Source organism: Dipodomys merriami, unplaced genomic scaffold (genome assembly GCF_024711535.1).
Source record: "Dipodomys merriami isolate MVZ:Mamm:240054 unplaced genomic scaffold, mDipMer1.0.p SCAF_11, whole genome shotgun sequence".
Classification (NCBI taxonomy): domain Eukaryota; kingdom Metazoa; phylum Chordata; class Mammalia; order Rodentia; family Heteromyidae; genus Dipodomys; species Dipodomys merriami.
Genome location: NW_027202382.1, coordinates 21,195,184 through 21,267,272, shown reverse-complemented (window position 1 = coordinate 21,267,272; position 72,089 = coordinate 21,195,184).

Genomic DNA, 72,089 nt, shown 5'->3' with positions numbered 1-72,089 from the left:
CTCAAATTTAACAGCATATTAATTGGACAAAGGGAGCTGGGCACCAGTGGCTCATGTCTGTAATCCTAGTTCTACTCAGGAGCTGAGATCTGAGGATCACCATTTGAAATAAGCTGGGTCAGAAAATCCACGAGCTTCTTATCTCCAATTAACTACTATAAACCAGAGGTAGAGCCATGCTTCAAATGATAGAGAACAAGGCTTGAGCAAAAAATGTAAGGGAGTGTGCCAGACCTTGAGTTCAGTACCAAGGCATGCACACACACACACACACACACACACACACACACACACACACACACACACACACACACACACACACACACACACACAATGGACAAAGGGGAACCATTTAGGAAAAACATCGGAATGACAGTTTGTGTAGCTGACACATAGTATTATGGAGAGGAAATCAGTACAAATATTAAAGGAATTTTCTCAATGGTTCAGAAATAAGAATCTCTGCTCAGCCTATCAAGCAAGTATAGGAAGACTTATAACACCAAACCAATGTCATCAGAAGTCTTGCAGCTATTGTGGGCCAACATTGGGCCTGGGCACCCTTGAGAAAAAGCTCTGTTAGATTAAAAACAAGTTTGATTTAGATATAATAGTTCAAGCCTTGTAAAGGTGAAAATTATAGGTAGAAATGTTATAAGGATGAAATGGACTGTAGCCTTTTTAACTTTGCAATAACTGGATTTAAAGAAAATGTATGCTCTTCCTCAAAGACAATGCACTTAAATGCTGAGATAGAAAAAATATCTGGTCATCAGAAAATATCACAAAACTGTGTTGCCGATTTTTCCCTGAAAAATAGAGTAGAAGTTCAAGTTAAGTGTGCATTGTCATACTACACAGGAAGATTAATGGAAAGTAAACGGACCCCTAGGGTAAATAGAAGAGTTGATGTCGAGTGTCCACTGTGAGGTCACAGAAGTAATTTCTCTGAGTTGCTATTTTAGTAACACATAAAAATGAAAGAAGTAAAAGCAATTGTGACTGTTGCAGTGAGAAATGGATGGTGCTAACTATATGAAAGAATTCTATGGACGTCCATGTGTCCAACAGCTACTTAATCTAACTATTATAAACACTGACTCTGAATTAATTATTGCTAGGGGGTTTATCAACCAGAGAAAACTATACAAATTTACATTTGTCTGCAGTGAGTGGTTACCAAACTCTAAAATGAAGGCTGATGGACATAAGGACATATCATTATGTGCTCTTAAGTGAATTAAGAGAGGAAAAGACATTCTGTTAGAAAGTTTGTTCAAAGAAGAGCTCTGCTACATCCATAAAGAAAGAAAGGCAAATATGAAATCCAAGAGAAAGCCCAGGATCATAATAAATGTTCATGGATAAACAATTCAAGACATTTAATGTGAAGTCACAGAAAGCCAGCTTAGTAGGTGCTATTTTCATCTTTAAAGAAAAAGATTAGACTTAAAATATGTTGCCAGGCACCAATGGTCCATGCCTATATTCTTAGCTACTCAAGAGACTGAGATCTGAGAATTGCAATTCAGAGCCAGCCTGGACAGGAAGATCCATGAGACTCTTATCTCCAATTAGTTACCCAACATGCCAGCAGTGGAATTGTGGGTCAAGGGGTAGAGTGCTAAACTTGAGTAAAAGAATTTAGGGATAGTTCCCAAGGTCCTGAGTTCAAGCCCCAGGGCCAGCTCAAAAATGAATGAATGAATGAATGAAATATATTTTCTTTATATTAGTGGTGAAACTTATGAAATCTGAAATAAATTTGTGGTTTAGTTTACAAACATGACAGCAGTTTAGCTGTGGCTTGTGTCATAGTTTTCCAAGTTACTATAATTGAGGGAAACAGGTATATACAGGTAATGCAGTAACTGTAAAATTTCTCTGAATATGTATTTTTTCTAATGTACAAAGACTCGTGTGTGTGTGTGTGTGTGTGTGTGTGTGTGTGTGTGTGTGTGTGTGTGCGCGTGCGCGCGCACGCGCCAGTCCTGGAGGTAGAACTCAGGGACTGGCTATTATCCCTGGGCTTTTTTGCTCAGGAATATTACTCTACCACTTGAGCCACAGCTCCTCTTTCTACTATTTTGCTGGTTAATTGGAGATAAGAGTTTCACAAACTTTCTTGCCCTGGCTGGCTTCAAACTCTGATTCTGTGATCTCACCCTCCTGAGTAGCTAGGGCTACAGGCTTGAGCTACCTATACCAGCCAAGATTATTTTTTAAACAATAGCTTTAACTTTTTCCTAAGCAGAACAATGTTGGGAAATAATAAGAAATCATCATTAACTGAAATTCATAATAATGATACTTGAGCTTTCAATGATCCATCAAGAATACGGAAATTTTATGATGAATCCTCCAGCACACACCAGACACACACCTATCTTGGGAGTAAAGTGCATGATATTTATAACTTATTCTTTGAAGTACTCTCTGTTTATAATTTCAGAGAAAAATTTGAACTTAGTACAACTTTTGCTCATTTCTCAGAAGTCTATGTTTTCTGAATTTTATTTATTTTGTTGAAGTCTACAAACAATGTTATTTTTCTGTTTCTCAAGTAGAAATGAAAATAAGGATTAAAAACAAAACAAAACACCAGAGTATGTTTAGAACATTTCTCTATGGTTCCCTATGGTTTTGCTGGGACAGTGTTGTGTTTCAATTTATTTTCCTCCCTCTTTGTCTTTTATTTAAATTTATATTCTCATTTCCATCTTCTATTTTTATGATCATGTTTCATAGACTACATATTGCATTTCTCTTCTCTATTATCCTATTCTTTACACTAGTAGTTTGATATCATATCATTGTCTTTTATGTTTTGGAAGTGCTTTGTATTACTTTTGTCTAGTAACTGTTGACACACTTATCTAATGTACTTGATTACTTACAGTGAAGAATGATAGAATTCATTGTGCTATTCTACCTTCAAGGCATTGTTTTCTCAATTTTCAATACATCTTGTAGTATTTCATTTGCTCTGATTTGAATTTTCTACATTTTGGAAAGATTTGTAACTTCAAATATTTTGACTGAGGTCAACCATCTTTCTTTCTCTCATTGTTTACCCTCTTCCTGTTGACCTCCCCACCAATGACACTGATCCAGCATTTTAGTATTCATTATGTTGAACTGTTAGTTACTTATTCAAAGAAGCTATGCCATTGGAATCCTCTGTTTCATGCACCATACTTTAGTTGATATGTTTGTGCATAAATGCATGTGACTGTAAGTTTATATACATGCTTACAGTTTAGAGCTAACTTCCACAGGTGTCCTTTATCTCTCTGTATGGGACTTATGCCACTTAACATCATTTTTTCCGAAGACCATTCATTTACCTGAATATGACATCATAAAAAAAAAACTTAAGAAAAAAAGGAGCTATGACTTTGTGAGTTAGGTGGTAGATTTTGATTTTGGCAATTATTTAATAATACATTTACAGAGAGCAAAATATGGTCTTTGTACAGACTAAATATACTCAATTTTGTCTGGCAATTCTTCTGCAATAAAGAAGAAAAATGAAAAAACAAAAACAAAGCCAAGCTGAAAGAGCAAATACACATTTGTTCTTAACCTGTAAACCTATGTTGACCTACTCTAGGTTTAGTTTACTCACTGCCTTAAAAATATTTACTTGGTATATTCTATCTCTTTAGAATAAAAATACTTATTCTACCTTTTCTACAAAGAAACCCACACAGCTTTATTGTTAACCCAGAGATGAAGGGTAGTTTGGGGAAAATGTGTAAGTATGCTATTCCCGGTTTCTGATAGACAGTCCTCTGTTGTGATAACTTAATTCTTCCTACACATTTCGTTCATGTTTTGAACAGAATACTTAAAGAATTTGCATTTGGATATGTCTTCTTTAATGGTTTTGTTCGTTTATTTTTACTTCACTCTATAGAATTATTCAACAACTGTCAAAATGCAAAACACCACTAACAGCCCATTTCTACTGGCTTTTCAGTTTGTTAGATGTTGGCATTTAAATGATTATTAGACAGTAACACTTGATCCTTTTGTGATTTGTCAGAAAACATTTATTTTATTCATTCTCTTAGAACAAATTATTAGTTGGATGAGACTGATTTGAAACTTGCCGTACAGAATTCTATTTCCACTCAGAAGTATTGAGATCTATTTTAAACTTGTCTTTAAAATATGACACTGAAGCCTCTTGTTACCACATCAAGGGGCTAGGATGTTCCCAGAAAGGTCAGCTAAGTCATCCCTCAGCCTGAGCTATTCAAAGTACCATTAAATATTGACTCTTCTCATCTAGAAGTTGATTCTACTCTTCCCCTTACAAATAATTCTTTCCAGGATCTTATAACTGTTCTCGGATAGACTGTCTCTCTGATTTATAATCTAATTAGAGCCCTTTTCCTCTTGTGTCCAGAAACAGGAGACTGGCTCCTCATCTATTGTGTGGGGCTATTTCATACACTCCAGCCTTCTAGTGAACCCCCAATTACTCTTTCTGCCTTTAGGTGAAAGGAGCCAGAGTTTCATTTACTTTATCTCATAGGGGTTGTAGTCCAAAGTGTTCATCAAATATGATTGTTTTATTCTGAAATAACTCCAATTTCATAGCTCCCTCTTATGACCTAAACAATACCAAGGATTTTTCTAAACAGATAAGAGTGCTAGGTTTGTCTCTTGAAAGAAGTAGCTACATTTACCCAAATGTTTACAAACAAGACCACACTAAAGCTACCAGAACAACTATGTTTATTGCAGCATTATTTACCATAGCTAAGATATGGAACCAACCCAGATGCCCCTCAGTAGATGAATGGATCAAGAAAATGTGGTATATATACACAATGGAATTCTATGCCTCCATCAGAAAGAATGACATTGCCCCATTTGTTAAGAAATGGAAAAACTTGGAAAAAATTATATTAAGTGAAGTAAGCCATGCCCAAAGAAACATAGGTCCCATGGTTTCCCTTATTTGTAATATCTAGTATATGTATGAGTCAAGCGGAAAAGGTCAGATAATGTGATGTCAGGAAAATGAACCCTTAGATGTGTATTTTAATGTTTTTTTCTTTCATGCATGTGTTTCTAACGCATTTATAAGATTATCTCTTTGTTGCTTTGTATGTCCCTCCCCCACAGTATAACCCCTGCTTTCACTATATTTGATGTCAGTATAACTAGTGGAGGAGATGGGGAAAAACCAGTTCTATAAGGATACAGGTGGACCTGTTGCAACAATGAGAAGCACAAGTTGTCATGTCCAAAACGAGCTTTACAACGTGGGTGCGGTGGGGGGGGGAAGGAATAGGATTGGGATGGGGGGGAGAGGGGAGGCTGGGAAGGGATGTGAAGGGTAAACAAAGGAGGAGGCTGCAATGCTTGGTTAGAAATGTACGCATTATCCTGCCCATGTAATTGTAACTCCTCTGTACAGTATGTTCACAAATAAAATTAAATTAAATTAAAAAAAAAAGAAGTAGCTGCCAGTCTAACCATAGCACTTTTGTGTATTGATTGTACAGAGAATGAATTGATGTTTGCCTGAAAAAAAAACAACTAATCACAAAGCAGCTATGACTGTAACCTCTCAGAAATGTAGGTACACAGATTTGTGTTGGCTGAATATATTGTGTTTACAAAATTTCTTGAAAATAAACTTAGAGTGAATTTTTGGCTCTTTTTATTATTTATTTTATCTTTAAGTAGTTTTACAAAGGCATAGTCACTAAACAAAGCAGTTTATGAATACTGATCCATGTTACCTTTGCAACATTTTCATCTATCTCTCCCAACCCACACCTTCTTTCATTTTTCTTACTTCTATTGTGTATAAATTGAACCAGAGTCTAACCACCTCACCTCTCCACTTCAGTAGTCTATGCCACTCCTCTTGACACAACCTCACTCCTTTTCAAGTACTCATTTCCAAGTGTTTATTTTGTTGAATTTTGACTTTCTAAGGAATTTGAATTCTCCCTTGATTTTACTATATTTCAATTAATACATTCGTTACCACTTGCATACTACTTAACCTTGTAAGCTGATTCTAGCTTCTACATATGAGGAAAAAATGCAACCTCTGTCTAAATGGGCCTGACTTATTTCACTTAACATATTTTTTCCAGGTCTTTTCATTACTTTACAGATAATACAGTGTCATTCTTTCTAATGGATGAGTAAAATTCTGTTGTGTATGTAACCACATTTTCTGTCAATTCATCCACTAAGGAGCAGATTCCATAACTTGGTTGTGGTGAATAGTACTGCAATAAAATGATTCTACAAGTGGCTTTACCATCTCTTAGCTTGTGTTTTTTGGACAAATGCTTAGGAGTGGAATTGCTGGATCATAGGATAGTTCTAGGTTTGGGTTTGATTTTTTTCTTTGTTTTGTTTTTTTGAGGAAAATTTATACTACTTTCCAGAGTGGTTGAACAAATTTACATTCCTACCAACAGTTTATTAGGGATCCCTTTGGGTCACACTCTCATGAGCATCTGTTGGCTCTTTCTTTTGTTTTAATCACATCTTAGGTTTTAAGTTAGTAAAGGAAAATCATTTGTATCTTTCAGTCTGTAACATTCACACAAATTTAAAAAGGATAGAACATTTCTCCAAGTGCCTGTAGCTTAGACTGTAATCCTAGCTACACAGGAGGCTGAGATCTAAGGAATTTGGTTTTAAGTCAGCCTAGGCAGAAAAATTTGAGAGATTATCTACACTCAACTATCAAAAAGGTCAGACTGGAGGCTCATAAGCAAAAAACTCAGCAAAGTCCTCAGTTCAAACCCAAGGACCACCCTCCCCCTCCTTAAAACAAGATTTCTTACTGTATTAATAGATATTAAACTCTAGAAAAAGTTTTGCATTTTTTGAATTTTAATATGCATTGTAGAGATCAGTGTGTTTATGGGTCAATGAAATAGGAATCACAGATATTATAATTACTTTTATTCTAAATTTTAACCATTAGTTAACATATTAACATCTAACATATTAGAACAGTTATTTTGAAAGCTGCAGCACCTTTGTTTCCTCAGAGCAGAAATGCTGCTACCGACACTATTACATCTAGGGCTTAAAGACATTGATCTCTAGATTACTAAACACACTAATATAAAAAATTACAGAAAGATGAAATTGTTTGTACAACTAAGTACATATAGTAAATATAGAATAAGCTACTTCCCCTTTGCCAGAAAAAAATTTTTTTTAATTTAAGTAATTTTCTTTGAAAAGTCTGTAAATATACCCCAAATCAGAAGTGTGGGTCTCAAGCATGCTTTGAGATCTTTCTTAATGTTGGGATTGTTTCTTAATTATACAAAATGGATGGTATTATTTATTTGTCTTCTTTATCAAATTTTCTTTCCAATGAGATTTTCTGTAACATTCCCTTCATGAGATAATGTCTATTCTTCTAATCTTTAAGTCTAGATGGCCTTGTCATTTACTTTGGCGAGAAAATGGAACAGAAACAATGGTGCATGCCAGTTCAGTGGCCTTGAGAACTACTGCAGAATTCTACTTACCATTTTGAAACTTTGCAACCATTGTGTGTTTTTTCACAAGCTACCTTACTGGAAGAGGATAGACCTCATAAATCGAAGTCACATTAACCCAGTCACCCCCACTTCTCTCTCAACAACAAATCCAATCTTTACCTAACCCACACCTTGCCTGATGCAATTCATTGGGGGCCTAACATACACTAAAGCAAGAATCTCAACAGTATTCCATAGATACAAAAAATAAATAAAAATTATTATTTTAACCCACTGAGTTTTAGAATATTATATTTTATTGTTCAATAATAACCTAAAATTTGACAATAGGTACTAAATCATATGTTAACCCTTAATTTTGATTAGTTTAATCAGTCCTAATACACTAAAGATACTCCACAATAAGCAAGCATAAGGGATTCAAGGAATGAAAACTGGCAAAGGCTATGGAGTCTATTAAGGAGTCTAATGATCTAGCTTTCAACCTGCTTAAATTTGGTCAAGTAACAAAAGCGTTGTTTTCTGTCTGGTGTGTGTGTGTGTGTGTGTGTGTGTGTGTGTGTGTGTGTGTGTGTGTGTGTGTGTGTGTGTGTGTGTGTGTGTGTGTGTGTGTGTGTGTGTGTGTGTGTGTGATGAGAATCAAACCAGTCTCAGACGTGCCAGGCATATCCCCTCCCACTGAACTCTAGCCCTGGCTACAAATACATTCTACATTTTTAGTAAGTTAGTTGTATTTATCCAAAAAATAAAGTAGTCACGGCATACAATATTTAATCCTCCATAAACAGTATTAATAAATACTATTTCTTTCTGTCTATACTCAGCACCAATTTTGTTTTAATTTAAATGGAATCTGAAAATCAGGCTGTTCATGAATAAAATGCATTAAGAGCTAGTAATTAAGATAAAATATGTTGTTTTTCCTGCCATGTTTGTAGGCATCCTTACATTCGTTTTAATTATTGGTTCTCCCACACAAGTGCATTTCGTTGTCATGCATGAACATGAAGCCATGACACTGTACGGGTTCTCTATGCTTTTAGTTCACTGATAGGACACACAACTTCTGGATGGACCATCATAAAACTGGGAGGCCTTTCACTACATTGTTTGGTGAAATGTCTCTCTTGTTTAATCAAAAATACATGATGTTTGGTAGTGTTGTACATTCAGTACTACGTTCCCCACTAAGGATTGCTTTTGGTACTCAGGGTCGTTTGTAGTTCCATATGAATTTTTGGGTTGCTTTCCCTACTTCACTGAAGAACGTTGTTTATTTTTTTTTTTCGGTCCTGGGGCTTCAACTCAGGGCCTGGGTGCTGTTCCTGAGCTCTTCAGCTCAAGGCGAGTGCTCTATCACTTGAGCCACAGAGCAACTTCCTCCCTGACTGAGCTTTTTTGTGCCCAAGCTAGCGTTAAATGGAGATAAGAGTCTTATGGGAACTTTTTTGCCCAGGCTGGCTTGAAACTACGATCCTCAAATCTCAACCTTCTGCATAGCTAGCGTTGCATGCATGAGCCACAGGCACCTGATGTTGAAGTTTTGATGGGTATTACCTTGACTTTGTAGATTGCTTTGGTCAGTGTTGCCATTTTCATGATGTTAATTCTGCTAATCCAGGATTATGGGAGGTCTTTCCATTTTTTAATATCTTCTTCAAATTCCTTTTTCAGACTTTTAAAGTTTTCATGGTAAAGGACTTTCACATCCCCAGTTAATTCCGAAGTTGTTGTTTTTTTTGAGGTTATTGCAAATAAGGTTGCTTTCCTGATTTCAGTTTCAATCTTCTTATTGTAGTTGTCCAGAAAAGCTACTGATTTTTATGGATTTTTTTTTACTCTGTTACTTTACTGAAGTTTTGAATTAGCTAAATTAGCTTGAGGAAGTCAATAGGGTCCTTAAGAGTCATGTGATCTGCCAAAGCGGATCATTTTAGTTCTTCCTTTTATATTTGAATCTCTTTTATATTTTCTCTTGTTTTGTTCTTGCTAGGAATTCCAGTACTATATACCAGGTTAAAGTAAATCTACCAGCACAACCATGTTAACTGCAGCACTACTCAACATAACCATCATATGGAATCAACCCAGATGTCCCTCAATGGACAAATGGATCAAGAAAATGTGGTATATATATACACAGTGGAATTTTACTCATCCATTTAGAACAGATGATATTATACCATTTGTAAAGAAATTGAAAGACTTAGGAAAATTATATTAAGTGAAATGAGGCAGGTTAATGTTCCATGTGTTCCCTCATACGTAGAAGCTCGAAATAGCCTATAAAATATAAGTAAATGTTGGATGATATGAAAGTGGTTACAAATGTATTAACTGAAATATGATAGATTCAAGGTAGCACTCAAATAGTGTAATCCTTAGAAAGTCAAAGTCAAAGCCTAGCCAATAAACACCAGGAAATGAGTGATTGCAAGAGATGTGGTGGTACCAAGGGGAGAGAGGCATACAAGTGAGGGAGAGAATAGAGTCAAGAATTCCATGTATATCCTACAAAATTAAGAAAAGTAAGGGAAGGTGTTTGAGAGAGTTGGTAAAAATATTAAAAGGGGTGACGCTGATCAAGTTACATTTTACTCATAGATTGGTTTGTTCAATGGCAACATTTTTGTACAACTACTTAAAGATAGTAAAAAAAAAAAAGTGATAAAAATAACATGAAAATCTCAAAAAGCCCGGGTGAATTTAGGCAATAACATTTTTTCGTTTAAAATGAATAGTTGAAATGAATACCTAAAAAGATCAAAGGTTAAGTACTGACTCTGAGATAAGCAGCATAAAAATGAACTGGTACCAAAAAAATGCCCTGGGGAAATAGCTGAATGACAATTACATCATGAAATGATGAGAAAGTGTCACTGAAAGGAATTGTAAGTTTGTCTTCATAAACTGATAAAATAATTGAGTTGAAATGATATGCTTTTCATGTTTGTAATCATAAAGCACAATACTGCAAAAATCTGTTTATTTTTAAAGATATTATTCTGGCATATTGAAGTTCAAATAGTGCAGGCTTGCAATCCCATTACAATTTATCTGATTTTTTTTTTGCATTAAGAAAGATATATACACATATGGGAAAGCTCCCCAATTATACCACTAAGCAAGGGCAATGTAATGTCAAGATTCTCATGGGACAGGCTTGTCAAAACAACAAGCAGCCTTCAACTGAGGGTACAGACTGACTCCATAAATAAAATCCAAAAACTTGCAGCCTCATGTCTAAACCCTCCCCTTCATTATTGGGAAAAATGAAACTTTAACTGAAATAAGCAGCCATTTTTTACCTTAAGACAGATAATTAAGGTTCAAATTTTCACTCTGATAATATGCTTTCAAAAGAAATAGTTCTCCATTTAGTCATATAATGTAATGTTAAACAGTGTTTGTTTTTTTGTCGGTTGTGGGGCCTGAACTCTGGGCCTGGTTGCTGTCCCTCAGCTCTTCAGCTCAAGGCTAGCGCTGTACCACTTGAGCCACAGTGCCACTTCTAGCTTCATCTGCTTATGTGGTGCTGATGAATCAAACCCAGGGCCTCATGCATGCACAGCAAGCATCTACCACTGAGCCACCTTCCCAGCCTATCTCTTCTTAGTATTAATTTTCAACCTTTATAACAAATGCGTGCATGAATCAACCCACAACAAGGAAAGAATGATTGTAACTTTGAGTTTTGAACTCCTGTTCATGATTTCCTAGCTCTTAGCTAGGATTAAGGATAAGACATCCTATCATGATGAATTTTAGGAGAATACTCCAGATATAAATTATAATACTCTAGTTGAGTTATAGTTGAATGCAGAAAACTAGATCATTCACTTAATCACACTGTGTCTTATGAGATCACCAATGGCTATTACTTCACCAACAAAAAATTTTCATTTTGTAGGATTCTTCCCTAAAAGTAAAATTTCTTTTTTTTAATTTTATTTATTTTTATTGTGAAAATACTGTACAGAGGGGTTACAATTGCATGGGCAAGATAATGAGTACATTTCTTATCAAGCATTGTAGCCTCCTCCTTTGTTTCCCCTTCCCATGCCTTCCCATCCTTTCCCATCCTCCCCTCCCCCCCATAAAAGTAAAATTTCTAGACATAATATCTAAGTTCCTGTGAAACCCTTTAAAATTCAGAAAACAGCTGAGAAGGAAGCAAAATAAAAGGTTAAGTTTATTGTGTATTATGAATTTTTAAGGGAGTTTGACATCCTGTAAAATGTTGAACAGAATGTATGAACAAAGTAATCACTGTAGCATTAAAAGGTAAAAATGGTAGGTTTGCTTCTACTCAGAGAATCCGATTAGATTACTTCTCAGAAGTAATTCCTATTGTGGTTTAAAACCCCTCACAAACCCCCTTAAAAGCAAAACCATGATATTGTTGTCACCTGAATAGAATAGAGAAACCAGGGAGAAAATTATTCAATACTTAATCTTGCCACTGCAGTACTGAAATTATTTGCTTTACAATAACAAATGGTGTACCTTTTATATTAGCATTGGGAAGCATGTCACCAAAAGTCTGTGGATAAAGGAAGGTAGTTAGGAAGGGGAATTATGGAAAGTTTTGAAAGAGAAGAGAGCATAGCTGGCGCCGGCCCGTGGCTCAATCCTGTAATCCTAGCTACTCAGGAGGCTGAGATTTGAGGATCGCGGTTCAAAGCCAGCCCAGGGAAGGAAAGTCCGTGAGACTCTTATCTCCAATAAACCACTCGAAAACCGGAAGTGGCGCAGTGGCTCAAGTGGTAAAGTGCTCACCTTGAGATGAAGAGCTGAGGGACAGCGCCCAAGCCCAGAGTTCAAGCCCCACAACTGACCCCCCCCCAAGAGAGAGAGAGAGAGAGAGAGAGAGAGAGAGAGAGAGAGAGAGAGAGAGAGAGAGAGAGGAAACAAGATGATTTGGTAAGAAATTATTTTATTTATTTATTTTTTAATTGTGAAAATACTGTACAGAGAGGTTACAATTACATGGACAATACAATGAGTGCATTTCTTATCAAACATTGTTGCCTCCTCCTTTGTTTCCCCTTCTAATCCCTTCCCATCTCCTCCCCGCCCCCACCAAACTTGTAAAGTTCGTTTTTCCACATAATGTCTTGTACATCTGATTGTTGCAATGGGCCAATCTGTTTCCCTATTTAAACAATTGGTTTTTTCCCTTCCCCTCTACAAATTATACCAACATCACATACAGTGAAAATAGGGGTTATACCATAGGGGAAGGACATACAAAGCAACCAAGAAATTATCTTATAAATATGTTAGAAACAATCACAAGAAAGAAAAAACATTTGAATCCTTATCTTGGGGTTCATTTCACCTAACATCAACTTATCTGACCGTTTCTGCTTGTCTCAGACATATACTAGTTATTGCAAATAAAGGAAACCATGGGACCTATGTTTCTTTAGGCCTGGTTTATTTCAGTTAATGTAATTTTTTCCAAGCCTTTCCATTTCCTAACAAATGGGGCAATGTGATTCTATGGAGGCATAGAATTCCATTGTGTATATATACCACATTTTCTTGATCCATTCATCTACTGAGGGGCATCTGGGTTGGTTCCATATCTTAGCTATAGTAAATAATTCTGTAACAAACATAGTTGTGCTGGGAGCTTTAGTGTGGTCTTGTTTGTGATCATTTGGGTAAATGCCTAAAAGTGGGATTGCTGGGTCATAGGGAAGCTCTATGTGGAGTCTTTTGAGGAAGCTCCATACTACTTTCCATAGTGGTTGAACAAGTTTACACTCCCACCAACAATGCAGTAAGTTTCCCTTCTGTCCACATCCCCTCCAGCATCTGTTGTTATTAGATTTCTTGATTATAGCCATTCTAACTGGGGTGAGGTGGTATCTCAATGTTGTTTTGATTTGCATTTCTTTTATGGTTAGGGAGATGGAGCATTTCTTCATGTGTCTATTGGCCATTCTTCTTTCCTCTTCAGAGAAGTTTCTCTTTAAGTCTTTAGCCCACTTATTTATTGGGCAGTTGTTTCTTTGTGGATTTGTTGTTGGGGGATTTAATTTTTGAGTTCCAGGTATATTTTAGATATGAGCCCCTGTCCGTTGTATGGCTAGTGAAGATCTTCTCCCAATCCTTGGGCTTTCTATTGATCTTACTAGCTATGTCCTTTGCCATGCAGAAGCTCTGCAATTTCATGCAATCCCATTTGTCCAAACTTTTTTTGATTTGTTATATTTCTAGGTCTCAATTAAGAAAATTTCAGCCTTGGTACCAAGTTATTTAAATCTTTTTTCTAAGTTTTCTATGTGTCATAACATTTGTAATTTTCAGATGTTTCTCATGAAAATGTCACTCTCTGAGGAAGAATTCCATGCTCACAAAGTGGTGGTGGGTGGGGCAGGAGTTCTTAGGACACCTTACTTTGTCAGATATAGCAGCATCTTAATTATTAAGTTTTGTCTTCTCAAGATTATAGAATATTTTGTCTTCATGTCATCCTATTACATATGTATTTACATATGTATGACATACGTATTACATACATATGTCTTCATGTCATTGTATTACACACGTATTTACATATGTATTACATATGTATTTACTGTGTTCATATGCTTAATAATTTAGTACAATTTGTGTGTGTGTGTGTGTGTATGTGTGTGTGTGGTGTGCATGTGCGTGTATGTGTACATGTGTGCTAATACCAGAAATTACAGTTTGAATACAAGGCCTCATTCTCTGTCTTATTTTCCCTTTATTTAATTAGAGACAGAGTCTCCTGGAATTTTCTGCACAGATGGGTTTTGAATCTTGATCCTCAGATCTCAGCCTTAGTTATAACCACGGTTATAGGTGTGAGCCACAGCACCTGACCATATATACTATTTTGTTGGCAATATACACAAAAGATTTCCACACCTGCATTTACATGATCACAACTATACATAGTGTGAACTATTTTCTTTATTATGCTAACATACATTTCTATTGGAGTACAATTACTTTTACTTTGGATCACATCAAACCCATAGGCAGCATTTTTAGGTGCATTTTACTAACATAATTTAGTAGATTTGATTATTTCCATTTTACAGATAAGATTTCTGAGGCATTAAGAAGGGGAAATATCTCAGTGGCTCATACCCATAATTTTAGCTACTCAAGAGGCTGAAATCTGAGGACTGAACTTCAGAGCCAATTTGGGCAAGATAATCCTTGAGACTCTCAAATTAATCACAGAAAAACCTGGAAGCAGTGCTGTGGTTCAAGTTGTAAAGTGCTAGGCTTGAGCAAAAAGGAGCTCAGGGACAGTGCCCAGGCCAACTTCAAGGACCTGGACTGGCAAATAAAAATAAGTAAAGATAAAATTTCTAAATAAAAGTCAAAGAATTGATAAAAATCAGGCAGTGTTTGAGCTAATTAGTTGGTCCCCAGAATAGAATACTCATCTTTAATATGGCATACATATATTTATGCCAAAATATATTTGAATAGAATTTTTGTCACTTGGCACTCCAGGGCCATAGTAGTTAAGTTAATGCAAATCATTTTCAGTAAGAGAAATATCTGCAAAATTCACTTCTCTTCACATACTATTCTCTTAATGAAAAATAATCCTTTAAAACTTTTAAAAAATAACATTTCTTGTGTTATTTGTAGAACTAATACCATGATATGAGTTTTTAGGAAGACTAATCCCTACGATTGAATATTGACCAGATGAAAAGGAATTTTTTCAGCACTGTTGATAATTACTGTAAAATTCTCATCTTAAGCATAAGAACCAACTTAAAGTATGGATGGTCACAACTTGTTGTGATACTTGTTGCACAAATGTTGTCATTATGACAGAAAACATTACAAAGGAGAAACTATAGATAAATGGACTTTATAGATGCTAAATTGACTTCTGGATGATAAAGAAGATGCTCTGAGAGCAAAACTTTTTAATAGCAGATAATTTAACTTAAATTAAGCCAAGTATTAGGCAATAAAGCATATTGAATTAATCAAGTCAAGGTCATGAATCTTTTATATAAAACCACTTTTTAGCTAAAGTTAAAGCTTTGGAGTAATTTTTCTTTGCAGTTCTTAATGCCAATAGACTCTTTATTTCTCATAAATGCAGAGAAGCCATCTCTCGCATGCTGACTTTATTACTTGCTTTATCACTAAACTCAAAGAAATGGTGATAAAAATTTTCATTGATTCTGTATGACTTTCAGATTTGCATATTCTTATAAGTTGTATGTGCAATAAGTATATCTAAAGCAATCTGGTGTAAGAATAATCACTTATTTCCTATCAGCATAAATTTCAGTGCAGTTAAAGTAACTTAATTTGGTTACTCTGATTACTTTAAAAACATTTATGAAATGTCTATTTAGAAATCAGGATTTTTCTTAAGTGATACTGCTCTATAGATGAAATTATGCTTCTGCAGGCAAGTTTCCTCTTAACTCAAGGTGACTTAGAGGATGAAACACAAATTGTTTTGTTAGACGTACAGAGATCTAGTAGTTGTAACATTCATTGTGTAAAATTGTAAAGTTACTCCTTGTACTTTTCATACAAAAAAACACAAGTGTATATACAGGCGGGGGTTGGGGTGAGTGAATTTAGCAAAACAGAGTACCATCATTAAAAAAATAAAGCTGTTGACTTTCTTCTTTTATTCTATTTAATCTGTAAACTGAAGCACTTAGCTAAATGAAATTCTGAAAATTGGATGATCTCATTGTATATTTTAAAAAGGAAAGGAATAGCTGAGGTTTCCATTGATGTTTGCCTGAGGGTAGTATGTTGTGGTGAGTATAAAGAATTTAAAGTCAATTACTCTGAGTATATTCATTCAAAAATTCTTCACTGACTATTGATTTTACTCATATGAAAACTTGATTTACCATTATTCTCCAGTGATAGTGTCAAACAATATGTCTTCCATCCACAACTCACTTTCTTTGCATATACATGCATACCTGCCATATCATCAAACTGTTTGCTCCATTTCCTTATAAGCTCCCCTTACACTTAGACATAGTTCAATAAAATCCGGTAAGGACAATGTTCTACAGGAAAGAGTCTGTGTATGAGCAAATGCTTTAGATCACTTTTCTTAAAAAGCTATGATTACTGGGCTATATCTTTTGATCTTTTTAACTTATTTATATCATGTGTATATTTTCTATGGTACAGTGTAATACCCTTTTAAGGAAAATATAAAAGTATCATATTAATGGATACTAGCTAAACAAAAAAGTAATAGTCTCATTTCTGCTTAAGCTATTTTGATTCTGTTTTCTGCTATTGCAATATAAAATCCTTCAAAAATTTGAAAGTTGTCCGTGTGTTAAACAGACCATACACTGTCAAAAGCAATAAAGATAGCAAAGAGAAAAGACTCCTGTATCTTTAATTTGAGGATGTTACATTAGGAATAAAAATTCTTGAACATGTTATATCTCTGACCACTACCCATTTATCTACAAAAATAAGGGTTTTAGAAGGTTTGGTATAAAAATTATTGGCAGTATGTGCTCCTTATGTGAGATTACATCAGAGAAAAAAATCAAACATTTATCCACATCTATCATGTCAAAAGAAAGAAAAACCTATAGTAATAGTTGAAAAATGCTGTCTGCAGAGATTCTGCTATCCATGGTGTAGAAAGTAATACCATTTTGTGCCACTTACAGTTTGAATATAGTCAAGTATCTGTTCCAAATCAACATTGGTACTAAATAAAATGATAAGCAACAATAGACAATAGACAATGGTAGTAAAACATTACCATCTAGGATCAGCCAGAATCAACAACAAGGATTAGAATCAGATTAGTTGGGTCTAACAACTATAGACCTATGGACTATTCCATGAGCGAAGTTATGACAGTTGGATATGGAGGTTTTGCAAAAATATAGAATAATATCACCTAACCTAAATTTTTAAAAAAAGTGAGAGAAGGGATGGATTAGGAGCCATGGGTGACAATGTTGTCAGACACCTGTATTCATATACTGTTTTGTAGAAGGGGAACTTCTTTGTACAACTACTTAAAGATAATAATAAAAAATTTAAAAATAAAGAATACTGAAAATGCAAATAACTGTAAATGATTTATTTTGTCTCTTAAATTCTTCAAAAATCCATTGAAGGACATAAAGTCATGACATTACATAGGAATGGCTCATGATTATGAAAGTTCCATCAATTGATCCTGTGGCTTGGGGCCTCTGGCAAGCCTGTAAATTAAGGTATGAGCACACAGAGAAGCAAATACCTTACATCATATCTAGGAAGCATAAGAGAAGAAAGAAGGAGCCATGGCCCCTTCAAGGCATGCCTCAAGCATATAAACTTTCCACTATTCCCATCTCTTAAAATTTCTACTGTCCCATCCCTGACCATGTAACCATGTTGATGGGTCTTTCTGGACATGCAACATTCAAATCATAGCATAAAAACACAGCTAAAATATAACTATATTCATCTTTATTTTTACAAATGATAAAATGTACTGCAAATAGATACCAATTGAATCAAAAATTGGCAGAAAATAAGGAATGGAGAGACAAGAAAAAAAAGAAAAAACAAAACTCAATGGAGTGGACTAAAACTCAATCATATAGGAAATTAATTGCATAGGAATTAAAAACTCCACTTAAAAAACAGACCTTGTCAAGATACTTAAATGCAAATACCAAATCTGTAGGGCCTGCAGTCTAATTATACAATGTCATAATTAAACATATGAAACATATATTTTCATATTTAATACCCAATATATAAAAGTGTAGTAATAGTAATATCATCAGACCAAAAAGACTAAAAATAGGAATAGCTTATAATGGTAAAAATATTATTTCAAAAGATACAGTTTTTAATTTGCTACACCTAATTCAAATTTATAAAACAATATATACAGTTTTAAAATAATTAATAATATACAGTTTTAAGATAATTAATAATATACAGTTAGTTATCTTAGTACTTACCTGTAATTGGTTTAAAAAACATGACACTAAAAAGAATAACATCCTATTTAAATACAGCAATCTTGATTTACAGACATTTGTACCAACAATTTAAGCAGTAACAACTCAACTACCCTAAGCAATAATTATATATAATTTTATATATATTAAATATATTACATATTATATATACATTATATCTTTGCTCACAATGCAATTAAATTAGAAAACAGTAACCTACTAACAAGTATCTACATGTAATTTTAAACTAAACAACATATATATAAACTATAAACAACAATTGTAAGTTTAATTAATTTATTCAGTAAAGTAAAACATTTACATAATCTTAATACATCCAAAAACATAATTTCACAAAATTAAATACTGTCTATGATTAAAGTACAAAGCCAGGCAACAATATAATCTCAGAAACTTAGGATAGAAGAGAGTTCCACAGTTTAAGACATACACAAAAATCCTACTAACATACTGAAAATTACCTTTTAAAATTAGGAAAAACTAGATATTTATTTCCTTCTATACACTATTTTTACCACTTCATTGGTGATCCAAGTTAGTATAATAAATCAAAGGGAAATAGTGTAGTAATTTTGGAAAGAAAAAGATAAAGCATGTTAATATTTTATGTATAGAAAATAACAAGAAATAGACAAAGTCTGGGGAAAAATTAGTGCTTAGTATCTACATTCACAATTTTTAAAAAATGTATGTAGGTAAATAAAGATCGTGTCATTTCTATGCTTCTAACAAGAAAAAGCTAAATTACTCAAAATCAGCACACAGTCACAGATCTCCAGAAATAGAATTCCCAGAAGCAAAGCCCACAGATAAAACCAGTTCCTGTAGAAGTTAACTGCAATTAACAAATTATTTGGTGGAGACAGTGTATACAAAGTCTGACAATTTAAAATTTTTTTTAATTTATTATATTTTATTTGTGAAGATACTGTACAGAGGGGTTACAATTACATGGGCAGGATAATGCGTACATTTCTTGCCAAGCATTGCAGCCTCCTCTTTTGTTTATCCTTCACATCCCTTCCCAGCCTCCCCCCCCCAGTCCCAATCCTTCTCCCCCACTCCCACAGACATTGTAAAGCGTAAAGCTCCTTATGGACATGACAACTTGTACTTCTCATTGTTGCAACAGGTCCACCTGTATCCTTAAATGACTTGTTTTTCCCCATCTCAATTTAAAAAATATTAAAAAGACAAAACATCCTATAAAATGTACAAAGATAACAAAAATAATAGCTCTATACCAGCTCTATTTATAATCATCAAAAGCAGAATACAACTTAACTATCCATAAGAAACTAGTGGAATGTTCTTATAGCCAACTTAGCACAAAAAACGTTTTATATATATATATATATATATATATATATATATATATATATATATATTAACATGGATGAATTCTAAAGGGAACTAGTGTGTTGGATGAAAGAATTCTGACACAAAACACACAAATATTGTGTTACTGTAAAAGATCAAAAGAACAAAATTATGTAGGGTGATAAAAATATCAAGACAATAATTGCCTTTCCTCAAAAGGAGTTTTTGTTTGTTTGTTTGTTTGTTGTCAGTCATGGGGGCCTGAACTCTCTGGCTTTTTCTGCTTATGTGGTGCTGAGGAATCGAACCCAAGGTCTCATGCATGCAAGGCAAGCTCTCTACTACTGAGATACCTTCCCAGTCCAGGGAGTTTATTTTAATAGAGCATGAAGAAGCGTTTTGAGGTCCTAAAAATACTGTACTTTGTAACTGAGGTGCTTTATATTCTTTGTACTCAGGTGCATTTATTTTTCAAAGCTCATAGAAACCTAAATTTCACTGTCTGCATAATTGTTATTTTTGTAAATCCAGAAAAAAGTTTAAACATCCTTTTAGTTTTGTATATTAATTCCTTATTTAGGCTTGCTAATACCTATTTTGAATTTTACTTTATCCATCTCAGATTACAACATATTGTTTCTTTCTCCCTGCATTATATATTTAGAATAGCCCTCATGAACTCATTCATGCAAAATTATTTAGCATTACAGTACATCACTATAAGTCTATATTTACCCTGAATATTTCATTAATTCTTTGATAAGTGTCTTTCAGTAGTATGTAACATAAGCTTGACTACTATAGGTAAAATGCCAGGATTGATGCTATCAACAGAATTACAGGCTATTAGGTACACTATCTGCAGGGAAAGTCACCCATTTCAAGTCATGAGAGTTTTATGACAGGAAAAGTGCACACTGATTTTTAGCAGTGTGAAAATTGTTCTAGCTCCTGAAAGAAAGCAGACTTTTTAAGATGAGTCCATTGAAGGTGGAATACAATGAGTCCAGACTCGTCTTTAGCATTTTGGCCCTACAGAGAAGAGTGTAGAAAAACGTTTGGAGAGAGATCTAGAGTCAAATAAGTGAGTTTGCTTCTAATTAAAGATGGATGTTCAGGATATTCAGAAATCATGAGAGAATCATTGGTAAAATTCAGGATGTTTGTATATAGCAAGATATCTAAAGGGGTAGAAATTTATGGAATTATAATCACATCTACAAAAACTGGAAGAATGATGGATGTGTCATCTGTCACTCGAGAGAATAAAGGGAGTATATAATAGTTATTTTTGTGAGTGTAGTTGTGCAGGTGGAGGGAAGGGATGGTAGGGGAAAAACAAAGGAGGAGGTAACAATTTGCTTGATAGGAAATGTACTCATTACCTTGTTCATGTAACTGTAACTATACAGTATTTTTACAATAAAAACATATTTAAAAAAGAAATGTTCTGATAGTCATCTACTGTGTATTTAAAAGCAAAAGAAATGCAGAATAATCAGTAGGGAATAGTAAATTATGGCACACATAATATCAGTCTCTGTATTTATGTGACATTTCTTTAGTGTGATTCAGTATCAGTTATGGAGTTATGACCAAGGTAAGCAGTTAGATTGGCCCAAGGTTTGGTTTTAACAAAGCAAGATTAAAATCCTAATAGGATGGATCACTCACATATAATGGCTAGGAAATAAGAGTAAATAAGAGAAAGAGGATTCCAAGGAGACAAATGCAGGAAATAACTGAAAGTTAGAATACAATTTTACTAAGATAAATACAACCCAAGACAAGGAACAAAGAAACAGTCTGCTTTATTTTCTGAGGAATAAATTCAACATTGTGAGTTTTCCCCCTGAGTCCTTGTATGTCAGCAAATTAACATAATAAATTTGGAAAAGAAACAGATGGTTCCCATTCTTTTTCTAAGCCAAATGATGGTCTCCCAAAGGACAAATGTTAAGTTACAAACAATGATCATGTCTGATCTTTTAAGATTTAGCAAGCATTTCTGTGGCTCTAGCCACAGTACATGGTATCACATCAATGTACCAAGTCACAAGTTTTGTGAGTCATTTTGTTGCCATCTGGGTACTTTAACTTTAGGAGGAAACATATATTTCTTTTAGCTTTCATAGATTTGGTAGCATTTGCTTACCGAACTATTTCAGAACAAAAATCTGTTTCCCAAAAGTGATGTTGTCAAAGACATCTGTTTGTCTTGGGCATCAAATGACAAACACTCTCACTGGAAAAAACAAAACAAAACAAAAATCCTATAACAAGAGGTATGAATAGAGTTACAGAAACAGGTGACTCAAACTAAGAAGAGATGAAAGGTTCAGAAGCCACGTGAAAGAAGAAGAAAATGTGTTTTCTTCATTTCAAAAGCTTAGAGTCTCTCTTGGTTGTTCTTACTTTGATTGGGCCAAATGATAAGTGATTGCTCATCATTTTCCTTTCCTAATTTAATTTCCTTCTTGGCCTCTCTAATCTGAGTTGCACAATACATACCTGATATAGGTTTTGGTTCAGTTAATCAACGATCAGACTTTAAGCATTTGTCTTGTCATTCAGAATAATTCAAACTGCCTAACATGATTATTCCCTTGATTATTATTTTAAATGTAATACACAGAAGTGTATGTTTTTATCTCATCAGTAGACAATAGCTCATTTGCAAAGTGACGCAAGAAACAAAAACAGCAAAGATTTTTGGGTGCCTGCATGTATAGCAATAGGTCCTTCAGTATTTAATTTTCAGTATAAAAATGGAAATACAGGGGGCTGGGAAGGTGGTTCAGTGGTAGAGCGCTTGCCTTACATGCCTGAGGCCCCGGGTTCGATTCCTCAGCACCGCATAAGCAAAAAGAAAAAAGCCGGAAGTGGCTCTGTGACTCAAGTGGTAGAGCGCTATCCTTGAGCTGAAGAGCTGTGGGACAGCACCCAGGCCTAGAGTTCAGGCCCCAGGACCGGACCCCCCCCCAAAAAATGGAAATACAGATAACACATTGGACAGAAATCATCAGAGAGCAATAACATATATGTTAAAATGAATCTCATTTTCTCTTGTACTCTGGCAAGATAGATATCATAAGGATATTCTAACATTTCAAAAAAGTAACATTTATGTTAGATTGAGGGCATGTTGCCTGAAAACTACGAAACTATGGGATAGAATTGTAGAGGATTTACAAGTTCAGAGTCAGGGAGAATTTAAATTCAGGATCCACATGAACTTTGTAATGTTTTTATGGAAATTACTCATTTTAGATGTTAGTAATCCTTAGCCACCAAAGATCAAGACAGTTTATAGAAAAAAGTATATACAACAAATGATGGTAAAAATAATGACAAGGAAGAAATGTAAGTAATTTAAGCATCCACAAACTAGAAGTATATACAAACTACAACTTTTTAGTGAGCTTTCTAATACATCCAATTGAAACACAATTTGTAAATATAAATACTTGAGAGGAAAAGGAAAACATTCATATGAGACAACAGAAAATAGCTGTCCATGGAATTAAATTAAAAGTGAAATATTGCATGTGGACTATTATAACTTGAATAATAAGTTGACCAGGTCTATAATACTATGGTAAACATTTTCACATCTCTATTTGGGAAACAATATCAGATTAAAGCACACTGGATACTACTAAAATACCACTTAGGAAAAATATGCAGAATCAATGATGTATGGCTAATATATGTGGTCTTTAAATGTTATATAATGAACAAGTGATAGAATTTAGTGTATATACTTTATTAAGCATGTGTGTTTTGTTGCATATATCTAACTAGAAATTAATTTAGCAATATGTATTGCTACAATGATTTTGTAGCATGTGTGTAATTTGTGAGATAATTACTATCAAAGAATTCCTGTCTTGATTGAACTCTTTTTACCCAAATCCATGGCTTTGCTCATGTTCTCATTTTCAACAACTTTTCTCTTTTACATTGCAGGACATTTTCCTATAATCACATTAAGTCCCACTTCTTATGTGACTTTCCTAGGAATCAGGACCTAATTTCTCTGTGACCTCAGGCAATACTTATAATATTCTACAATATTCTTTACACCTTATAGAAATTGCTTCCATGTTGATCTCCTTTATCAGAAAATGAGCTTTTGAAAGCCATAATATTTGTCTTATGCCTTATGCTGTCTTCAGTATGCAAGACAAGAATTCAACATATGATTTCAGAATGAAAGAAATAATGCAAAAAAGAAATGTTGGGGACAAGAATGTATTTATTAATATGGGGACTATGGATTTAGTATTTCCTGATAATTTCTTCAAGACTTTTGAATATATATTAACCATGTGCATATTTCTGAAATGCATAGCTATAGCTTTTCTCAGACCTAAAGGAATCACCACTTAGGTTTCAATAGGAGGGGAAAATGACATTCTGTGATGCCACACATTTAGTCTTTGAAATGGAACGCTACACATCGCATTTTGCATATCCCTTGGCCCTCAAGTATTAAGCACATGTATTATCTGATATTTGTTTATTCATTATAAGAGAAAGATCTGCCTACTAGTGTTCCCTAGGGCTCATGGACAGCATGGGCCATATCTCAACCAACCATATTCTGTCTGACCTTGGTTTCTTGTTGCTGAGAGAATGACTAAGACACACAACTGAGAGGAGTACTGGGTCACTTACTTGCAGGTGAATTGTTGTATGAGATGCTGAATACAATGGCTCCTAGCAATCATTATGCTGAGATTTAACAACTTGGTACTTAATGAAAATAATTATTCCACAGGTATCATAGTGGAAAAGATTTTTCTAGATTTTCAAAGTAGAACTTCACTTGTCAATTATTCCAAATGCTAATTCTGATATAAACATTGCATTTTCCTGAATTTCTAGAATGAAACACATGAACTATTCTTCTAGTAAAAGGAGAGCCATCTTTCACCATGAGCGTTTCATCCTCCGTTCTCCAAGCACAAAAAGGTTAGAGTGCCCTTCTTACACCTGTTGTTTTTCAAGGGCTTTTAGCTCAAAATAATCAATAGGACAGAACAAAATGTTTTGGGGTGATATATCTGTCCTGAATTCCTTCAATCTACGTAAGTGTTTATGAGCAGCAGGGTAGCATGAGTGCATACTCAGCACAAGAATCTGAACTTCAACTGAAGTGCTTTCATTTAGTACATGCTCTCCCTTTTGTCCAAAATAGAAAGCCATCAATATTCTCACATATTTTTGTTAAAATTCAACAGATAACACAGGTCTCAAAGCCTAAAAGGCATTCTCTTTATTGCTCTTCTCTCCTCCCCTCTTTCTTGTGTTTTATTGTTATCTCGTCTATTTGATATGTATGGTAATGAATATGCTGACATCATATTTTAAATCAGTATGTTGAAGATATGTCAGAATTCAAAATATAAAAAAATGGTAGCAGGTAAAAGATTGAATATAAAGATGACAATTGTGTGAAGTTTGCAACTTTTCTCTGAGTGATTTAATCCAATCTCATGATCCTTATATATGACTATTTGTGAGGCCTCCATGTCACTAAAAATCAGTCCAGAGACTGATTTAGATCAACTAGTGAACACTTTTGTTATAAAAGAGCTTCTACCCATTCTCTTTGGTAACAAATCATCAAAAAGAAAGTATGATAATAGCTCTTCTTTTTTTTAATTAGCTTAAGTAGACCAGGTGCCTGTGGCTCACACCTGTAATCTTAGCTATTCAGGAGGCTGAGATCTGAGGATTGCAATTGAAAGCCAGCCCAGGCAGGAAAGTCTGTGAGACTCTTATCTCCAATAAACCACCAGAAAACCAGAAGTGGTGCTGTGGCTCAAGTGGTAGAGCATTAACTTTGAGCTCAAGAGCTGAAGGACAGAGCCCAGGCCCAGAGTTAAAGCCTCATGACCGACAAAAAAAATAGCTTAAGTAAATCTTACATTTCACCATAGAATTTAATGTATTTCATCATAGAGTATAATGTATTTGATTATAGTTACCCATTCTATTACTCTTTTTAATCCATCTTTCTTCCCATTCTACCTCTATATACCTTTTAAGTCAGTCCTATAAACAGCTATACAAGAAAGTTAGAGATGATTGACTGGCTTATGTAAGTAGCTTCCAAAAGTCCATGAATTACAGAGTTGGTAAAACTCTTTAGAAATGAGAGCTAGTGGGAACTTCTTAAGTTTTGGGGGTATGGTCATTGAGCTCTTTTGTTTTCCCCTTGCTCCAGAGTTTATGATGCAAGACGTTTTCCTGGTGGTTTCTCATGTGTGTGATGATGTGGTGCCTTGTCAAAGGCCTAAAGCAACGGATCCTTTCGTTCAATAGACCTAAAAAAATGTCTCTTTAAAGGATAACCATCACATGCATTTTTAGAGTAATGAGAATCTGAAAAAAAAACATGATTTTATTTACATGTTATGTGTTTCTTCAGCACTGAGATGAATATGTGAAAACTGTAAATTACCGATATTTTATTTTTTGAACTCAAGGCCTGGGCACTGTGCTTGAGCCTCTTTGTGCTCAAGCCACAGTGACACTTCTGGCTTTTTCTGAATAGTTTATTGGAGAGTAGAGTCCCATGGATTTTCTTCCCTGGGTTGGCTTCGAACCACGACTTTCAGATCTCAGACTCCTGAGTAGCTTGGATTACAGGCATAAGCCACTGATGCCCAGCATAAATTACCTATTCTAATGCTTCAGATGATAAGCAGTATAGTTCTACATTTAACTGTAAGATTAAAACTAGGTAAAATTTAAGACAAATATCTTACAAATACATGTAAGATATATAGGATGGCTGAGTTCATGATATCAACTCTTACATGAAGTATTTACTTTGTTTTGTGGGGTTATGACTTTATAAATGATTCATACTGGAGGCTTTGAACTCGTTATCTGAACCACTCTCATCTCTTTTTTTTTTCTCTAGATACTGGTTTTCAGCTTTTGACATCTACATCCATCTAGGCTTATCAAGCTCAAAGTTCACAGCACAGAATTCCCTGTATAGCTTTCTGTAAGCTCAGAATTTATCTTTTGATCTCACTACAGTTCCCAACATCATACTGCTCTCAGTCCCTCCCACCCAAGGCAGGCTCTTGGCTTTAATATTTCACACCAGGTTTCCTTTCACAGATGGATTTCTGGAGGTCATGATCTATTTCCGCTCTGACCCAGATCTTCATCTTCTCTCCAGTGAAATTTTACATGTGTCTTTCTAAATGGAAAGGATGCCCAGCACCCATGCCTTCTCTCACGGTTTATCTCTCCTCATCCTGATTTATAGAAATTAAATAATAACATTGAGATTTACTCTACCTTACTCTACCTTTTTTCAGTATATACTTTTAGACCATATGAATAAAGGTAAGCCATCCTACCATGTAACACATTCAAGTTGCATATTAGTCAGTCTATTCAAAGATAGCATACATTGCTTGAATCTGTGTTTGAGCCACTCCTTCCAGACTACTCACCCTACTTTTTTCCACCAGAAAGACATAGGCTGTTGAACTGCCTATCTCCAGGGGCACCATTCACATAGTTGATGTTATTGGGCCTTGACGATGCACAGTAGTACAATGTCTACAGATATGGTACAACCTGACAACCCAGATAGGTTCAATATTCACATTTGTAAAAATAAACCTTATTCTCTCTGCTCGTTTACTCACTCATTCATTCACTAAGTAATTCATAAATGAAGAAACAACGTATGATATTTTAGCCAATAATAAATACGGAATTTTAAAAATAAGCAGATGCCATATGAATGTAAATACCTCTTAATCCTAAACTGGATATGTGTATGACTTATATTTATTGAATCTTCACACTAAAGAGATATGCTGGAATTAAAAAATTCATACCTTTTTACACTGTGCCCTATCACGAAACTAAACTTGAAAGGCAATAATAACATGGACATTAGAGAAGCCAGATGATGGTTTAATCATGTACTAACAGGTGCAGACATGTAGATTAGCCATACTATTTTCTGCCTAAAATATAATTTCATCGTTCAGTAGGCCATTGACCAAAATCAACTAGGTAATGACATTGATTATAATAGTAATTAGAATTTAACAAGTATTTATAATAGTATTTACAAAAATAGTTACAATATTAAATTTAATTTAACCAAAGTAAAATTCCTCCTATTACAAGATCAATATATTTAACAATGATTACCAGTAAATACTATTATCCAAATTTTTCTTCACTTGCACTTTCTTAAAAACAAAATTTGTCATCACAGAAATCACACCCCACGTTTGTTCACATAGGACTCTTAAAGTTGTAATTTCTGACATTCTCTTTGAAGAGTAATTATTTTAGCATATTAACATCACCCCAACTTTCAAGTCCTTTTCCTTATTTTACATTCAAATTGGCATTACCTATGCATTCAATGGACAATATGTACAATAGGGAAAAGTATGAAAAAAGCAGTAGGATGATAATTGGAAATGCTAAGACTTGAAAGCATCTTATGTGATACAATTTAACATATTTGAGTTAGTACAGTGATTTTGAGTCATAAAAGGTAAAATAAGGACATTTGTGTGTTATAAAGTTCTTGCATACTAGGCCCTGTGTTTGATATCTAGCACAAACAATACTTGTAAATAGCCTTCAGTAGGTACTAAGAACTTGAAAAGTCATGGGAGACTGGAAAATACATCACTGCATCGAGCTTCGTCCTTGGGAGACAAGCAATTCACATTTACTTTTGGCACCAATTGTAACTGTAAGAATGTATTTCTCCTTTATTAGCCTACTGATTATCTTCTATTTATTATTTTTTACACTTGTCTTGGAAACTGTAATCTTTGTTTATGTACTTCTAGCATTTTGAGGGTTTTACCTTGAATCAGCTGGGAATTACTATTTCTAATTTTGGTCCTTTGCCCCATCCATGTTTTGTTTATAATTTTGTAAAAATGTTAAGTTTAAAAAATATCATGGAGAACATAACTTATATGACCTACTAACTGTATCATTTTTGAAACATTCTACATTTGTCTAAACAAGAGCTAATTTTTTTTATTAAAGTACTATTAATACACCTGTCTACTACTATAAAGTATTCATTTGTTATACAAAATAGTGTTATGTTGGCCATTTTTGAATAAATCTGTATTAATTTCTGAAAATAAAAAAGAAATGCATTGCCCTAATGAAATGATAGTTTTTTTTGTTTTTTTTCTTTTTTTCTTTGTTACATTTTTTTATTGTGAAAATACCATACAGAGGAGTTACCATTACATGGACAAGGTAATGAGTACATTTCTTATCAAGCATTGTTGCCTCCTCCTTTGTTTCCCGTTCCCATCCCTTCCCATCTCCCCAGCCAAAGTTGTAAAGTTCATTTTTCGACATAATGTCTTGTATATCTCATTGTTGCGATAAGTCCACCTGTATCACTGTTTAAACAATTTGTTTTTCCCTTCCCCTCCACAAAGAATACCAACATCAAATACAGTGAAAACAGGGGTTATACCATGGGGGAGGGACATACAAAGCAACAAAGAAATCATTTTATAAATATGTTAGAAACAATCACAAGAAAGAAAAAACGTTTGAATACTTATCTTGGGGTTCATTTCACCTAACATCAACTTATCTGACTGTTTCTGCTTGTCTCAGACATATACTAGCACATAGGTCCCATGGTTTCCCTTATTTGCAATAACTAGTATGTGATATAGTTTCTTTGAATGCTTTTGAAGCATATTTACACATTGTTTCTCAAAAATCCCTTAATACTTCATGTCACACTTTGGCTAGAGAAATAATATTTTTTATATTCACAAAATTGACTATTGCCATTTAGTAACTAGTTTTAAATTGAATTTCCTATGCAGTAATCAATTGTACCAATTTTATGATATTGTTCATTTATTTTTATTGTTCATTTGTGTATCACTTAAATATTTTATCTACTTTTATTTTGCAAATAATGTTTCCATTATATTATTTCAATCAGTATGAAGTTATATAGTTTCTCTAGAATAATATGTAATAATAGCACTAAATTAATTTGAATGAAAATTCTAAAAATAAAAGTTAATTATTTAAAATTTTAAAGGAAAATTATCAGTAACAGCATTGCATCTGCCTTCAAGTTGGAATTTAGTTTTAATAAAATCTACTCTTGCTTTAATCATGTATATTGGAACCAGAGGCTTAGCTGGGAGTTAATACCTTAAATATAGACAAATATGTAATTTTTATTATTAAAGAAAGCAAACTTTTACCACTTAAAAATTCTGAAAACAATGGTCACCAGTGTTCTGTAACCTTAGCTACTCAGAAGGCTGCGATCTGAGGATCACAGTTCAAAGCCAGGGGGGCAAGAAAGTCCATGAGACTCTTATCTCCAACTAAGAATGGAAGTAAGAGTTTATAGTGGAACTGTGTTCAAAATGCTAGAGTGCTAGCTGACCTTGGCAGCTAAAACTTAGTACAAATAGAATCTGTATACAATGCTCTACATTGTAAAGTGCAACTCTACGTCAAGTATAGAAAATTGCGATGTAACAATTATGATAGCAGAGATGAACAAAAATGCTTTAAAAGAAATAAAAAGTGATTTATTCTAAAGATGAACAAAGTATCTCTTTCAACTGCAAAACATATGCCTAGAAAAGGGCTGAACCAGGTGCTCTTGTCTAATGCCTATAATCCAGCTACTCAGGAAGCTGAAATCTGAGGATAGTGGTTTGAAGACAGCCCAAGTCCCCATGAGACTCTTATCTCCAATTAACCATTCAAAAAACCCAAGATAAGGACTCAAATGTTTTTTCTTTCTTGCTATTATTCCTAACATATTTATAAGATGATTTCTTTGTTGCTTTGTATGTCCCTCCTCCACGGTATAACCCCTGCTTTCACTGTATTTGATGTAGGTATAATTTGTGAAGGGGAAGGTGGACCCATTGCAACAATGAGATGTACAAGACATTATGTCCTAAAACGAACTTTACAACTTTGGCGCGGGGTAGGGGGGGAGAGGGGAGCGATGGGAAGGGATGGGAAGGGGAAACAAAGGAGGAGGCAACAATGCTTGATAAGAAATGTACTCATTACCTTGCTCATGTAATTGTAACCACTCTGTAGGTTTTTTTCACAATTGAAAAAAAAAAAACTAAAGTGAACTGTGGCTTAAGGGTTAGAGTACCAGCCATGAGCACAAAAGGGGTTCAGGGACAGTACCCATGTCCTGAGCTCAAACCCCACAACCGAGGGGGGAGGAAGGAGAGAGAGAGAGAGAGAGAGAGAGAGAGAGAGAGAGAGAGAGAGAGAGAGAGAGAGAGAGAGAGAGAGAGAGAGAGAGAGAGAGAGAGAGAGAGAGAGAGAGAGAGTATTGTCTAAAGAATAATAATCATCCTAAAGGATGCTTTGTATTAGGATACAGTGAGTCTCATTACTCCAAACAAGTCTATCAAAACATAAGCAATGTATGACATGTTTTAAAAATTAGATCGGATAAAGTTCTTCCCCTCACCCCCCACAGAGAAGGGACCCCAGTACCTGACATTTCTGCTCATTGATTGGCTAGCACTCTATCACCTGAGCCATGCCTCCAACCCCTGGGAAGGGTTTTCTAGATGTTTTATTTATTATTCATTTGAAGGGAGTTGGAGTATGTCCACAGAAAGGTCAAAATTTACGAGAGTTATTGCAATATCAAAGAGAGATGATTAAATCTTGAATTAGGGGTATGTCAGTGCAAATGGAGAGGAAAGACACACATGAAAAACATTGAGGCAAAGGAAGTAGTCCTGCTCATTAATATTTCCCTTTACTGCTGACTTTACTTAATAATCAACTGGAAGATACTTTCAATATGGCTTCTCAATGATCCCCATCCATTTAAGATTTTAATCAGGCAGTTACTGTCTGGTAATAAAATGACATTTAATGTTATAATGATGGGCCTTTCACAGAGCTCTCATCAATGATTGAGCTGATATTCAGTAATGAGCAGGTCTGTATTTAACACACTGTGCTAAGTTTAATGAACTTAATTTTTGCCAGAACCAAGAGCTTTAAATCAAAGCAATGCCTTTGTGTCCTAACTAGAAAACTTTTCCACACTCTTCCAGAAATGTATATGGCAGATTTCTTCTTGGGTAAGCACTTGAAAATTATGTTTTTACTTTTCCTAAACTTGATCATTTCTTTAATCACTGTTTACTGCATCAGCACTACTAGCCACAAAACTTCCACAACTAGAGAAGACAAAATCTACCATTTCTAACTCCATAAATTCATGAAGATTTGAAAATGTTTCAAAAGGTTGAGATGTAAACAATGTCCTCTCTAAATCATTTAAATATAATTGCATTTTTCAGGTGAAATGCAACAAAAAGAAAAGTATAAGAAGATAGCAACTGGGGGTTAATTCAGTCATAAAATTCAATGCATAATTTACAGGAGTGAGCAAATGGAGGGAAGTAGGGGTTGAGAGGGATGGAGAGAATGATGAAAGGAGTGACATTGATCAAGATTCCTTGCAATCATGTACTACTCTGTTAAATGGCTTCCCCTTTGCTTAGCTACTTAAAGATAAACATTAAAAAAAAATAAAGAACTTAATAATGACTAGTTTAAAAAATTGTATAACTGCTGGGCACTAGTGGCTCATGCCTGAAATCCTAGCTACTAAGGAAGCTGAGATCTGAGGATCATAGTTCAAAGCCAACCAGGGCAGTAAAGTCTGTGAGACTCTTATCCTTAATAACCACCAGAAAACTGGAAGTGGCATTGTGGCTCAAGTGGCAGAGTGCTAGCCTTGAGCTGAAGAGCTCAGGGACAGTGTCCAGGCCCAGAATTCAAGACCCATGACTAACATATATATATATATATATATATATATATATATATATATGTATATATATATATATACACACACACACATATATATATATATGTATATGTGTATATATATACATATACACATCTTAGCTAAAAGATACATGAGAAATTCTTCATTATATTTCATCCCAATTCTATCTCTATCACTCTGCTTGGATAGATAGGTTGTTTGATAGATAGGTAGATATTTGCAATTTACTAATTTTAATAAGATCTTTATTTTTTTATCAATTCAATCATTACCAAATTTTCTTTTCATAAAACAATAAGAGTAGAGAATATTTAAAATTTCTATTAATTGTATCTATTTATTTTCTTTTATATGAAAAAATGTAATAAACTGAAGCAACATTAGTAAAAATCTTCAGAAAGAAACAGTAATTATCTGTCATTCAAACCCATTGTATTTATTATTTTGTGGCCTAACTCATATTAACATGCTAATTTACAGTTTTTGTGTAAAGACAATTTTGTGTAAAGACAATTTATACTATACACTTTAATTATTTCTAATACATTATATATTTTTGTAATATAAACATTTAATATTTTAATATATGCACATTTCTTTGGTCATATGACATCCTATTTAAATATTTCCTTAGGCTTAAATCTTTCTCTTTTGGTATATATAGAAATAAAAACCTGGCCATTAGATGTTATTATAGATGTCCTACCATAACCATCTTTTTACACCAAGATTTTTTTCCCTTTGTGATAGGTTAAGTACTCTTTTACCACAAAACAGGTAGCATGATATATTTAGACCTTATCTCACATTAGCCAACATCAACAGTGGCTACTTTTTTTCTTTTTCTTTCTTCCTTTCTTCTTTTCTTTTCCTTCCTTCCTTCCTTCCTTCCTTCCTTTCTTCCTTCCTTCCTTCCTTGCTTGCTTGTACTCTGGGCCTGGGTGCTATCCCTGAGTTCTTCAGTTCAAGGGGAGCACTCTACCCCTTGAGCCACAGCACCACTTCTGGTTTTCTGGTGGTTAATTGGAGATAAGAGTTTCACAGAGTTTCCTGTTGGCTTTGAACAGCAATCCTCAGATCTCAGCCTCCTGAGTAGCTGGTATTACAGGCATGAACCACCAGTGCCCAGCTAGCAGGGCTATTTTTACTGACCCAAGAACTTCAACACAATTCAATGTGTCCAAATAAGAAACCCTAAATTAAAATATATTTTCATTTTTTTGGTATTTGAGAAGAAACTCTATGGGATGACTAAGAGATTAAACTATTAAAAAATGACTTCTCCAGAGATGCAGACACTACTTTTTGAAAAAATAATATATCTAAAAAATAGTCCAATCTATAGGCTAAAGAAGAAGGATTCCAATGGAAAAATTATGGTTGTCATGTAATTTAAATATTTTCTAAACATAATTCAATTCTTCCCCTACTAATAAAAGTAGGAACTGCTTTAAAATAAGATTTTAGTCATAAAATACAAGAATATTAAAAGTGCATTATTTGGAGTTAAAAGAATTCTGTCAACAGAATTCTAAATGAGGTTCAAGCTATGAAAATTTTTCATTATTTTATCAGCAGACAGAGCTTTTCCTGATGACCTGCACTTCAAAGAAGATGCTTAGCATGCAGTGAATGATTTTTTGCCTTTCTGCTCCTATAAATTCACTGAATAATTATCAGTATTTTCCTTCACCTGATGTTTGAGAAAGCCGTCCACATTCCAGGTATCTGCATTGACTTTTCCAGTTTGATTTCTATCTTCAAAGCTATTAGACATATTTTTTAACAGTTATTAAAATTATAGCTAGTGTTACTTCCCACACTCCTGGCTGAGATTCAAGAGCTCACACAAGACTTGATAACTTCGTAGGAGTGTGAAAGCTATTTGTTATTTAATTACAGAATTAAAAATTTAAGATAAAAGCTTATTTATGTTAGCTGAGCAAGCTCAAGTACATATCAGTAATGAGTTTAAACCACAGACTTTCTGAAATAAATGCATGTTTCTATGAGTACATTTTTGATGGGTTTGTATTTGACCTTAAAATGGATGATAGGCTAGGCCATTATATGTTTCCCTTTTAGATAGCCTCTTAAAATAAGTAAAAGAGATAAGCTATCATCCTGAGCAGGTAGATATTGTGCCTCACCTTAAAAAAAAAATAAGCCTTGGACTCAGTATGGTACTATGATAGGGAGGAGGGAATAAAAAGTGGTACTTCAATGATCAGATTCTTATTTTGAATCTTAAAAATTTAAGATATCAAAATTCTTTGAGCCAGGCAGCAGAGTTTCACACATACATGCAAGCTACTCAGGAGAATGAGATCTTAGGCTCTAGGCTCAAAAGGATTCTCATCGCCAATTCACTGGCAAAAAACTGAACTTGGGTGTAGGACAAATGGTAAAGGGAAAGCTGTGAGTAAAAACACCAAGCCAAAAAATAAAAAGCCAATCAAACGGGTGGGAAAAAATTCAGAAATGGTACTCGACTTGCCAGATTCTATGTGGAAAATGAACTGTACAACTTGTGGGTGGGGACAAGGGAAAAAGTGGGAGAGAGTAATGGAAGGGGTGACATTGTCAAAAAAAATACTCTTTACCTGACTTATGTAACTGTAACCCCTCTGTACATCACCTTTATAATAAAAATTTTAAATAAAAGCCAAGGAAGCATGGGAGTTCACACCCAAGCACCAGCACACACACACACACACACACACACACACACACACACACACACACACACACACACACACACACACACTCCAAATTTTTATATTCTTCATATATCATAGATATATTCTGTTTTTATCCGAGGCCTATGGACTCATACTCCCAAACTATGAAATTTTTGGTCAACTCTTCATAAAGAAAAGGGCCTGCACTCAGATCCACTAACAGTGAGAACAAAATAGAACAATAATTCTGTAGTTTGAAAATCAAATTCAGTTTCATTTTTAAAATATCTTTTTCACTTGTATTCTCCTCATTCTGTTCTTATATATTTATTCTATTTTTATGAGTATATATTAATTGCACAACAGTTTATTGTGATGTTTTCATGTACTTTGATCAAATAACTTCTTCTGTTATTTTTTTAAACCCTTTACTCCCTTTTCACACAATTTTAATTCCGTATTATATTCTCATACATATATATATATATGTGAAGTAATTTGCTCATATTTGCACCTATTTTTCCCTTGCCTACTGTTTTTTTTTTTAATAATTTATTGTTTTAAATAAGGCCTAAATAGGCTCTGAACCCTTAATGGCTACTACATGAATACTCGTAACAACTCTACCACATGAGCCACAGCACCCCTTCCAGCTTTTTCTGCTTATGTGTTGCTGAGGAATCGAACCCAAGGCCTCTTGCATGCAAGGCAAGCACTCTACCACTGAGCCACCTTCCTAGCCTCTTGTTTTCAAACATTGTTACCCCATCCCTCTTTATTTCCCATTTACCCCTCCTTCTCCCTCCGCCAAGTTGTAATGTTCATATCCAGCTGTGTCAAGTGGGAATCAATGTTGCTGTGGCTCATCCATTGTTCTACTGTTTCTGGGATTCCCTTTCCCTTTCACATATTGCATTGTCTATTATGTGAAATCCAAGACCCCAAAAACTAAGATAAATGAAGAAAGAAAAAATGCAACAATAGAGAAAAAAGAACAAACTATATACACCTTCTAATGAGAACCTCTTCTTTCCATAAGTTGTAGTTCATGTTAATATGCTTCATTATATACAGGACTGTGCACTAAGCGCTCGGGTTGTTCAGGTCCCCTCTTATAAATATTATATTCATACTCTAGTTTTTACAAATGAGGGAAATCATACAATCTCCTTTTCTTTGGTCTGGCTTACTTCACTTAATATAATGTTTTTCAAGTCTTTCCATTTCCTTATGAATGGAACAATGCTTTCTGATGTAAGCATCCATGCTTCCATTGTGTATATGTACCACATTTTCTTGATCCATTCATCTATTGGGGGGCCTTTGGGTCAGCTCCATCTCTTGGCTATGGTAAATAATTCTGCAAACATTTTAATTTTTGTTGTTTTATGCTGGTATTACAGTTGAACTCAAGACCTAGCATTCTCATTTGACTTTTTTATGTGGCTGCACTCTACCACTTGAGCCACCCCTTCACTTTCAGCCTTTAACTTGTTAATTAGGGATTAGAGTCTCATGTACTTGTCTGCCTAGACTGCCTTCAAATTGTGATCCTCAGAACTCAGCCTTCTGAGTAGCTAGGATTATAGGCATGAGCTACTAGGGCTGGCCATTGATTTATCTCTAATAATCTAGTTGTACAGATACTGTATTAAACCACTATCAGTATTATTCACCTACTGAGAACATCAATCACCTTAATATTTAGATTGCTTTTTGACAGATGACTTCATCGAATTATGACCTGGCATAAAAGTTTTATTATATTAATTCCTATCCCCTGTTTTATCACTGTCCTTTCATGGTAAACTACAATTTTTTAAGTCAATGAACAAAAATACTTCAGAGGATAAGAAATTAAATTGTGTGTATGTGCATGTGTGTGTGTGTGTGTGTGTGTGTGTGTGTGTGTGTTTGTGTGTATTGTATAAACACCAGGCACTAAGCATATATGTACTTGCAGTATGTACTTGACTGGTAAGAGTTGTCAATGTGTTGAAGCAACACGCTTCGTGCATAAAGCATGAGTTTTTCTAACGGAAAGGAACATTATCTTGTGAATAAGCAAGTGCAGTTGGCTGGTGTACTCAAGTGTAATGTGGTGCAGAAAGGCCACAGAATGAGGAATAAGTAAATGCAGATGCTTGTAAAGACCGTGTAAAGCACTGCTTTATAGACCTTGCTCTCTCCTAGCAATTATACTAACTCATTTTGTGCTGTGTTCTTTTTAAAAACTCCTTCAGTATAGGGACTAGTGATGGATAGTTCAAAGAGTGCTGTTTACAGGGCCCAAAAATTGTTGTGACAACAGAACACACAACACACCGACAGACATACACACACACACACACACACACACACACACGACTCAAGAGATCTATCTTCCAATGGTAAACATTTATCTTTGGGTCCTAAGACATCACCCTGGGCCTCTCTGAGGCATGATCTTTAAGAGAGGTTTTCATACCTCTTGGAGACTTAAGTTGGTGAAATAACATGTCAAAGAGCGTGGTAAATAAAAATAAAAGAGAGCATTGTAAATTTTAAAAAAAATAAATTTAAGCAGAAAAAGATTCTCAAAGACTTTTAACATAGATCTCTGTGGTAGGGGGACATAAAATAAGTTGTTATGGAAGGACAGAGATTTATAGGCTATGAGATTTGTAGAGCAAAAGGACAGAATTAGGAGGCTGTCTACTCACTTGATATATTCAAAGCAAATAGCAGATGGAACAGATGAGTTCCAATTTTATTAAATGCTGATTGCCAACTGACCCAGTCCATGAGCTATGGAAAAGTCGAAACAATTCTAGGGATATTTATATACTCATGTACATGGTATCATGTGCCCTCAGAGAGGAAAAAACAGATGCACCACAGATATATAGTCAACTTTGCATTTAACAGAACATTTCCTAAATTTGAATGAATTTGAGTAACCAGCAAAGCTAACAGATGATAAACTGAAAGTAAATGTACCTTAGAAAATTTTGGCAAAGTTTGATTATGGCTACTTTTATCAGTGTTGACCCTGTTCCGGAAGGTATTATAGGTATATATACATATGACGCTAAGGAAAAAGTTATATGCATATGATGTTAAGGAAAAAGATATATTGCTTCATTTTGTCTTCCCGGATGTTAGCAGTTGATAAAAAAAAGTGTTAGACCTTTGCAGCCCACAGAAAAACAAACAAATTCCTGATAAGATTTTCGTTTAAGTTTTTAATGCCTTTTGCTCTGTTTTTATAAACCTTTAACTAAGATAAAAAATATGAAAATTTTCAATTTGTACTTTCTATGTGAAGGATGATTTGGCTATTTAAATATTCTTGATTACAATGCAGTCATTATAGCTCTAAAATACTTTTTAATTATTTTAATGGGAATATTTTGGAAATAAAATTATGTATATATATTTATCATTGTGGCTAATTTGGAAAGTGTGCATGAGATAGAAACTTATACTAAATACACATTAAAATAGTTAAGTAGTTTTCTGCTAGTATAATAATATGTACTAATATTATATTTAATTATCATTTGCCAATTTACAGTTGCATTTTCTGCCATTCCAGAACATAAATGTAAATGAATTTAGAATACTCATTTGTCAGACAGAATTGAATATATTAATTAAAAAGTACCCAAAGTACTTTTTTAATAATAGTAGAATAAAGGACTCTTAAATGCCTGTTGCCCTTACAAGTAATAATACCAGGAAAACGTTGTCAAAGCATTGTAGAACCCTAGAAATGGACCAAGACTCCCAATAATCCAAGAAGTGATTGTTTCATTGATGAAAACATCTGAATCTTGGTGAGAAGAGTACTTTTTCTAGTACCACTGTTCACAATCTCTTGCTCCATGGGAGCCTTTGAAACTCCCTAGCCTGACAAACATAGGAGCTGAAACAGAGTGGTTGGTATAGGAGTCACACAAAGGAAGAAAGTGTTTTGGAGTGTCCACAAAAGCCCTGTCTCCAAAGGGTTGATATCGTCTGAGCTTTTTGTCAAGGAAAAGCTTCATTTACAAAGCTTGTGCATACCCAGGAAAGAACTCAGAAGGCCTTGACCCCTAATCTGCCATTGACCTTGATTCAGCAGAATCAGTAAGTGAAATCTATGGCAGAGTTGTAAATGATTGGGGCTCTGAAGACTTGTGGGAATACACAGCATCTATAATCAAAGGATTTCACACTTACTGGATAAATTATTTTAGGAAATTTCTACCTAATTTTTACCTGACCAATGAAATAACCTACTAAACATGTCAGTGGTCACATATGACAAAGAACCAAAATATTCCTCTGTAGTCCCAAAAAAAGTCACAAGAAATATATTTTCGGTAAAAAAAAAAAAAAAAAAAAGTACTGTAGTTGTGACTGTGATCGTTACTAGACAGTATATTCTTTCAGAAGCGTTTTTTTTTTTAAATCCCAACCTTGGGACTCTTCTTTTGTCAAACTGTTTTGCATGTCTTCCCATCCCAGGACAGTTATCTGCCCTTTCTCTTTTCGCTTACCTCATTACTAACTCTTCTACCCTTTCTTTTTTTTTTTTAAATTTCATTTAATTTTATTTGAGAACATACTGTACAGAGGGGTTACAATTACATTGGCAGGATAATGCATACATTTCTTACCAAGCATTGCAGCCTCCTCCTTTGTTTACCCTTCACCTCCCTTCCCAGCCTCCACCCTCCCCCCCACCCAATCATGCCCCTCTCCCCCCCCCAAACGGACATTGTAAAGCTTGCTTTGACATGACATTTTGTAATTCTCCTTGTTGCAACAGGTCCACCTGAATCCTTAAACGACTTGTTTGTCCCCATCTCCTCCACATGTTATACTGACATCAAATAAAGTGAAAGTGGGGGTTACATTGTGGGGGAGGGATATACAAAGCAACAAAGAAATAATCTTATAAATGCGTTAGAAACACATGCATGAAAGAAACGAAAACATTAAAATACATATTTAAGGGTTCGTTTTCCTAACATCACATTATCTGACCTTTTCCGCTTGACTCATACCTATACTAGATATTGCAAATAAGGGAAACCATGGGACCTATGTTTCTTTGGGCCTGGCTTACTTCACTTAATAGAATTTTTTCCAAGCCTTTCCATTTCCTAACAAATGGGGAAATGTCATTCTTTCTGATGGAGGCATAGAATTCCATTGTGTATATATACCACATTTTCTTGATCCATTCATCTACTGAGGGGCATCTGGGTTGGTTCCATATCTTAGCTATGGTAAATAATGCTGCAATAAACATAGTTGTGCTGGTAGCTTTAGTGTTCTGTATGCCAACAATGAGAAAAGTGTGGCTGAAATTAGGAAAGCAACTCCATTTGTAATAGCCCCACAAAAAATAAAATACCTAGGAATTAACTTAACTAAAGAAGTGAAGGACCTCTATGATGAAAACTTTAAAATCTTGAAAAAGGAAATCAACACCGAACTTAAAAAATGGCAAAACCTCCCATGCTCCTGGATTGGCAAGATTAACATCGTGAAAATGGCAATACTTCCCAAGGTTATCTACAAATTCAACGCGATACCTATCAAAATTCCACCCTCATTCTTCAAGGAAATAGAAGAGGCAATCCAAAAATTCATATGTAACAATAAAAGACCCCGAATAGCAAAAACACTCCTCAATGGAAAGAACACTGCTGGAGGAATATCAATACCAAATTTCAAACTCTACTATAAAGCCATAGTAATCAAAACAGCTTGGTATTGGCATAAGAACAGACCTCAGGACCAATGGAATAGAATTGAAAACCCAGAAACGAACCTACAGACCTACAGCCATCTAATCTTCGATAAGGCTAAAACAATAGAATGGAAGAAAGACAGCCTCTTCAGTAAATGGTGCTGGCAAAATTGGTTAACTACATGTAGAAAACTAAAGCTAGATCCTTATATATCACCCTGCACCAGAATCAACTCCAAATGGATCAAAGACCTTGAACTCAAAGCAGACACTCTGAAAACATTACAAGATGGAATAGGAGAAACCCTAGGTCTCCTTGGCTCAGGCCGAAATTTTCTGAATAGAGACCCGGAAACACAACAAATCAAAGAAAGGTTGGACAAATGGGATTGCATAAGGTTGCAGAGCTTCTGCAGGGCAAATGACATAGCTAGCAAGATCAATAGAAAGCCCACCGATTGGGAGAAGATCTTTACTAGCCATACAACGGACAAGGGTCTCATATCTAAAATATACTTGGAACTCAAAAAGTTAAACCACCCAACAACAAATCCTCCAAGAAACAACTGCCCAATAAATAAGTGGGCGAAAGACTTAAAGAGAAGCTTCTCTGAAGAAGAAAGAAGGATGGCCAATAGACACATGAAGAAATGTTCAACATCCCTAGCCATAAAAGAAATGCAAATCAAAACAACATTGAGATACCACCTCACTCCAGTTAGAACGGCAAAAATCAAGAACTCTAACAACAGATGCTGGAGGGGATGTGGACAGAAAGGAACCTTACTTCATTGTTGGTGGGAATGTAAACTTGTTCAACCACTTTGGAAAGCAGTATGGAGGTTCCTCAAAAGACTTCACATAGATCTCCCCTATGATCCAGCAATCTCACTTTTGGGCATTTACCCAAATCTTCTACCCTTTCTTACCCAGGCTTCCTACTTCCTCCAGCAGTTTAAGCTCTTTTTATTTAATTAGACAGAACGACGGGAACTGTTCCTACTTTTCCCCACCTTGATGGGCACACACCTTGAAGCAGTTCTTTCTTCAGCATAATTTGAAACTGTTGGTGAAGAAAACATTTAAATAAATAACAAAAGAAAAGAGAAAATGCATCACAAAATGAAGAGGAAGTGAAGCAAATGGATAAAGTAACTGAAATAATTTATGTTCAGTTATACCAAATGTTGTGCTATTAATAAAAGGTATCCTCCATTCTTTTACTCATTAGCTAACTTGTTGGAATCTCTCTCAGCCTCTTAGTTTTACAACTGAAAGTTTTATCAAGGATGTATTTTAATGTGCATGTTTGTGTTTGTGTATATTCTATTCCCATCTTACGTAAGAATGTACTAAAATTAATATTGGAAAGGTAGCTCTGTAAAAGAATTTAAAATGCTGTATCATTCCTTTGTTTTCACCAATTCTCCTGCTGATTCTAAAGATTTCTCCTTAATCTCCAAGATACATTTTTTCCGTCTCACTAGTAAAGTTTTATCAGAACATACAGGCCATTTCTTTTCCTGTTCTCTCCAGTATCGATTCCATCTCCATGGTCTCTTCTCCCTATAGAGCTTTATTTTTTTCATGTAAGAGGTGTTATTTTTTAATGCTTATTGTAAAGGTGATGTACAGAGGGGCTACAATTACCTAAGGCTAAATTAATGGTCTACATTTAATAAATCATGAAATGATAGGGACAGTATATTAAGGTATGGAAGTGAATCTAAATGTTTAAATAGATTGCCTCTGGAGGAATAGCTTGAGAGATAAGTGACAGGAACTTGCCTGTTTTATTTTCATTTTTGTTATAATTCTTAAAATTATTCAATTATAAAAGTACATTGTCACAAAATCTAAAAATGAAAATTAATTTAATTTAAATCCAATAAGTAACTTCCAAACAGTTGATAGTTGTTTTTCTTTTAAAGTTTGAGCTTACGTAACACAAATTTCAATTTCTACTAAGCTTCAACTGTAACTTAAGAAGATGAGATATTCCGAATTGATCACTCCAAATAATGCTAACAAACTGCTTTCTTCAGATAGGAAATGCAAATATCTTGCACTTATTTTACCAGTTGCAAGTTCTAGAGCTCCAGCTTATGTGTATTTCTAGAACCTTATAAGTTTCAAGTGTTATCTCCTTGGAGTCTCATAGCTTCTAGAAGAATGATAAAATTTACTGCAAAATTCTAAGAATCATGAATCTGTCTAAGAAACATTTATTTGCAAGGCATAAAGCAAAATGCCTTTAGAACACATAAATAAGTTAGCTGACATTCAATAGCTATGGGGATGTTTAACACATTTCATTCTTGAAGGATAAAATAGGCAGAGAAGTATAGAAAATAAAATGAACATGCACACACACATATATAATGTTAGGGCAAATGTACTAAATTATGAACATTTCAAATATAATGCACTAAAAAATGGATCACATTAAAACAAAACTGGCTCACTAGTATTTCAAAGGGATTACAGGTAAGTCCAAACATCGATTTCTTCAACCTTCTGGGGCAGATAGGTGAACCGCCTCATCTGTGTTAATCTTAGTGTGGCATAAAGTCACTACAATTTACTGTGTATGCCACACAACATGAAAATTAATGGGAAATAATCCATCTAAACCTGTAGTAAATCCCACGAGAGTAATCATTCAGGCTGTATTGTCTATTTCTAGTGTAATAAAAATTGAAATGGCTATATTTTCTAAACATTGAACTCTTCAAATGTTCACATTTTTGATGATGTAAAATTCAGTTGAATCTTAAAAATCACCTTTAAAATGCTATATAATTATCACACAGAGGAGCAAGTCATAATGTAATGGTCAATTACTGCAAATCTGTGAGGCAATTCTAGTTTTAGTATTATTCTTGACATAATTATCACTTCTATAACAGAATAGTGACATGTGGCTCTTTCTACTCAGCTTCTGTTATATCCCCATGTTAAAAGCATATACAAGCTTCTCCTAGAACTTCTGAGAGAAATTTCTCTGTAGCATGTTCTCAAAACAAGACAAATTAATAAAGTTTTTGATTCTTTGGCCAATCTTAGCAAAGTACTAACAACAAAATTTGGAATACAGAGGAAAAATTGACAGGAAAAATCATAAAGGACTGTCCAGGGCATAACATTCTTATAGTCTGGAATGGGGAAGGTTTCTTAAGGAAAAATGTTTAAAAATATCTCTCAAATGAAGTGATAACATTTATCATGGAGTCTGGGATGGAGATAAAATCTTAAAAACTGATTTCTGATTTGATTCAGGAATCGAAAGAACTGAAGACTGTATGTTTATCTCTTCCACTAAGATGACAAAAGAAAATTTATTTTTAGTTGAGAAAATCTGAATCAAGAGGTCATTCAAGCAAAAGCCTGAGTGTTTTGTCAACATCAAGCTATGAATCATGTAAGAGAAAATGATCCCTGAGTTGACTATGATGGTCTCCAGTAGAGCTTCTTGAAAAAAAAATTGTCTCAGCAGAAAGAAGGTGGAGGTGAACTGCCAATGCCCAGCAGCATAGGAAACTGCTTTAACCAATGGGAAGAGATAATTAACCTTATGGTAAGAGAAGGAGGGAATGGGTATAGAATCAGCCACCCAACTCAGTGAGTCAATATAAAACACATGAAAGGCTACTGGCCAGTGTCAGAACACCACTGCAGAATCAAGGGACTGTAAAACTGTTCACTCATACCTCCCTCTGTTTGGCCAGCAACCAAAACACCAGAATGAAGGACAGAGACGCTGCTCACTTCACAAGAAGTTATAAAAAAAGAAACTTCAAATGAATTTTAAGTGTGGAGTATGATATCAGGACGTGTGTGTGTGTGTGTGTGTGTGTGTGTGTGTGTGTGTGTGTGTGTGGTGTGTGTGTGTGTGTGTGTTTCTACTAGGACTTGAACTCACGGCTTTATATTCTTGGTTGGCTTTTTGGCTGAAGGCTGATGCTCTTCTACTTGAAACACTGCTTCACTTCTGGATTTTTGGTGGCTAATTGGAGAAAAATAATCTTACAGACTTCCCTGCCCTGGCAGGAAAATATAAAACTCAGACTGCAGGCTCCTAAATAGTTAGGTTTATAGTCATGAGTCACTGGCACCAGCTAAGTTATATTTTGGTTAATAAAAATGATTATTATGTAAAAAGTAGAATAAAAGACACCAAAATTGCCCTAGATTTTATGTAATAAGGAGGCCACAAATACTCCTAGAAATGAAGAAAAAGTGATTTAAATAAATTGGATTGGCCAAATGATCTCTTAGTAAGTTGGAATACTAATAATTGCACTTGAAACCACTTAACCAGGAATGTGTGTGTGTGTGTGTGTGTGTGTGTGTGTGTGTGTGTGTGAGAGAGAGAGAGAGAGAGAGAGAGAGAGAGAGAGAGAGAGAGAGAGAGAGAGAGAGAGAGAGAGAGAGAGAGAGAGAGAGAGAATGAATGAGAGACCGTTCAGGAGAATTCACCATATTTAAATAAGCATATCTCTTGGAGGAAACTCACCAAGAACCAGTAAGAAACCAACAATAGAAAGGCCACTTAAATGAGAAAGTTTACCATATGCCACTGAAACAAGTGAGTAGCTACATGGAGAAATGAACAGGTTGTCCATGTATGTGTATGTCCATGTGTCCATGTGTGTGATTAATTTTATGCCAATTATACCTCTGAAATAGTAAAAAAAATATATTTAGCTATCCAAGAATAAATAATTCTTCATATCAATTTTTTGGAAAATAAACATGGCCAAGTAGAAAATCCCACTACACTACACATTTAGAAAATTATATAACTCTGTTTATCACTATGTATGCATCATCATAAAAATATGAGCTCTATTACTTATGAATATAAATGCAAACTACCCAAGATGAAATTCTATGCCTTGTATATTGAGAAAAAATAAATGTATTTTCTTCAAATAGATTTATTTCCGAAATATGAGACTGATTTAGTAAATCAATTACTTAATAGAGATAAACACCAAATGAGTACACAGAGAGCTGTTGAGAAAGTATTTGAAATGTTAAATTTCTCTGGAGAATTTTTAGATTATTTTCTTAAGGAAAACAAGCTTCAGTATCCAACTAATATGTGGACAAACATTTTAAAATTAAGATTATTAAAAGCATTAATTTTAATGACCACAACAAGATAAAACTACCAGCTATTCACTCACAATTCTATGATTTATTACAATGGCAATAGTCTTAAAATGTTTTAACTGTATGTGTGTGTTGGGGGTGTGTTCTGCTATTGGAGACTGATCCTAGGACACTGCGCATTCAAGGCAATAGCTCTACCACTGAGCTATACCTACAATCCACTATGGTTTATTTGTAAGCAAACAAAAATCATGCAACACTGTCAGTTTTTAGAAAGACTTCATTTTTCTAAGAGCAATCAATTCAATTTAAAATCATTTTCTTTAGGCATTGTAATAGAGTTAATACACATTAACTTTTCAATATTAATACATTGTGGTCCTTTGCCTCTTATTGTAAGAAGTAATCATACCAGGCTAACCTGCCCACTATAAACAATTAGAAAACCGAGGGAAGGGGTTACAAGGTTGACAAGAAATGTATCCATTATCTTACTTATATAACTGAAACCTCTCCATACATCAACTTGACAATTAAAAAAAATTATGGAAAAAATAATTAGAAAGCTGGATTTAAAAATTAGGTAACTTTGCTTCAGATACTGAGAACAGGACTGACTATGGTCCCTAAGAAAAGAAACATCAAAAGGAATCTCTACAATATTACAGGTTTTATATGTGGCATTTTCTTTCTAGACACCAGTATAGGAAAGGCAGAGAACCAAAGTATTGCTGAGCTGCATAGAGACCATGGTCTCTAAAAGACATGAAAGGATATGAAGAAGGAGACACACTAAAGAAAGGAGCCTCTGAGATCAGCAAGTGATCTCTTTGTGGGTGAGCTTATTTTATTCATTTCACTCAAAAAGAGTGCATTCTATTCAAGATAAATTATAACTCAATAAACTTGATTCTTTTTTTTTTTTTTTTTTTTTGGGTCCGGTTGTAGGGCCTGAACTCTGGGCCTGGGCGCTGTCCCTCAGCTCTTCAGCTCAAGGCTAGCGCTCTACCACTGGAGCCACAGCGCCACTTCCGGCTTTTTTCTTTTTGCTTATGTGGTGCTGGAACCCAGGGCCTCAGGCATGCAAGGCAAGAGCTCTACCACTGAGCCACCCTCCCAGCCCCAATAAACTTGATTCTTAAAAATAATACTTTTTTGTATCAAGAATAATCCGTTGGGGTATCTAATAGGTAAATAGTAACAAAAATGTCTTGTTTTCTCTCACATGAGGAATCTAGAATGAGAAGTAAAAGAGGAACTGTTTAGAACATATGGTGGGAGGAGAGAAGATAACAGGAGAAGGTGATGCAGAAGATTATCAATTTAGTCGTTATGTCGAAAACCAACTTTACAACTTTGGTGCGGGGGCAGGGGGACAGGGAGGATTGGGGGGGATGGGGGGAGGATAGGATGGGGAAACAAAGAAGGAAGCTACAATGCTTGATAAGAAATGTACTCATTATCTTGTCCATGTAATTGTAACCCCTCTGTTCAGTATTTTCACAATAAAAAAGATTATAATTTACTTCCATATATAAATACATAGATATACATACATTTATAGGATATCTACTTCCACATATACAAGTAGATTTATTCTATATGGATATTTATATATAATTTTTCTTAAAGAATACAATAGAATAATGAAACCCATTAAAATTGTTTAAAAGTGGGAATAAAGACATATCAGATGAGTGAATTTGATCAAAGGAAATTATGGTCATGTGTGAAAATATAACAGTGAAACTCCTTTAAGTAATTAGTTTTGTGCTAATAAAAATAAATAAAAAGTTCTATGAATTATTACTGAATAAGTATAAAAACAATATATAGCAAACATTTTTGTTAAATATAAAAGTGAACAAATATGCCAGAACTTCTTTAATATATAAAAGATGATTTCAAAAAATGGAAAGGAATGAAAGCATCTGTCTTTTTTTCCTTTTATCACAATGTGTGAAGCCAAAGAGACTGATGTCTGTTGTGACTTTCTTTCACTTAGTAGGAAAGAAGCTCTGTCTTTCATGGTTGTTTTGCATGCTTACATTAACCAGTGCTTGCTAACCACATCAACATTGAGCAGTGCTTCTTTGCCAGGTCCTTTCTTTTATAATAAAATTGAAGGACCTTGACTGATCATTGTACTAGAATTCAAAAGGAAAGTATATAAAGCTAAGGCTTACAAATTACAGCCTTTTTATATTCATCGAAATTATCAGTGTATAATCTTATATTTTAGTCATTCTACAGCTAATTATTTTTCACAAAAGTTTGGGAAGAGAGCTATTTTGAAACAGAAACTACTGACATCTTAGTTATTCTGCACTCGTCCCTTATAATATCCATCTCTCCTCTTCACACCAGTGATGACCTGGGCAAACATTAAAATACACCCACATCTTTAACTGTATCAAACCAATAATAATTATCAACTTTATAAAATAGCTCAAGCTTCCTTGCCCAGATGTGTTTCTAATTAGGAACGCTAAGCAGAAAAGAGAAATAGTTTTAGTCTCTGGCTATGTCATAATATCCAATGCATATCCTAGGAAACAATGAAAATTGACGGGAGGGATTGGATTGGATGGGAGAGAACAGCGAAAGGATGACATCCATCAAGATACATTTCACTTGCAAGCTGATCTATTGAATGACAGTTTCTTTGCAAAACTATTTGAAGATAAGAAAAATGTAATTTGAAAAAGAAGATGACATAAGAGTTGGCAACAATGCTTGATAAGAAATGTACTCATTACCTTGCTCATGTAATTGTAACCCCTCTGTACAGTATTTTCACAATAAAAAACTTATTAATATAAAAAAGAAATAACTTTTACTATCTAATGCTAAGTAAAATTGTATATTAGATTTTGGTACTCAATTGTATCCATGTGTTCAATATAGTACGGTAGACTCTGCATAAGTGCCACTTCCCAAATGTGCAATTTGTTACTCCTTAAGAGGATTAGAAACCATCTAGTAAAGACACAGAAATGTGGTCTGAATTGAGGCACTGGAAGAAGTTTAAAGTGTAAATAAAACACATTTAACTCTTGTTCTCTCCTCTATTTCTTTCTCTAAATATTTATGACAGATGCTATTTTAAACTCCTAAATTTGTGAAACAAAGATAAAAGGCAATAAGTAGATGCACAAGGAAGCAAATGAACAATCACAACTTGTATATTAAAGATATATGAGAGATGCCAGTATAGGTAGATGAGAGACTGTTCTATAAGAGGAGAATAATGAAGTAATGAGAATGTATAACTCTCACAGAGTTATATGGAATATACTACCTAATATTGTGAAACAGGGATTGTAGATCACAGAAACTGTGACCACAATTTGTATCATCCCATTTAAGACTGAAATGGAGGATTATTCACAGTTAAATTGGAAAACAAAAAGTATATACTGGTATAAATGAAAGTGGAATATCTTAGCAGTGTTAAAATTTGATGTGGGAAATTGACAGGCAGTTATGAAACTAAGGCTCCTGGCTATCACCTTACACTAAGCAACAGAGGTTCAGCATCTTTCCCGATTTTGCTCCTGAAGAGAAGAATCCTTTGTTTGGAGTAAAGGACAAAAACTGGAGGGAAGGTGGAAATGTGAGCTTGGTGAAGGCTCATGGGAAAGTTTTCAGGTTGTGTCATCTTGTCAAGTAGCATCAAAATCCTAACATTCATTTCTGAGATAACAGCGTTACTCAGTGCTGGATGGTGAAATTCAGTGAACTGATCCTTAAAAGTCAAGCTGTGACTCCTGCATCTACCAGAGAGCCTCAAACCACCATGAGCTCTATGGCAGTTCTGCTGCTGACATTAAAATCCACTCAAGGAGCAAGCCCTCTGGAAAAACAGTGGTCCATTATACCTCAAGCCTTTATGGTTTTCTACATCTTTCACTATAACCTGTCCCACAAGAAAATTTTCCTCAATTTGACCCAGAATACATTAGGAAATCTTTTATCTATGATTGTGTATATCACAAAAGCCCCAAGCATGGGAATAAGAAACCAATGAGGAGGACAAGACTCATAGATCTACTATGGGAAGTGACTAACACTTACTGTTTGTAGACGCCCCAGAGAGACCCAGGACACAAGCCAAATTGTAAATCATAACTGCCTCACGTTGTTGATAAGCGTGATTCATTAGCTATTGGAGAGCAGAATTGGGCTCACATTTTAAACACCTCCTCTTGGCTGAGTACTGGAGAAAGTCTGAATACACTTTGGACAGTTATTCTTCCCAAATCCATGACCTATCAGCACTCCCATGTCTGTAACTTCTCTGCACAGATAAGATCTGTTGGAGAGCCAACCCATTATTCCTTTCATACCTAGTGCAGCTATTGGAGATGAGCTTCTGCAGAAGGGCAGGGGATTGGAAGAGCTCAGAACCCAACTCTGTTGTTATGTGCCTGAAAGACATATGTCAGCAGATGGCATATCACCAATGAGCAATTCCTTTGAGTCAAACATGGGAGAAATGAAATTGTTTAATGGCAAGGTACATTTGATACTTTATTATACAAGAAAATAATTTTAATAGGATGAGATCCAGGGGTGAGAGTAAAAGGGAAGTAGCCATTGAATTGGCACTTCTATGATGGCTTACCTCTCTACTAAAATATTCTTTTTTTAAAAAGGCGCTAAATAAAAATTACATGGACTGAGAGTCTTATGTTTCTAATTATATAATAGAAATTTAATAGGTCTTCTGACCATAACATGCTATCATACATGAATCCCAACCTTTATCACTATTTAAATGATACGCTCCATGAGACCCCACACAATGGGATCTAATAATATATACGTCCCCTGGTTTCTGTAAAAATTGAGTAAGGACTAGACATTCTGTCTGGTACTTAAAAGCCATTGTTTATGGAAGTAAGAATGTTCTATACATATTCTATAAGTTGCTCAGAAGATGGCAACACAAATCAAAGATGACCAAAATGCACCTCTCTACACAAGAAAAACAGCAAGAGCCATTAACAAGTTATAGTTCAATGATCACTCTGACTGTTGATTAAATATGGAATGGGGAAAGGGAGAAACAAAACCTATGCAACCAAAACATAGGTACGACAGCAACACTACTATGAGATGCCTATAGCCCAGAACAGTAGAATGGTGTGAAATGGTTAGATTCATTCATTGGCCACAGGTAACACTGTAACACTGGCCTAAGATGGTGAGGAATTAGAATGAGAGGCGAGGAAAAGGCAACAGTCAAGCACCTCAATTCCTTGTGGGGAGGGGGGCCTATTATCAGAAGGTTAAGAGTTGTTTTTAAGTATCCTTCTCATGTCAATACTAGGGCTTCCAGGGCCTCACATGCTCATTCAGCTTTCTTGCTCACATCTGGTGCTCTGTCACTTAAGCCACACCTTTAGCCTGTCGTTTTGATGGTTAATAGGAGATAGAATCTTGCAGCATTTTCTTTTCCTCCCCAGACTGGCTTTGATCCTCTAAATCTGAGCATAAACCACTGGAGTTCCACTAATTTTTAAGATACTAATTTTGAGACATATTCTTACTAAGTTGTCAGACTCAACTCGAAATTCTTCTGTTTGACCTCCCAAGTATTTAGATTATAGATATGTACTACCGTACCAAAAATGTGTCATTTTATTGTTGTTGCTGGTTATGGAGCTTGAACTCGGGGCTTGGGTGCTGTCCCTGAGCTCTTTCAAGGCTAGCCCTCTACCTCTTTGAGCCACAGCACCACCCCCAGTTTTCTGGTGGATAATTGGAGATAAGACTCTCAGGGACTTACTTTCCTGCCTGAGCTGACTCTGAACTGTAATCCTCAGATTTCAGCCTCCTGGCTGGGATTACAGGCTCGAGACAATAGTATCCAGCAAAAAGGGGTCTCTTTTTGTCTGTTGTACCATATATTCATAAAAATATTCATTCAACCTAGTCAATTACATATCTATACCATTTACAAATTTCTCACAATTGTTTACAACTTTTTAGTTAAAGCCTATTGGAGTCGCTGTATTCCAGACATTTTCCAGATATGTATCAAAGGTTCTCAGAATTACAAATGGAGGCTGGGCTCTGGTGGCTCACACCTGTTATCCTTGTTACCCAGGAGGCTGAGATCTGAGGATCCCAGACTGAGTAAGAAAGTACATGAGACTCATCTCCACTTAATCACCAGGAAACTGGAAGTGGCACTGTGGCTCAAGTGGTAGAGTGCTAGCCTTGAGTTCAAGCCTATGACCAAAAAAAAAAAAAAAAAATGTCTGGAGGCATACTGTCATTGAAACCTCTATCAGGTCTTTTTTGTGTGTGTGTGAAAATACTGAACAGAGGGGTTGCAATTACATGGACAAGATAATGAGTACATTTCTTATCAAGCATTGTAGCCTCCTCCTTTGTTTCCCCTTCCCATCCTTCCCCCCATCCCAACCCCACCCCCGACCAAAGTTGTAAAGTTCATTTTCAACATACAACTTGTATGTCTCATTGTTGCAATGGGTCCAACTGTATCCGTATTTAAACGATTTGTTTTTCCCCTTCCCCTCCACAAATTATACTGACATCAAATACAGTGAAAGCAGGGGTTATACCGTGGGGGAGGGACATACAAAGCAACAAAGAAATAATCTTATAAATGTGTTAGAAACAATCCCATGAAAGAAAAAAAAAACATTTGAGTACATGTCTTAGGGTTCATTTCCCTAACATCACCTTATCTGACCTTTTCTGCTTGACTCAGACATATACTAGATATTGCAAATAAGGGAAACCATGGCACCTATTATCTCTTAAAACATTCAAATTTCAATGTGTCTCATGACTAGTTATATACTTCACCTAACTTATTAGTGTATATATTGCAACAGTTAATTCAATAGTCAGAAAATTATTTACTATTGTTGAATTTGTATCCAGAGATCAACAATTTAAGCAAAGTTGTTCTTTGCAATGCATATTGCTAATGATGCATGAGAATGCCGACAGTGGGATGAACTAATAAAATCTATTTCCTATTAGCTCAGGAAATGTATTTTCTTAGAATTGGCAAACCAACCAGTAGAAAAGAATAAGACATAATAAAGACATAAAACATCTTGAACCAATTATTATCCTTTTAAAATATCCATCTTTTGTAGTATGAATTTACATGCTGTGATTTTTATTGACACAATTTTCTATGGTACATTGCTATCTTATTTAATGTGATATATTTATTTTGCTTTTGAAACATGAATCCAAACCAGTGCATCTGAAATTAATAAGCAGAAGAGGGAAAACACTGAAAGTAGAGAGAAGTTACATCTGTACTAGCAGTTGCTGAGAATATCCAGCCTTCTTTCCTCAGGTTTTTCTCAGGTTCATCCTACGTCCATCAAAGACAACCTAAACTATCAACCATTATTAAATCTAATCTTTCTTCCCATGAGCAAGTTATATGGGGATGGTCATTTGAATTTTTAAACAATAATGGAATGTATATCAGTTTATCTAATTATGTTAACACTTTGAGGTAGACAGATCGTGTATGTGTGTGTGTTTGTGTGTGTGTGTGTGTGTGTGTGCGTGTGTGTGTGTGTGTGTGTGTGTGTGTGTGTCCTGGTAATGAGGCTTACACTCAAGACCTTACTCAAGATTGGTGTTGCAGTACCTGAATCACACCTCTACTTCCAGATTTTGGCTAGTTATTCTCAGGTGAGTTATGGATTTTCCTGCCTGGGATGTTTTTGAACTGTAATTCTCAGATCTTAGCCCCTGAAGTGGCTAGGCAGCACTGGCTCCTGGAAAAAAAATGAGGTCTTAAAAGTAACATTTATATAAAGAATTAACTGCAAGTCTTGGCTGCAATTTTTTTACTACTATTTATTTCGTGAGCATTTTTCTGACACATGTCTTGATAACCTCTTCTATTTGTTTTGCTTGTGTTGTTTTTTTTTTTTCCATTTTCAATTGTAACTGCCTTAATATTCTAGCAGACAGAGATTTCTACCTTATGGCAATTCCCCGGTGTTTTGAAAATATCCATCGGGTGTTGTTTGCCACTGACACTTTTGCTTTTGGCAGCTATTCATGTTACTTTTTTGACTCTTACTTGAGGGGGGAAAAAAGCATTTTTTAACTCTAGTAAGGCCTTTAAATTCAATAAAACTCTCATGGTTCAACTTTGAAAAAGAGAACATGTGAAATATTCTGTCCTATTTTAGATTGCTGAGGGTGGTGCTCCAGAGAGACATCTAGTATCGAGCAATGGCTCACACAGGGCCACACAAAGCAAGGCACACTGTGCTGCTTCTATAATCAACTTCCCAAGAAGATACAGAGTATCAAATTCCAGGAATTGCCTTAAAAAGTTATTGGTTTTGTGTTAATAAGAAAGGTAAACCATACCATAACAGAGTCACCTGCCACAAAAAACCTTCTGATCTTTTCCATGGTGCACTTGGATTTCCTAAACTGGAAAAGAGTTGCTGTTATTGTAGTTGTTGTTTTTCCTCTATTATTTTATGCCTAAAATTCTAGTACTTCCATAAACTCTGGTATGTGTACATTTACTTTCTAGATTGGCTTTACTCATTATTGTTCATTTCTTTTTCTTTTTTTTTTTTTTTGGCTGTGTGCCAGTAAAACTTTATTCACACAAACAGGCTGAGGGCCAGATTTGACTCACTAGCAATAGGTTTTTAACTCTTTTTTCTTTTTTATTGTGAAAATACCGTACAGAGGGGTTACAATTGCATGGGCAAGGTAATGAGTACATTTCTTATCAAGCATTGTTGCCTCCTCCTTTGTTTCCCCTTCCCATTCCTTCCCATTCCTTCCCATTCTCCCCCCACCCCATTGCCATCCCCCACTCTCCCCTCCCAGCGCCAAAGTTGTAAAGTTCGTTTTTCGACAAACCGTCTTGTACATCTCATTGTTGCAATGGGTCCACCTGTATCCTTATTGAAAGACTTGGAAAAAATTATATTAAGTGAAGTAGCCAGGCCCAAAGAAACATAGGTCCCATGGTTTCCCTTATTTGCAATAACTAGTACATGACTGAGACAAGCAGAAACTGTCAGATAAGTAGATATTAGGCGAAATGAACTTCAAGATAAGGACTCAAATGCTTTTTCTTTCTTGCTATTGTTTCTAACGTATTTATAAGATATTTCTTTGTTGCTTTGTATGTCCCTCCCCCACAGTATAACCCCTGCTTTCACTGTATTTGATGTTGGTGTAATTTGTGGAGGGGAAGGGCAAAAACAAATCATTGTCCATTTCTTAATTGAACCTTCTGAAAACCTATTCAGAACTATTCTTGATGACACATTTATGAAGAAAAAATGACAGACTATGTCCTTGCAAGAGCTATTGTGTGAGTATATAACTAAAATGTGTTTCGCTTATATCCTAATCAGAAACATTTGCTTGGAATACAATAGATACTGTAATGGAGATCTGCACAGTGGAGTTTGGTGTCACCTGTCAGGTGCCTTTGACCATAACCAGAAGCATCATAAATATCTTGGAGGACTTCATGACTGACCTGAATTTAGAAAGACAGGTTGATTTTAATACATTAAAATTAAGTCTCAAATATGAAAAGTACTTGATAGATTTATACTCTGAAATCTTATGAATAAGCAAGAGGCATTATATAAGGAGTAAAATTTCAGGAATTAAATTACCTGAGGATGATTTAATGACATACTGCTATTATCTCACCACCAATTACTGTCTAAAATAATAATGTGTTGTCTCTTCCATGCTTTTGAAGATTTTCAGGTATGAAAATACCCTTTTCTATATCTGTATGCAAGCATCTCTATCAAACTTCCTTTTAGCTAACTTTAATAGTCAAATACTCTTTGGTTTGTTTTAATATACCAAGCTACCTAGCAAATATTTTGCATTACATCTTTAAAAATATTTAGCTTCAACCTAGTGCTAGATATATTTTCTAAGGTTGCTTTTGATAATAAAACCCCAAAGTAGTTTCTTGGCCCTTAAAACCACAAAACCAAAATCCCTTCCTTTCAAACCAAGAAGATTGCATTCTTTCTGATATATTTCTGCTTAAAGCAAGTAAACATCTTGGCACTGGTGCTCCATGAATGAAATCCTAGCTATTCTGGAAGCTGCAGTCTGGACGATCACTATTAGAGGCCAATCTGGGTAGAAAATTTGCAAGACTTCCAAGTCCAAAACAACCAGCAACGAAATGGACTTGGAGTTGTGACCTCTATGGTAGAGCGCCCGATGGGCAATCATGGGTTTCTGAATTCAAAAGGTAGTACCACCAAGTTAGAATAAAATAGCAAACCAAGCAACAGATTAGACTCATTAAGCTCCACAGTGCACTTCCATTTTGTGATTGTTGAATGTGTATTTTCTCTTTATATATAATCAGCCTAGGTTTTGATCTTCCTGATAACAGCCTTCTTCTACAGTGCTTGTATAAACTACATTGCTGAAAATACTGTATAAGTGTATAAGGGCTCATTTTTTGAATGGTTCACTTGTTTCTAAATGTAAAGACTTTAGCCATTATTGTGTTGTTTGTTCAAGTTCGATCCAAGATACAAGAAGAACTTTAATCCTTGCTGTTTTTTAAAAAATTAGCCAATGTGTCATGCTAACTTTTCAAAAGAGAAAACATATTCCTGTCCTATTTCTCTTGATATATCACCAGTCTTATTTCTTTAAGTGTGAAACTACTTAGGTTATTGTTAGATCAGCTCCATGTGTTAATTGCCATAATTGTATACTACAGTACTTATAGATCATTATGGAAGTTCCTCAAAATCTAGAAATAGATGTACTATATAATCCAATTACACCACTGGACATGTAATTGGAGGAATGTGAGTCTGGATACAATAGAGAAAATGATGTTTGTTTGAGCATGATTCACAACAGCCAAGCTATGAAAGCAGCCTATATACACTACATCTGATGAAAGGTCCATAAAAGGTGGTATCTATACACAACTGAGTATTATGCAGCTCTGTAAGGAATGAAATTGTGTCATTTGCAGTGTAATGAATAGAACTAGAAGCCATTATATTAAGTAAAGTTAGGTAAACTCAGAAGGAAAAAGGTTGCATGATATATAGGTACATGTTAGACCTAGAAGATATACATATAAAGCACACACACACACATATATGTACACAAAGCTAATCTGAAAGGGAACCTGTTTGTATTTGTGGAAATGTTTGAAGAGATTAGAGAGCAGTAGGAAAAGAGAATGTTAGTGTGAACAATGCTGAAATACATTACATTTGTTAATGAAGCTGGAAAAAATTAAATAAATAAACCTCATGGAAAGCTGTGGAATAATAAGTAAAAGAAGGTAGGAAGGGAAAGAATTCAATCTGATTAGTGTTATGTATGAGAAATATCATGTTGCTGGAACTAGGACTTGAGCTCAGAGACTGGGAGTTGTTCCTTTGCTTTTTTAGATGAAGACTGGAGCTCTTCCACCTGTATCACAGCTCCACCTCTAAAATTATGGTGAGTAATTGAAAATATGAGCCTCACAGACTTTCTGCCTGGCCTATCTTTAAAATTCAATCCTCAGATCTCAGTCTCCTGAGTAGTTAGATCACAGGTGTGATAGACCAGTCTCCAGGTTATCTCTGCTTTCTTAACATAGGTATTCATAACCATAACTTTTCCTGCCAACCACTGATTTTTCTGTCTCAAAGATTCTTTGCAATTGTGTGTCTGTTTTTATTTGATTCTGGGATTTTTTAAATTTTCCTCATATCTTGGATGACCCAACTCTCATTCAGCAATGTGTTATTCACTTTTCACGTGTTTGAATATTTTCTGTGATTATTTTGCTGTTGATTTGTAATTTAATTTTATTGGGTTCTAATAAAATATAGGACAGTATATCTATTTTCGTGTATTTGTTAAGACTTGCTTTATGTCTTAAAATATTATCTAGTTGGAAAATATTTCAAATGCTACTGAGAAGAACAAATTCTGTTGCTATACTGTGGAACATTACAAGGCCTATCTATTCAGTTCTTTTAATGCAATGTTATTTAGTTCTGAAGTTCCTTTGTTGTTCTTTGTCTGAGAACCTATTTGTGTTAGTGGGATACTGAAATCACTCTATTATTGTGATGGGGGTTTGTGCTTATCTGTACAGTAGTGTTTGTCTAAAGAAATTGGGTGTGCCAATGTTCAGTGCACGAATATTTACAATTGCTATATTCTTATTCTTCATTGAATGTTCTCTATGAAAACACTTTCCTTTGTTGCTTTAGTATCTGCTTCATCAGATTAGAAAATGTTTTCAATCTTTTCACAGTAGTTCTGTGTTGGTTTTAAAAAAAGGGTTTGAGTCTTGTTTTTTAATCTAACACACCAATATGTGTCTTTTGATTACAGAATTAACATCAAGCATATTTAGTTATTATGGAAAGCTATATAGTAGTAACTCTAATTTTATTTTATTTATTTATTGCAATGCTTAATTCTTTCCTAATCTTCATTTGCTTTAGATTTATCTCATGAGATTTATTCTAATCCATGATTTTTTGTTGTGTCAATGTTGGTTTTAGAATGAGTGTAATACTAGCTTTACAAAATGAGTTTTGTATTCTTTTCATTTTTATTTCATAGAATAATTTGAAGAGTTTCGATTTTTCTTTCTAAAGATTTGATAGAATTTGGCAGTGAATGCAGCAGGTTCTTGGCTTTTCTTTATTAATGTTTTAATCTCATTTTATTCACTTTTCTTATGTTTAAAACGATGTATGTAAAGTTTAATTCTGCTTATTAAGAGTATGTTACAGAAAAAAACATATAGACTAATTAGGTGTATGTCTTAATTTCAAGAAAAATAATTTAATCTTAAATTGTTGGTCTTCTGCTCTTTGACAATTTCATCCTGATTGTTTATGATTTTATTTTTGTATTCTGGGTTTTCTGTATTTTCAAGGTCTCTATATTATGGAATATCTTTATTTTACATATCATTGGAAAATTTTTTTGAATTAGTAATTACATGGCTTATCTTTAAAATTTTATAAACACATATGTGTCTTTGTGTTGACACTCTATCTCTTGTGAATAGTATACAGGTAGGCCAAGTTATTATCATTCATTCTGAAAATATTTGTTATAAAACTGTACTCATTGTCCATTCACATTTGAGCTGGATCCTTATTCAAATTGTGATTGATATGTTTTGTTTGCTCCTAAAAATTCTTGATTTTCTTGTTCTTCCTTTCCTAATTTTGCTTGAGTTTATCAAATATATTTAGTATTTTCTTCATATCTCTATTTTTCCTACTTTTCTGCTTTTATCAAAGCATGTTCTAGGCATTACAATACACTTTCTTAACATAATAATCTCCTTTAGCTGAAAATTATACATTGGCACAGAAAACAGGAGTTCATTGTAAGGCGTATTTTATACTATTGTCATCATACCAATTAGCTGTGCATAAATTACATATCCTATGTTACATTAATGTTCTTTTCCTTGAGTATATTCAATAAAATGTGTAGTACCTCCAACAACTTCAATAACTGACTGTAGATCTGGTGATTTTCCCTGAAATGTTATAGATCATCTACTATCCTGTGTTTTTCCAAGCATCTATAAGTTAGACAAACACATAGTTGAGTGAATATTAGGTGCATTAGGACATTATGAAGGCCTTGAGATTGTCCTCTCTCTCTCTACATGTTTTTTTTTGCCAAGAAAGTCACAACTACAACTCATCTGAAACATTTAATCTTGAAATCATAGACTCTTGTCCAGTTTCTATCTACATTTTATAGTTGGATAATAAATACCTATTCCATAGTGGGTGGTTTTTATGATCTATTTTGCCCATGGTGGGAATATACCCCCAAGACTTCTCTGCTTTATCCTAGAATATCATTTTTTCATTGATACTCTATATTCTTCTCTTTATTGATTCTTGAATTTTTGGAATTTGTAATGGATATCCCATGCTTGTATTTACAATGTTAATATTTACAATTTGTACATTTATTTTTGTTTGTTAGTGCCTTTCTAGTTACTAGAACTGTCTTTTTATTAGGGTTACTGATTAATAGCTATCTGATATAAAGCTAACTTACTTAGCTTTTTTTGTTTTTTTAAGAGATGCACTGATCTCAACTCTGGTTTGTACTTGCTAAAGAAACACTCAATCACTTGAGTACAGTCCCTGTCCTTTTGTCTTTTACTCATTCTATGAATAATCTCAGATATGCTTGGGCCGGAGTGGGTTGAGTTCCTCCTATTTTGACTTCTAGTACAGTTTGGATGACAGACCCATGTTATCATGCCCAGCTTTCTATTGGCTGAGGTGAGTGATCTCATGAATTTTATTCCTGAGCTACCCCTCTCCAAGGGTACTGTACTCCCAGCCTTCTCTATAGATTATAGTCTTCAGCCAACATCTTCAGTTGTTTAGCTTCTGTATTAAACAGATAAGATTACCATGGTTATAACAAATTTCAGCTAGGTATTTACATGTTCAAATGGTTATGTGGGCTTTCAGATTTTATGTTCAGCATTCTGCTTCTGTAAAAATTATTCTAGGACAAGGAAACATGTTGTATTTGATCCAACTTCATTCTGAGAACTCACATGTACCAGGAATAAAATCTCTCTACCTTGTTGACTTACTACTTGGATGAACTATAGTATAATATATTATAATTCATATTTATGTTAATATTCTAACCTTACATATTGATCATCTGCTTAAAGTGCAATAGTCTTAGTCACTCTATTTAGTTATACAGACATCACTATGATTTTGATTGTTCCCATCACCTCAAAAAGCTACTTTGTGTCAAGTTAATAGCCAATCCTTATTCTCAACCCCAGTTCAAAACAAAGATTAATTTAATTTCAGTTTCTAGCCTGGAGTTTTCTAGTGATTTTATTTACATTTCACTTGCCAAGAAGGTTTTGTTTTGTTTTTCCTTATGCTGGTCTCTGCATCTCGTGTGTGTTGCTTTGAATTACTGGAGCATATCCCAGTACACAGATATATTACATTCACTTTCAATTGATTCTTGAGTTATTCTGATTTTTTTGTTGGTTGGATTGTTCTTTTTGTTGTTTATGTAACAATCATCAAAGTAACCATGTAGCCAAATGGTACTATGTTTACTTACAATAATTTGTGTAGAATTTTGACTTTTTAAATTGCTTCCTAGATTTTATACTATAAGGGCCCCTATTCTATTCATTTTCATAACTAACTTTCAAGAGTAACACTGATCTTCTCTAGAAATAATTATTTATTTGTCAGATTCTACTTACTTTAGTTTTTCAACATCTAAACAATCTGGATCTGTGACAGGAACAAGTTCTTGTGTTAATTTATTAATATTTCCCCAATAATTGATTAGTAAAACTGTACTTCATTTTTATGATGTCTTTTAGTTTATATAGGTCTCAGTCTATTCTGTCATTTACAGTAACATAAATTATATTAGGTTCCAATAACTAACCCCCACAGTAACAAATCATGCCTGCAATATACAACCCACACTGGTGACCATTTATTTACCTAATGTGGAAGTACCATTCTTTTACTTTTTGAAGGTACACATGAAGGTGAAAAATTAGTAACTCCAAAAAGGAAATCTTGCCCAGTTTCCTAACTTAAATAAAGGAATATTTAGAAGCTATTCTTTATTTAATTTTGATATTCTGTAACCCTGAAAGTCAAAGATTATCAATATTTGAATAGTAATGCCTCAGATAAAAACTACAAAGAATCTACATGTATACCTGTTGCTGTATGTTAACAAGGAAAATTAAAATGGATCACTGCCCAAGAGTTTTGACATAAATGACACAAGGTACACTTGGGTTCTTAAATAAGCATTGAAATGATTGCCATTTTCAGTAACATAAAACTTCCAATAAAACATCACTGCTCTAAATTCTCCAAATTCTAGTCACTTATACCATTCCTCCATACCTCCATATATGTTACAAAAATATAAAAAAAATACTGCATACACTATAAATGTAGCTCTTGATAGAGTTTCACAATTAGGCCATATCATGTAAAAATATCTTCAGTAGAAACTCAATGCCACTAATATGGGAAATGTTAGTATTGTCTTATTGTGCTTTTTATGTTTTCTTGGATCTTCCTATAATCCTAATAGCCATAAAGGCGGGACCATAAACTCTTTATTTTCTGGTTCATAAAGAAAGATTAGAACAACATATTGTTATATTTAAAAGTCATTCTAACTAATCTGCTTTTATATATTAACTATCTTTCAATAGAATGAATGTCAATATTTTATTAAATCACTATTACATTAAAACTAAGCTAAAATAAAGAAAAATATCATTTATACTCAATTTCTTAGAATATCATAGTTCCTTCCCCTTGAAATTCCTCCCACCTGAAAATGCAATCCAAAACAACTCATACTGCACAAATCATCCTTAGTGGATAATTTGTTCCATTCTGCTTGGCTTTAGCAGTTATTTGCTGCAGCAAATAATTTTTAATGAATTTTTCAATCTCAAGTGTTTATTTGACCCTTAAAGTGATGTAAGTAGAGCTTGGGGGAAATACATCAATCATGTTATTTGGACATAAGTGAAAATGGATATGATGCTTTTAAGTACAGATTGCTCTTTCTTCTTACACCCAGAGATATCTGTGGAGTTTGAAAAAAAATAAGAGGAACAAATTATTCTGGCAATACTTAGGTAGAATTTTAGGTGTTTAAAAATGATTTTATTTCACCCCAGCTCCACAAATCATCATTCTCCTATATTGTTTCTTCTTTCAATAACTTTGGAAAATCCTCAGGAATAGCTTATTTATCTCCTTTCCACTTTCCCACCTCCTTTAAATGTTCTCCACAATTTAGATGCTAGAAATTGAAGCCATATTTTCAGCACTTCCTTGTCATTTATACCATTCAGTGTCTTACCTTCCAAAAAGAAAATAACATCTATGCTATTGTAGGATAAAGGAACACAGAGAGGCACCCGTGAACTGGTTCTTAAAGCAGCGTGAAGAAATCATTCCACTTGCATTTTGCATTAGCCAGGCTGGATCGGCCAGTGTCCATCTTAAACTTGGACTTAGTTTTACAACGAGTATTTCCAACATTGAGGATATATGAGCTCCTTCTCTGTTCCTATGGAAAAACACCTGCTTCGAAATTTGTAAAGAAAGTTGGTTTGCTTACTTCACACTTCAGAGCAGATGAACCTTTCAACATCATGGCGCCCTTCTTGGGATGGTGTTCCTCACTTCATCACAGATGGTGTCTGGTTGGGAACATGTGTGAGAGGTGTCCTGGGACAAAAAGGGAAACCAGAGGAAACCAAAAATGGTCTTGTAGCCTTGAACGAGGCTCTACTTCCTGAAGGTCCTTCTCATATTGTCGCATTAAGAATCCAACTTTCAACACATGAAAGTGTTGAGGCACACATTCAAACTACTTGTAAACCATACTAGAGAGACCACAAATCTTTGACAACAGTGATGCTATATTTTAAGCAGGAAAATACCATTATCAACCTTACTTTATTAAGGAATAGACTGCAGAAAGAGAAAACAGTAAAACTAACAGATTATTTCACAAGTCCGTACAGGATACAAGCTTAGTTTCTGTGAAACAGTTGGAAATGGAGATAAATTTATGCATTTTCTGATGACTTATTTGAGAATCAACATGATTCATTGATGGATTAAATGTAAAGGATCAAAAAAGGAATAATTCGAATAAGGCACTTACTGTTTTTAAATTTCACTAGCTAATCTTACCATTTTTTCAAGCAAACCTAGAGGAAAAGACTCACTTTCATTATATACCGAATAAAATGTTTTCACAACTAACACACAAAAGTTATGGGAAGAAGATTATACCCACTCATATTTTCCAAAGCATCAAGATACAGCACCTATGCAGTGATCTATCATGAAATAATATAAATATTTTACAAAGATATTTTACTGCTGATAATACAACATAATAAAGTATACATATATATAGTTATATATAAAACTATATACTTAAGGTAGATTGATTTAAAAAATCTAAATTTATGCTAGCAAATTATATTCCAAAGAACTCTTAAATAATAATTCACACGATCAGTCTCTAATCCAAGAAAAGAATTTTATGATTCAATATTTATGAAAAATGTAGTATAATAATCACATAAGTGGGACAAGAGAGTACACATCAATATCACCTATTTCTCCTCTTTCTCTTTTGAGGTTTACCAAACACTTTGTCTTCATAATTTCTTCCCAAAATGTTTACATAACAAGGAAATTAGAAAAGAGAAGTGTGATTCAACTTCTTTCCACTCCATTTTTCCAATTTTCTTGTAAGTGATTTTTATTTCCCCAATTTCCAACCCAACTGCCTCTCAGTTTAATGGAAACCAAGCTTCTACTTGGAGGATTAATTATCTTAGTGTACTTCCACTGAAAAGAAAATAAGTGTTATTTATTTCTTCATTTAAAGTTTTGTTTCTCATTCAGTTTCAACAATGGATGAGAAAGCAGGAGATGAACACATATTACAAACATTGGACATAAAACCAACAACTTATAATAATTATAACTATTTGCTTAATCACCCATTCACATTTTTTTGGACAATGCTTTTTTTTTTAATTTTTATTTTATTTTATTTGTGAACATACTGTACAGAGGAGTTACAATTACGTGGGCAGGATAATGCATACATTTCTTACCAAGCATTGCAGCCTCCTCCTTTGTTTACCCTTCACATCCCTTCCCAGCCTCCCCCCTCCCCCCCAATCCCAATCCTTCTCTTTCCCCCCCTTCTCCCCCCGCCCCCGCACCGACACTGTAAAGCTAGTTTTGGACATGACAACTTGTACTTCTCATTGTTGCAACAGGTCCAGCTGTATCCTTAAACAACTGGTTTTTCCCCATCTCCTCCACAAGTTATACTGACATCAAATAGAGTGAAAGCAGGGGTTATACTGTGGGGGAGGGATATACAAAGCAACAAAGAGATAATCTTATAAATGCATTAGAAACACATGCATGAAGAAAAAAACATTAAAATACACATCTAAGGGTTCATTTTCCTGACATCACATTATCTGACTTTTTCCGCTTGACTCATACATATACTAGATATTACAAATAAGGGAAACCATGGGACCTATGTTTCTTTGGGCCTGGCTTACTTCACTTAATATAATTTTTTCCAAGTTTTTCCATTTCCTAACAAATGGGGCAATGTCATTCTTTTTGATGGAGGCATAGAATTCCATTGTGTATATATACCACATTTTCTTGATCCATTCATCTACTGAGGGGCATCTGGGTTGGTTCCATATCTTAGCTATGGTAAATAATGCTGCAATAAACATAGTTGTCCTGGTAGCTTTAGTGTGGTCTTGTTTGTAAATATTTGGGTAAATGCCCAAAAGTGGGATTGCTGGGTCATAGGGGAGATCTATGTGAAGTCTTTTGAGGAACCTCCATACTGCTTTCCAAAGTGGTTGAACAAGTTTACATTCCCACCAACAATGAAGTAAGGTTCCTTTCTGTCCACATCCCCTCCAGCATCTGTTGTTGTTAGAGTTCTTGATTTTTGCCGTTCTAACTGGAGTGAGGTGATATCTCAATGTTGTTTTGATTTGCATTTCTTTTATGGCTAGGGATGTTGAACATTTCTTCATGTGTCTATTGGCCATCCTTCTTTCTTCTTCAGAGAAGCTTCTCTTTAAGTCTTTTGCCCACTTATTTATTGGGCAGTTGTTTCTTTGAGGATTTGTTGTTGGGTGGTTTAATTTTTTGAGTTCCAAGTATATTTTAGATATGAGACCCTTGTCCGTTGTATGGCTAGTAAAGATCTTCTCCCAATCCGTGGGCTTTCTATTGATCTTGCTAGCTATGTCATTTGCCCTGCAGAAGCTATGCAACTTTATGCAATCCCATTTGTCCAACCTTTCTTTGATTTGTTGTCTTTCCGGGTCTCTATTCAGAAAATTTTGGCCTGAGCCAAGGAGACCTAGGGTTTCTCCTATTCCATCCTGTAATGTTTTCAGAGTGTCTGCTTTGAGTTCAAGGTCTTTGATCCATTTGGAGTTGATTCTGGTGCAGGGTGATATATAAGGATCTAGCTTAAGTTTTTACATGTAGTTAACCAATTTTGCCAGCACCATTTACTGAAGAGGTTGTCTTTCTTCCATTCTATTGTTTTAGCTCCCTTATCGAAGATTAGATGGCTATAGGTCTGTAGGTTCATTTCTGGGTTTTCAATTCTATTCCATTGGTCCTGAGGTCTGTTCTTATGCCAATACCAAGCTGTTTTGATTACTATGGCTTTATAGTAGAGTTTGAAGTTTGGTATTGATATTCCTCCAGCAGTGTTCTTTCCATTGAGGAGCGTTTTTGCTATTCGGGGTCTTTTATTGTTCCATATGAATTTTTGGATTGCCTCTTCTATTTCCTTGAAGAATGAGGTTGGAATTTTGATAGGTATTGCGTGGAATTTGTAGATAGCCTTGGGAAGTATTGCCATTTTCACGATGTTAATCTTGCCAATCCAGGAGCATGGGAGGTTTTGCCATTTTTTAAGTTCTGTGTTGATTTCCTTTTTGAAGATTTTAAAGTTTTCATCATAGAGGTCCTTCACTTCTTTAGTTAAGTTAATTCCTAGATATTTTATTTTTTGTGGGGCTATTACAAATGGAGTTGCTTTCCTAATTTCAGCCACACTTTTCTCATTGTTGGCATAAAGAAAAGCCATTGATTTTGGGGGGTTAATTTTATAACCTGCTACTTTGCCAAAGTTTTGAATCAGCTTGAGTAATTTGGGAGTGGAGTCTATGGGATTCTTTAAATACAAGATCATATCATCTGCAAAGAGGGAGAGTTTTATTTCTTCTTTCCCTATTTGGATTCCCTTTATGTCTGCATCTTGTCTTATTGGTGTAGCTAGGTATTCTAATACTAGATTGAAGAGAAGTGGAGAGAGTGGGCATCCTTGTCTTGTTCCTGAGTTAAGAGGAAATGGCTTTAGTTTTTCACCATTGAGTATAATGCTGGCTGTAGGTTTGTCATATACAGCCTTTATTGTATTGAGGAATGTTCCATGGATTCCTAATTTTTCCAAAACCTTCATCATAAAGGGGTGTTGGATCTTGCCGAATGTTTTTTCTGCATCTATTGAGATAACCATGTGGTTCTTATTTTTGCTCCTGTTGATGTGATGAATAATATTAATTGATTTGCCTATATTGAACCAGCTTTGCATCCCTGAAATGAATCCTGTTTGATCATGGTGTATGATTTTTTGGATGAATTGTTGAAGTCGATTGGCCAAAATTTTGTTGAGAAGTTTTGCATCAATGTTCATCAAAGAAATGGGTCTATAGTTCTCTTTCTTTGATGAGTCCCTGCCTGGTTTTGGGATGAGGGTTATGATGGCTTCATAGAATGTGTTCAGTAGTGAGCTTTCTCTTTCAATCTCATTGAAGAGTTGGAGGAGTATTGGTGTGAGCTCTGCTTTGAAGGCCTTGTAAAATTCTGCTGTAAAACCATCTGGTCCTGGACTTTTCTTAGCTGGGAGGTCTCTTATTGCTGTTTCTATTTCAATGCTTGATATGGGCATGTTAAGCTGGTTTAACTCATCTTGGTTTAGTTTTGGCATGTCAATATTTGCTAGGAAAAGGTCCATTTCTGTCAAGTTCTCAAACTTATTAGCATAAAGTTTTGAGAAGTATTCCCTTATAATGTTCTGAATCTTGGTTGTTTCCGTGGTGATGTTTCCATTCTCATCTCTGAGTTTATTAATTTGGGTGTGTTCTCTTCTTTTTCTGATAAGATTTGCTGAGGGTCGGACAATGCTTTTTTATTCATACAACCTTTGTTCCTCATAAGCTGAAAACAGTGATAGGCTCTAGGGTAAATTTTTTGACACTAACGTTTATTTTTATTTTAATAATATATATGTGATATATCTTACAGAGTTAAGAAGAGTTAAAGGAGAGCTGGTTAAGGGTGAAATGGGTAAAGATATTGAAAGGGGTGACACTGATGAAGATATACCATATCCATAAACTGGTTTATTAAACAGCAACACATTTCAACAACTACTTAAAGATAATAAAATAAATTTCAGTGAAATGCAAACTAAATAAAAATGTTTTGATGATGTGGATAATTGGTGATTATCTTTCTAAAGCTATCATTGCATACCTTTATTTCTTAAATATACTTTCTAACAATCTATAGTCTCTAAAATAACTACAGATATGAATAATGATGGCTGTATTGACAATGATGACTACTAACTATAAAAGTCTCAGGTCTACATCATATTTCATGTCATTCATGAGACATGAAAAAATAGTACACATACTGTAAAAACTACTTAGTAAAATACAATGCAAATTGGCAGGAATTTGAATGAAACATGTATAAAGTATTTGTTAGAATAGCATAATTATGGAGTATTGCTTAAAATTTTTTCTGTATAATTTGTGGAGCAGAAGGGAAAAAAACAAATCGTTTAAATAGGGATACAGATGGACCCATTGCAACAATGAGATGTACAAGTCGTTATGTCGAAAATGAACTTTACAACTCTGGTGGGGGGTGGGGGGAGGATGGGAAGGGATGGGAAGGGGAAACAAAGGAGGAGGCTACAATGCTTGATAAGAAATGTACTCATTATCTTGCCCATGTAATTGTAACCCCTCTGTACAGTATTTTCACAATAAAAAATTTCCGTGTTACAATATTGACACTATTTTAGTTTTCTCCCACTACTTCCTTAAAAAATAAAACCATACAAGATAAATTTATTTGTGTGTGTGTGTGTGTGTGTGTGTGTGTGTGTGTGTGTGTGTGTGTGTGTGTGTGTGTGTGTGTGTGTGTGATTCTGCTAATGCCAGAGAATCTAGACACCCAGAGAGTGGTTCTGTGGAGAAGTTCCGGTGTTGAGCTACTTACCTTGAATGTAGCCATCAGTATAAATACAGATTCACACTGGTTAAAATGATTCTTCAAATTACTTCAGTCTTCCATAGCTTATGTTTCTCAGGAAACATTACCCATTAAAACAAAGGCTGATGCGCACACTACATATTCATCCCTCAACCACCTCTTCCTACTCCCTTCTAGAAGGAGCTTCATCACTCTTTTCCAGTCTATTATCATTTAATGCATTTGTTGATATTGTCTGATTTCACCCTATACTCCAATATTTTTAATGTTTGGCCACATTTGATTATTAACCCTCTTCGTTTCTTGAATTATTATATTTATATTCCTACTTTATCTATTGACTTTTACCCATATTGATCAGATTTCACATACTTTAATTCATCTTGAAGATTTTCCTTAGCTCAGATTACTTATGCTAGCTGCTTTAGAGTATTGCTGTAAAGTTCATTTTTAAATTTTAAAAATATTTGAAAAATAGAAAATATTACTTATTTTCACATTCACATACAAAGTAAGGTGTAGAATGGAAACACAGATCTCTATTTTACTATTGTTTCTTCAATAGATTGATATGGAAACTTTTATTGGAAGTGAATTAAGACTGTGGTTTAAAATACATATTCAACCTTCTGATAGACTAATTGCTACTTTAATTAAGATTATAGATTATTTAGTGAGCCCTTAAAAATATACAGAAAAATAATGTTAATAATGAGCACTAGAAGACTAGAAAAATAAATACAACAGAAAATCAGTTGAAGCTCTATCTATAATATATGAAACAAATCCTTGCTAACTATTTAAATTGGTAGACCCACTAAAAATGAAATATGGATATTTCAATAGGTTATGTAGATAATGAGATACATGAATAATTTAAAAGAATGTGCACATAAATCTACAAAACAGCATATATTTGACCCTACAATATGAGGACAACAATATAAATTTATTTAAACTAAAAGGAAATATGAAATAATCATGTTGTTTTTTATTTGTGGAAAATACAGGTTGTGTCTAAAATAAATATTTTGAGGGATTTTCTACACATTAGAATTATGGATGTTTAATAAAAATGTCCATATTAAATAACTTTTGGTTTTTCAAAACTAAAACAATTAGCAGGGCATGGTGAATCCTGCCTGTAATTCTAGCACTTGGGAAGCTGAGCAAGGATTGTGAATTCAAGGACAGTCTAGCTTACATAAATGATACCATTTCAAAATTAAAAACTATTTTAACCATAGACACTGTTTGTGAATTTAACTGGATTATCCCTAAAGTCTCACATTAAAATCTTTGATTTAAATGTGAAATATAACCAGATGCCCCTCAATGGGCAAGTGGATTAAGAAAATGTAGTATATATACTCAATGGAATTTTACACATCCTTTAGTAAGAATAATATGGTACCATTTCTAAGTAAATTGAAAGACCTGGAAAAATATGCTAAGTGAGTTAAGTCAGGCCCAAAGCATGAATGGATGCATGTTTTCCCCTGTATGTGGAAGTCAGATTTAGTGTATGATCTTATAAATAAAAACATTGTGTGGTATGAAACTATGTGCAAATGGACTAACTAAAACAAGGTAGAATCAGTGAATAACTCAAATTTCTTAGAAAGGCAAAGTCAAAGTTCAGCAAAATAAAACCAGGAGGTAGGTACTTGAAAGGTGTGGGGTAGGGTCCAGGGGAAAGGGGCGGACAAATGAAGACAAGAAGAGGAGGAGAATGCAGTCCAGGGCCCAGTGTATATCCTACAAAATTAACAAGAGTGACGGAAGGGACAGAGAGGGGAGGGATGGGTAAAAATGTTAAAAAAGGATGACATTGATCAAGATATATCATATCCATAAACTGCTTTGTTAAATGGCAACTCCTTTGTACAACTATTTAAAGATAATAAAAAAAAATTAAAAGGGGAAAATGTGAATTACAGCTATAAAAGTTTCCTTTGGAACTAATCTTTATTTTTTTTTCTTTAAAATGTTCTCCCCTTACATTTATTAGCACCAACAAGTTGTACAGAGGGTTTCATTTGATATGTCCATAAAATGCTTACAATGCACTTGATTGAACTCTCCCAGTCTGTAATTTTCTCTTTTCTCTTCCACATTCAGAAATACATCTCAACAAGCTTCATTGTTCCATTTTCACATAGGCACATAAAGAAGTCTGATCATACTCACTCCTCTGTACCCTCTTCAATTTCCATCTCTCTTCCCTGTCACTAGTACCCCTCACTCGAGATCTGTTTTTATATTTCTGTTCTTCATTGCTTTCCCCGTATGTGAAATGTTCTATGGAGTTTCACCATAAAGGTACACACACCCCCATTCACTCTCGCTTTTCCCATCCCTGCTATATTCTAGGACCCAACAGCTTACAACGACTTTCATTTCGTTATCTTAGTTTGGATACCATATATATTGGTATGGTTCATCTTCTAAAATTCATTTCCTTTGGTTTGTTTTTAATAAAAGTTGTGGATTATTATGAACTATTTCATCCTTCTTTGAAGTGTGAGGCTTTTGTTGTTTTAAATTTCCTGAACCCAACTGAAACCCTCATTTACTCATAAGGCATTTCAAATGAACAGAAGACAAATAAAATATATATCAAACCGAAGCATATCATCCACCCAATTTAAAAAATAAATGTTTGCATATATATCTATTGATGAACTATAGACTAATAACCACTGTAAGTGTAACTGTATTTATCTTTCTTAGACATATCAAAATGTGCTTTAATTACATTTATTCTCAAATCTCCCTCAGACACATACATTCAAGTTCATAAATATTTTGTATATCTGTAAAAAGCATACAAATAACATTACAGACTCCATTACCTTGTGCAGCTTGCTTTTTCAAAATTCAACAGTCTTGTTTTTAAATTTAATTGCGATGA